Here is a 72,089-nt window from a genome sequence, read left to right on the forward strand (position 1 = left end):
TGTCCCCCTCTCTCTCTGTCCCCCTCTCTCTCTGTCACCCTCTCTCTGTCGCCATCTCTCTGTTCCCCCTCTCTCTCTGGCCCCCTCTCTCTGTCGCCCTCTCTCTGCCCCCTCTCTCCCTGTCCTCCTATCTGCACCCCTCTCTCTGTCGCCTCTTTCTGCCCCCCTCTCTCTCTGTCCCCCTCTCCCTCTGACCCCCTCTCTCTCTCCCCCGCTCTCTGTCCCCCTCTCTCTGTCGCCCTCTCTCTGACCACCACTCTCTCACACCCGCCTCTCCCTGTACCACCTCACTGTCCCCCCTCTGTCTGTCGCCCCTCTCTCTGTCGCCATCTCTCTGTCCCCCTCTCTCTCTGCCCCCTCTCTCTCTCTGCCCCCTCTCTCTCTGCCCCCTCTCTCTCTGCCCCCTTTCTCTCTGCCCCCTCTCTCTCTGTCCCCCTCTCTCTGTCCCCTCCCTCTCCCCCGCTCTCTGACCCCTTCTCTGTCGCCCTCTCTCTGCCCCCTCTCTCTCTGACCCCCTCTCTGTCCTCCTCTCTCTCTCTCTATCCCCCACTCTCTCCATCCCCCCACTCTCTGTCCCCCTCTCTCTGACCCCCTCTCTCCCTCACACTGTACCCCTCTCTCTGTCTCTCTCTGCCCCCTCTCTCTGTTCCCCCTCTCTTTGTCCCCCCTCTCTCTGTCCCCACCCTCTCTGTCGCCCCTCTCTCTGACCCCTTCTCTCTCTGTCCTCTTCTGTCTCTGTCCCCCTCTCTCTGTCTCCTCTTTCTGCCCCTTCTCTCTCTGTCCCCCCCTCTCTCTCTGACCCCCCCTCTCTCTGACCCTCTCTATCTCCCCCACTCTCTGTCCCCCACTCTCTCTGTCGCCCTCTCTCTGTCGCCGTCTCTCTGTCCCCCTCTCTCTCTGTCACCTATCTCTCTGTCCCCCTCTCTCCCTCGCTCTCTGACCCCCTCTCTGTTGCCCTCTCTCTGTCCCCGCTCTCTCTGCTCCCCCGACCTCTCTCTCTGTCCCCTTCTTTCTGTTCCCCTCTCTCTGTTCCCCTCTCTCTGCCCCCCTCTCTGAACCCCTCACTCCTGTCCCCCTCACTCTGTCCCCTCTCTCTCTCTCTCCTCCGCTCTTTGACCCCCTCTCTGTCGCCCTCTCTCTCTACCCCCTCTCTCTGCCCCCCTCTCTGTCCCCCTCTCTCTGTCCCCCTCTCTCTATCCCCTCTCACTGCCCCCTCTCTCTCTCTCCCGCTCTCTCTGCCCCCTCTGTCCCCCCAATCTCTGTCCCCCTCTCTCTGACCCCCTCTCTCTCCCCCACTCTGTACCCCTCTCTCTGTCTCCCTCTCTCTGCCACCTCTCTGTCACCGGATCTCTATTCCCCCTCTCTCTGTCCCCCCTTCTCTGTCCCCCCCTCTCTCTGACCCCCTCTCTCTCTGTCCTCTCTCTGTTCCTCCTCTCTCTCTGTCCCTCCTCTCTCTTTCCCCCCCTCTCTCTCTGGCACCCTCTCTCTCTGACCCCCTCTCTCTCTGACCCCCTCTCTCTCTGACCCCTTCTCTGTCCCCCTCTCTCTGTCGCCTGCTCTCAGTCGCCCTCTCTCTGACCCACACTCTCTCACACCCGCCTCTCCCTGTACCACCTCACTGTCCCCCTCTCTCGCTGTCGTCCCTCTCTCTGTCGCCGTCTTTCTGTCCCCCCCTCTCTCTGTCCCCTCTCTCTCTCTCTCCCCATCTCTCTCTCTCTCCCTCTCTCTGCCCCCCTCTCTCTGTCACCGTCTCTCTATCCCCCCTCTCTGTGTTCCCCCTTTCTCTGTTCCCCCTCTCTGTTCCCCCCCCCCCCACTGCCCCCCTTTCTCTCTGCCCCTCTCTCTCTGTGTCCCTTCTCTCTCTGTCCCCCTCTCTCTCTGCCCCTCTCTCTCTGATCCCCCCTCTCTCTCTGCCCCTCTCTCTCGGTACCCTCTCTTTCTGTCCCCTCGCTCGCTGTACCGTCTCTCTCTCTGTCTCCCACTCTCTCTGTCCCCCTCTCTCTCTCTGTCCCCTCTCTCTCTGTCTCCCTGTCTCTCTGTCTGTCTCCCTCTCTCTCTGTCTCCCTCTCTCTCTGTCTCCCCCACTCTGTCCCCCTCTTCCTCTCGCCCTCTTTCTGCCCCCTCTCTGTCCCCCTCACTCTCTGTCCCCCTCTCTCTGCCCCCCTCTATCTACCCCACTCTCTGTCCTCCACTCTCTGTCCCCCTCTGTCTGTCGCCCTCTCTCTGAGCCACTCTCTCTCTCCCAACCGCCTCTCCCTCTGCCCCGCTCTCTGCCCCCTCTCTCTGTCCTCCACTCTCTGTCCCCCCTCTCTCTGCCCCCCTCTCTCAGTCTCCCTCTCTCTGTCCGCCTCTCTCTCTGTCGCCCTCTCTCTGTCCCCCTCTGTCTCCTACCCGCCTCTCTCTATCCCCCCTCTTTGTCCCCCTCTCTCTCTATCCCCCCTCTCTGACCCCCTCTCTCTCCCACCCGCCTCTCTCTCTGTCCCCCTCTCTCTGTCCCCGTCTCTCTGTTCCCCTTCCTCTCTGGCACCCTCTGTGTCACCCTCTCTCTGCCCCCTTCTCTCTGCCCCCTTCTCTCTGCCCCGCTCTCTGTCCCCCTCTCTCTTTTCCCCCTCTCTCTCTCTGTCCCCCACTCTCTCCATCCCCCAACTCTCTGTCCCCCTCTCTCCCCCCACTCAGTACCCCTCTCTGTCCCCGACTCTCTATCCCCTCTCTCTGTTCCGTCTATCTCCCCCTCTCTCTGTCCCCCTCTCTCTGTCCCCTATCTCTCTCCCCCGCTCTCTGTCCCCCTCTCTGTTACCCTCTCTCTGCCCCCTTCTCTCTGCCCCCCCTCTCTGTCCCCCTCTCTCTGTCCCCCTCTCTCTATCCCCCTCTCACTGACCCCTCTCTCTCTCTCTCCCGCTCTCTCTGCCCCCCTCTCTGTCCCCCCACTCTTTGTCCCCCTCTCTCTGACCCCCTCTCTCTCCCCCACTCTGTACCCCTCTCTCTGTCCCCCTCTCTCTATCCCCCTCTCACTGCCGCCTCTCTCTCTCTCCCGCTCTCTGACCTCCTCTCTCTCACCCTTTCTCTCTGCCCCCTCTCTCTCTGCCCCCACTCTCTCTGCCCCCCTCTCTGTCCCCCCACTCTCTGTCCCCCTCTCTCTGACCCCCTCTCTCTCCCCCACTCTGTACCCCTCTCTCTGTCTCCCTCTCTCTGCCCCCTCTCTGTCCCCCCCTCTCTCTGACCCCTTCTCTCTCTGTCCTCCTCTCTCTGTCCCTCCTCTCTCTGTCCCTCCTCTCTCTTTCACCCCTCTCTCTCTCTGGCCCCCTCTCTCTCTGACCCCCTCTCTCTCTGACCCCCTCAATGTCCCCCCTCTCTTTGTCCCCCTCACTCTGTCGCCCGCTCTCAGTCGCCCTCTCTCTGACCCCCACTCTCTCACACCCGCCTCTCCCTGTACCACCTCACTGTCCCCCTCTCTCGCTGTCGCCCCTCTCTCTGTCGCCGTCTCTCTGTCCCCACCTCTCTCTGTCCCCCTCTCTCTCTGTCCCCCTCTCTCTGTCCCCTCTCTCTCTCCCCCGCTCTCTGACCCCCTCTCTGTTGCCCTCTCTCTGCCCCCACTCTCTCTGCCCACCCGACCCCTCTCTCTGTCCCCATCTCTCTCTCTCTGTCCCCCTCTCTCTCTGTCTAACTCTCTCTGCCCCCCTCTCTCTGTCACCGTCTCTCTATCCCCCCTCTCTCTTTTCCTCTCTCTCTCTGCCCCTCTGTCTCTGTCCCCCTCTCTCTCTGTCCCCCCCTGTTTCTGCCCCTCTCTCTCTGACCCCCCCCCCCTCTCTCTCTGCCCCTCTCTCTCTCTCGGTACCCTCTCTTTCTGTCCCCCTCTCTCTCTGTACCCTCTCTCTCTCTGTCCCCCTCTCTCTCTGCACCCTCTCTCTGTCTCCCTCTCTCTCTGTCCCCCTCTCTCTGTTCCACCCCTCTCTGTCGCCCTCTCTCTGACCCCCCTCTCTCTGTCCCACTCTCTCTGTCCCCCTCTCTCTCTCTGTCCCCTCTCTCTCTGTCTCCCTCTCTCTCTGTCTCCCCTCTCTCTGTCTCCCTCTCTCTCTGTCTCCCCCACTCTGTCCCCCTCTCCCTCTCGCCCTCTTTCTGCCCCCTCTCTCTGTCCCCCTCACTCTCTGTCCCCATCTCTCTGCCCCCCTCTATCTACCCCACTCTCTGTCCTCCACCCTCTGTCTGTCGCCCTCTCTCTGTCCCCCTCTGTCTCCTACCCGCCTCTCTCTATCCCCCCTCTTTGTCCCCCTCTCTCTCTGTACCCCTCTCTCTGTTCCCTCTCTCTCTGACCCCCTCTCTCTCCCACCCGCCTCTCTCTCTGTCCCCATCTCTCTGTCCGCCTCTCTCTCTGTCCCCCTCTCTCTGTTCCCCTTTCTCTCTGGCCCCCTCTGTGTCACCCTCTCTCTGCCCCCTTCTCTCTGCCCCCCTCTCTGTCCCCCTCTCTCTCTGTCCCCCTCTCTCTCTGTCCCCCACTCTCTTCATCCCCCCACTCTGTGTCCCCCTCTCTCCCCTCACTCTGTACTCCTCTCTGTCCCCCTCTCTCTCTGTCCCCCTTTCTCTCTCTGTCCCCCACTGTCTCCATCCCCCCACTCACTATCCCCTCTCTCTGTCCCGTCTATCTCCCCCTCTCTCTGTCCTCTTCTCTCTCTCCCCCTCTCTCTGTCCCCCACTCTCTCCATCCCCACACCCTCTGTCCTCCTCTTTCTATCCCCCTCTCTCCTCCCCACTCTGTACCCCTCTCTGTCCCCCACTCTCTGTCCCCCTCTCTCTGTCCCCCTCTCTCTGTCCCCTCTATCACCCCCTCTCTCTGTCCCCCTCTCTCTGACCCCTCTGTCTCCCCCACACTCTGTGCCCCTCTCTCTGTCGCCTCTTTCTGCCCCCCTCTCTCTCTGACCCCCTCTATCTCCCGCACTCTCTGACCCCCACTCTCTCCCACCCACCTCTCTCTATACCCCCTCACTGTCCCCCTCTCTCTCTGTCACCCCTCTCTTTTTGTCCCCCTCTCTCACTGTCCCCCTCTCTCTGTCCCCCTCTATCTCTGTCCCCCTCTCTCTCTGCCCCCTCTCTCTCTGCCCCCTCTCTCTCTGTCCCTCTCTCTCTGCCCTCTCTGTCTCTGCCCCTCTCTCTGTCCCCCGTCTCTCTTTCCCCCTCTCTCTGTCCCCTTCTCTCTGTCCCCTCTCTCTCTTCCCCCACTGTCTGACCCCTTCTCTGTCGCCCTCTCTCTGCCCCCTCTCTCTGTCCCCCTCTCTCTGTCCCCCACTCTCTCCATCCCCCCACTCTCTGTCCCCCTCTCTCTGACCCCCTCTCTCTCTCCCACTCTGTACCCCTCTCTCTGTCCCTTCCCTCTGTCCCCCTCTATATCCCCCTCTCTCTGTGCTCCTCTCTCTGTCGCCCACTCTCTGCCCCCTCACCCTCCCACCCGCCTCTCTCTTTCCCCCCCTCACTGTCCCCCTCTCTCTCTGTCCCCCTCTCTCTGTCCCCCTCTGTCTGTCCCCCTCTCTCTCTGTCCCCCTCAATCTTCCCCACACTCTGCCCCCCCCCCTCTCTCTGCCCTCCTCTCTCTCTGTCCCCCTCTCTCTGTACCCCTCTCTCTGTTCCCCCTTCTCTCTGTCGCCATCTCTCTGTCCCCCTCTCTCTCTGTCCCCCTCTCTCTCCTGACACCCCTCTATCTCCCCCACTCTCGGTGTCCCTCTCTCTCTGTCCCCCTCTCTCTGACACCGTCTGTCTCCCCCCTCTCTGTCCCCCTCTCTCTGTCCCCCTCTCTCTGACACCCTCTATCTCCCCCACTCTCTGTGCCCCTCTCTCTGTCACCCTCTCTATCTCCCCCCTTTCTCTGTCCCCCCTCTCTCTGTCCCCCTCTCTCTGTCCCCCTCTCTCTGACCCCTCTCTCATTATGTCCTCCCCTATTTCTCTCTCTCCCTCCCTCACCTTATCTCTCCCTTCCCTCTCTCTCTCCCTCTGTCTCTCCCTGCTCCTTCGCTCTCTCTCCATCTTCTCTCACTCTCGATCCCCCTCCCTCGGTGTCTCTCTCTCTCTCCCCACCTCCCTCCGTTTCTCTCTGACTCAACCTCTCTCCCTCCTGTCCTGCCCTTCCTCTCTCTCTGACACACTCTGTCTCCCTGGTCCTTCCCTCTCCCTCTAACCTAGAGACTGGGTGTTTGTGGTGAAGCTGCGTGTGGGGGGGTGGGGGTGAGATGATTGAAAGATGTGGGAGGTGGGGAAATTGGTGTAGAGACGGAATTGCGGGAGGGAGACAGAGACGGCAGGAGAGAGAGAGAGTGAGGGTGAGGGGGAGAGAGAAGAATGGAGGCAGGTGGAGAAACTCATGTTGGGGTGTGAGAGAGAGAGGGGGAGAGTGCGGCAGAAAGAATAGTGGAGGCAGGTGGAGAAACCGGGTTGGGGGGGGTGTCTGAGAGGGGACCAGAGAGAGTGAAAGGGAGAGGAGGTGAGAGAGACACAGTGTGCAGAGAGAGAGAGAGAGGGAGAGAATTGAGGAGGAAGAGTGGGGGAGAGGAAATGGGGTGGTCAGGTTGGAGTAGGGGGGTGTCAGAGGGAGTTAAACCCAGCTCCTGAGCTCAGGGCGTGGTCCCCTCCCCTTCCCTGAGGCCCAGGACTTGGGGTTGAGTCTGTCTCTCTCCAGCTCAGCTTCTCCAACACAAAGACACCCAACAACATCGGTCACTCTGCTGCTCGGCACGTTTTAATCAACATTTTTATTGTTTACAAACGGAAATGATGGATACAGTCAGTGGGATGGTGCCTTTTCTCACTGGCCCCTGAGTTGTGAGAAACATTGAAATGTTTCCCTGTAACCTCGCTGTGGGATAAGGATGGACAACCCAGCGCTACCCTCAGTCTGTTACCATAGCGACAGGCTGCTCCATCGCTGAAACACTGAACTGAAATGAGAAAATCCCGGATGGATTGATTAATGAGGGAATTTGATGGATGGATGGAATTGGGTGAAGGGATATTTCAGCACATTCTTCAGCTGCTGCCTGAACTTAGTTTGGGTCACAGCATAAATCGCGGTGTTTGTGCAGCAACTGAGGAGCTGCAGCATGAAGCCCAATTCCTGCACAAAGGGATGGAGAAACACAGACTGATACCCAATCCACCACATCCGTTTCCATATAGAATACAGCATGAGCGTTGGCCATAACAGGATGAAATTGGCCGAGATCACAAACAGTAAAATGATGGATTTTTTTCGGTTTCTCATTTCAGTGTCAGACTGAGCGTCCCCATTGGTGTGAGCGCGGAGTCTCCTGCGGGCTCTGCTGGTCACGACAATGTGTCTGACGGTGAGAACATTGAGCAGCAGAATCAGGAGAAATGGGACACACGGGGTTAGAATGTGGTGGAGGGACTCGATTCTGCCCCAAACACTGGAGAATCGAACAGCTATTGTTACAAAACAAAACATGGGATTGTTCCACAGCCAATACCGAGCCGTGAGCATAAAGTACCAGGAAATGTTCTTTAAACAGCTCAGCACAGTCACTGCTCCCAGAACCACAGCCGCCGTCTTTTCACTGCAATATTTACTTTTCAGCTTCTGGCAACAAATGGCCACAAACCGATCAAAGGTGAAAGTGACGGTGAACCAGACAGTGCAGTCAGTGGCTGCATAAACCAGGATGGCGTGGATATTACACACGGGGACGGAATCCCTCAGGATATAAAACTGTTTCCGATATACAATGGGAATGTGTCTCAGGATCAGGTCGAGGATAATGACCAGGAGATCCGCCGCTGCCATGGCCCCCAGGTAACGTCTGACACATGGAGACAATCCACAATCTTTATAAAGCAGGACGTAGATGGTCACTACGTTAACTGTGAGGAAGGAAGACAAACCCATTATCCATCAGCCTGGAGGCAAAGAGACCCGTTTGATCGGGGACCCAGTGAGATTTTTAAATGTGTTCCCTGTATTCAGCGTATTATTAAAATAATTGGAGCTGGAATAACAACTGGGAAGGTCGGTATTACTGACAGAAATATGACATAAACCTCAAGAAACCCTCCCTCCCCAAACACACAGAGACACATCCATAAGGACAGATGATTTCCAGAACATTCCCACACACTCGATCACTGAGAGCAGACACAGGTCACTCCTTCCCAGTTCCTAATACAGAGGGTGGAAACCTTACGGTCCTGAGGGATTCTCTCCCAGTTTCCTGAAGACAAACGGAGTTTGGGAATTCCTGTATTTTGGTCTAAATTGTGGTCGATCCTGTGTCGTGGAGAAATGTAAACGCAGGGAAAACGTATTCACCCCTTAAACTGCCTGAGGGGCCTTCGGAACAGTGTCTCCTTCTCCCTGGAACGGGATCTCTACCCGCGGGATCTTATCGTTTGTTCAATTCACTGACGTCCGGCCGTTCACAAACAATGTCAGGGACAGAACGTTCCGGGGAATATCAGTTATAGAATGTCGGGGAGAGAACTTTCTGGGGAATGGCAGTTATCGAATGTTTGGAACAGAGCGTTCCTTGACCTGTCCATCATCTTTCCCCCGTATCACCCCACCAACATGATGTACTGTGCAAGGACACACTGTAATATTAATGGGGTGAGAGACGGAGGGTCCATTCACAGGAATGGGAACTAAAGGCATCTCCAGATCAGCTGAAATGGTTAGATATACCACAATATCAATCCACCTCACAGAACCAGCCCAGACACCATCAACTCAGAGGAGATATCTGTTCACCGTGGAACACTGTGCAGACCAGGCCAGTGTACTGCTCAGTACAACCCAGCAATCTGCCCAGATTCATCCACTGCACTGGTCAATACAATCCAGCAATCTGTCCAGAGTGGAACACTGCACAGATCAGATCAGGGCATTGATCGATAAACCCAGACCACACCAGCATGGTGAGAAGTCCTGACCACAGCAGTGCATTGATCTATAAAACCGGACGAGATATCTGTCCAACACCGGGAGAAGTGCAGACCACAGCAGTGCATTGATCTATAAACCCGGATTAGATATCTGTCCAACACCGGGAGCTGTGCAGATCACAGCAGTGCATTGATCTATAAACCCGGATTCGATATTTGCCCAGCACGGGGAGCTGTGCAGAACACAACAGGGCATTATCTATAAACCTCAACCAGACAGTCTGACCAGCACAGCGACCTGTGCAGTGGTCACCCGTGAATTAATCTGTAAACCAGGAGCAGTTACCCTCCCAGCATGTAGGACTGTGTACACCACCCCAGTGCATTGATCTGTAACACTGTGTTAGATACCTGCCCTGTGTGGGAAACCTGCAGCCCATGCTGGAAGTGACAGGATGTGCAGCTCCCATCCTTTTACAACTCCATCTCTCCGTTGTGCCCTGACAATGGGGTGCTGTGAGTGTGAACATCACTGCCACAGAGATACAGAGTTGGAGGGGGAATCAGTTTAAGCAACAACAAATGGGAGGGATATGGGAAATAGACAGAGAGGGGGATACTGCGAGACAGTGTTATGGAAGGATGTGTTCCCTGGTTTCAGAATGCAGAAATGAAAACATTTTAACAGCATCCTGTAACATAAGTGTTTCCAGGAATTGTAGGTGAACATTATATTGGTGGGAGTTCAGATGATGCAGAGTTTTTGATGAGTATTTGTTCTGCAGCTTTGTATCTGGATGTAGGGTCAGAAGAGTCTTTGACTCATTGAGCTAAATCTAACAATAATTTGTCTCAGTGCCATTTCCATTGACTGTGACAGAGGGATCATTTACACAAGGCCGAGCTAGTTTCCTGGTGCTATCTTATCGAACTCAACTCATTAACTACCCATCCTACCCCATGGTGTGCCTCTCATTCAATACCAGCCCGATTCTCCCACCCAATATGGCTGGAGGTACTCACCATCGCCCGGGTGCCCCTGGATATTCCATGATCCATGACACTGGCGCCATCTTTAAAAGGCCACTGAGCACAAGGTTGAGCTTTCTCTGTTAGGAGCTGCCCTGCACAGTTTACCCCGATCATAACAGATAAGGAGCACGGAGGTCCTGGTGGATGGGCTAGTACAGAGGGGGAACATTCTCTTCCCAGAGTGGGCCACACCACCAGAACCACCGAGCATGGTCTGAGCTCCCCACCCAGCTCAGTGCAGTATCCTGAGTCTGAAGAAATGTCCAGCAATATAGGACAAGCATCAATAACCTTCCCCGCACTGTCAGGATAAGGCTCACTGTATTCTCTCTGCTCCTTCACACTCAAAGAGTATATCTGTTACAGCACCGACCCCCGAACAAGGCTCATGGTCCACCACTCTCACTGCAGTATGCAGCACCTTCTCTCTCTCTGTCTCTCTCTGTCTCTGTCTGTCTCTCTTTCTCTCTCTCTCTCTCTTTCTCTCAACTTTACCACCACCCCCTCAATTTAATAACAATGCATGGATACAATACTGTGGACTGACTCCCTCCGGACACCTCACCATGAGGCCGTCCCCACCTACACTAACACTAACAGCAGGGTCACCCATTCCCACCATCTCTCTCCCTCCCTTTCTCCCATTCCAGGAGAAACAGCCTGGAATAGGACAGAAAGGGCCTATCCAGGTGGTGGAGTGCCCGATATCCTTTCCCTCCCCCCTCCCCCTGCCATGTGGGGAGGACCCTGGCACGAGCCGGAGAGGACCGGGACGCCTCGTGTGGAGATTCTGAAACATCCACGTCCCACCGACCGAGTAAGGAGCAATGTTCAGTGAAGGGCAATTCTCACTTTAAACCCACTGGCAGCTCCGTTTCCCCCCGGCACAACTTAGAAGCCGTGTCCCTGATGCCATCTCCCTTTTGTGTTGAGCTGGTACAAATGGAATCCCCACGGTCTCGGTGGGCAGGAGGGTGGGCTCACAACACATCGTCACCACCACCTCCCAGGAAGGGACCACGGAGACTCCCTCCTACACCTCCCCCTGTAAACAGCTCAGATACTGAAACTAATCTGTGACAGTTACTACTCTCCTCACCTGTCCTGACATCTTCAACAATCTATGCCCATATACACCCAGCGCTCTCTGTTCCTGCAGCCCCGTTATAATGGCACAGCCTGTTTTAAACTGTCATTCATTGTCTTTCCTACCAAAGTGTATCACCTCAAACTAATCTGCACTGATCCCCATCTGCCATAAACCTGAACACTACATCAACGTGTCACTGTCCTGTTAGAGTTCCACACTGTCCTCCATAGATTTCAGAGTTCTTCGAGGTTCGGTGCCATCTAGAAACATTGAGATTGTCATCGTGTCACAGCCCACATGAAACAACTGAAATCCTGCCCCACATACACGAGTGTGATCAAGTGAAATACTGATATATTCCGATGGACAAAGTCGAATAATGACATGCTGTCAATGGAGCAACAAACGTCCTGATACAAACCAGACGGAGCGAATGAAATATTGACAAAGCACAGAGCAAAAGAAACCCGGATAGGTCCCACTTACCGATATTCATCAGGGTATAATGTGATGAAGTTGAAAGTGTGTACTATACCTTCAAGAGAGAGGGAATGCTGTTCTGAACTGAGAGCTTACAAGCACCTGTGATACGAGAGGATAGAAGACCCAGAAACAATATATTGCTATCGAGCTGGAGTCGGGTAATAAGCAGTTAAGAGAAAGAGGGTCCCAGAGTTGTGAGTAGTTGATGTAAAATGTTCACTTTCAGATTGAAAAGAATAAATTGATGTTTTTTTTATTTAAACAGTCGAATTTGGCAGATCTGTCACTCATATTTTAACAGTTTACTAGGCGAATTGAGCATTTCTTTATGTTTCATTAACGTTACTAGATGAGCTTCACGCCGTGTCCTCACCATCCCCGTGTATGTATCTGCGTGTGTCTGTGTGGGGCAGGTTTGGCAGCCTCTGTGGTGCTTAAAGTGATACAATGCCACACTCTGCTGGCCGCCACACGCCACTGCACAGGCATTGGCTGAGGATGAAAACCAACAGGGATTCATTCAGAGACGGGCAGGGAGAGGGCAGCTGCTCACAGCACCATCCAAACTGATGTCTTATGCATGGACTGATCTAAATATCCTTTAAACGTTGTAACTGCCCCTGCTTTGATCACTTCATCTGGAAGTTCATTTCACACACAAGCCAGCATCTGTCTAACATAATTACCTCTCATGACTTTCATAAATCTTTTTTCCTCACACCTTAAAAATCCGTCAGTTTTGAATCCTTAACTCTAGAGAAAAGACATCAGCCCTTTAGCTTCTCTGTAACCCTCATTATTTTATAAACCTCTGTAAAGTTACTGCTTAATCTCATATTCTTCAGTGAAAAAAGTCCCAGCCTCTCCTCATAGCTCACTCCCTCCTTTCCCAGCAACATCCAGGTTATTGTCTTCTCAATCCTCTCCAGCTTAATAATATCAACGTCAGTAATATCAAAGTGAATAGTCAAGGTATTTTCTAAGGGTATGGGGAGTCCAAAACTAGAGGACATGGGCTTAAGGTGAGAGGGGAAACATTCAAAAGTGACCTAAGGGGCAGCTTTTTCACCCAGAGGGTGGTGTGCCTATGAAATGAGCGGGCATGGTGACCAGACTGGACACAGTATGCCAGAAGAGGTCTCACCAATGTCTTGTATAACCACATGACATCCCAATCCCAAGGTCTGTCCTATGAATACATGTGTGTTAAACACCTTCTTAATCACACTATGTATATGAGATGCAAATTTTAAAGAATTATACCTAACGACCTAGGTTTCTATTCTACAACACTGCCAAAGACTCTACTTTTAATTGTAAATGTCCTGCTGTTGTTTGATTTACCAAACCCAATACCTCGCATTAATCCAAACTAAACTCCATCAGCCACCCCTCAGCCCAGTGAGTGATATTACTGCCACCGCATCCTCCCCCTTCAATTTTAAAATGCCCATCGTCTCCAGGAGGCCTACACACTCCGGCTTTGATTTTCACAAAGACCCTGAGCTTGGTTTGCCTTGTATGGTTAGGGGGAGGAGGGACAGATTGCAGACACAGTCAGTGGGGAGGAGAGGCTGGACAGTAATCAGCGGCCTGGTGTCATTTCATGGTTTTAGGAAAAAGGGAAGTCACACGTGAGAGTTGGGTAAGAGTGATCGGTGTTTTGGGGTCAGAAATTAAACTCTTCCTTTGTTTCTGGTTTTCAGTAATAAATATCTATTTGAGACCCTTCCATTGTGCAGAGTGTGTCTGCAGGATTTCTTTCCTTAAAATTGCAGACTACAGATAATAGCAATTAAAGATGTTTATAGTTAATTTCGATGGTACAGCACGTACACTCAATATCCTACAGTTGAGATAAATATCTTGCATTTGTTTAATGATACAAAGTGTTGTTTGTAATTCAGTAATGGTAACCTGATTATAATAAATCCACACCAAGCTGAAAGTGGCCACTAAAATATGACCCTAAATCTGGGTATGGTAGTGTCCCTGTCTCTGAGCCAGAGCTCTGGATTTGATTCCAATTCCTGAACTTGTGTGGTAGTGTTCTTAGCTCAGGGATAGAAGGCCTGGATTCACGTTCTGCCTGTTGCAGAGCTATGTCTCAGCATATCAGGACAGTCGGATGAAATAAAAAACAGGAGAATACTGATACAGCTTTATGGGTATTGCTGAGTGATGCTAGTATCCCTACCTCAGGGCACAAAGGTCCATGCGTAAAGCTCACAGAAGTGTCTCAGGATATATCTGAACAAACTAATTAAAATGGATTTAGAATTGTGACTTGATGGAGAAGGAAGAGGTGTCAGTATTGCATTTCAGAATTTAGGCCCAGGATGACTGAAAGTACAGCCATTCGTGTTGATTGGGATCACATTTTGCAGCATTAAAGGTTTATAAAATCAAAATGGCCATGGTTAGGATGAGTAGTCAGGGGTTTTTTCCAGGTTAGGGGCGTCCAAAATTAGAGGGCATTGGTGGAAAGTGAGAGGGGAAAGGTTTTGATGAGGCCTAAAGGGCACCATTTCACGCAGAGGTTGGTATGCGTATGGAATGAGCTGCCAGAGGGAGTGGTGGAGGCTGGTACAGATACAGAATCTGGGTACTGAGAGACCTGGCGAGCTTTTCCAGCAATTTCTATATTTCTTTTAAAAATGCATTCAGTTTAACATAGGTATTCTGAATAAATTAAACATTTTTAATTTTTAATGATCGCAGGGACATATAAACAGATCTTCAAATAGACCGGGACCATTTTCTGTCAAGGGTATGGCTCTGTGTATGATAGCAGCAATGATGCACCTACATGGAACAGGGAATGTGATGGAGACATAGTTTGGATAATGTACAAGGAGACCTCACATGGTTCAGTTTGGGAGAGGATGACATTACTGTGTGATTCAACTCAGAGAGGGAGAAAATGTAATCTGTCCGAGAAGGAATGACCTATTGCACTCTCTCTCCTTCATTGTTCCTCATCACAGCAATGTGTGTGAGCTAAAAAAGACCTCTACAGTCATCGTTACCATTTTTATTTTTATGGAATCCCTGCAGTGTTGGAACAGGCCCTTCGACCCAACAAGTCCATACCAACCTTCCCAACCCGTTTCCCTATATTTACCCCTGACTATTGCACATAACCTAGAAATCCCTGAACATTACGGACAATTTAGTGTGTGTGTGTGTGTGTGTGTGTGTGTGTGTCAGCATTTTTAAAAAGGGGAATATTGATTGTATATCTGCAATACCCAAACAGATTGCCATTTATCTTTCCATCATACTTTGAGTAACATTGCTCTGGATCATAAACGTGTTGTTTTAGCAGATTAAAGAACCTCGCCTGACTTGTTCCTAAAACTGACACTGTCCCAATCTGAGACCAATATCATCGGCCACATCACCAACCTGGTTGCATTTAACATTTGTTGTGAGCAGTGGAGGAGTGGGACTAAAAAAGGGATTCCATCAAGTGTTGTTCAATGTAGAGGGACACTGATCCATTAGCTGAGGAGGGGTGTCAGCAAGATGTTTCCGTGTCAGTGTTTGATCTGACACCGTGAGGCTGAGGGAGGGGAGTCAGCAGGAGGTTTCCGTGTCCGTGTTTGATCTGATACCATGAGGCTGAGGGAGGGGAGTCAGCAGGAGGTTTCCGTGTCAGTGTTTGATCTGACACCGTGAGGCTGAGGGAGGGGAGTCAGCAGGAGGTTTCCGTGTCAATGTTTGATCTGACACCGTGAGGCTGAGGGAGGGGAGTCAGCAGGAGGTTTCCGTGTCAGTGTTTGATCTCACACCGTGAAGGTGAGGGAGGGGAGTCAGCAAGAGGTTTCCGTGTTAGTGTTTGATCTGACACCGTGAGGCTGAGAGAGGTGAATCCGCAGGAGGTTTCCGTGTCAGGCTTTGATATGAACCCATGAGGTTTTGTCATGTCACATTGTTGCTTGACAGTCTGGAGGGCATCTCTCTCAATTCTGGCATTAACTCCAAGGCATTAGGAAAGAGGAGTTTGCTTCAGTATCAGAGTAAATCACTAATAGTGGTGAATATTGTCCAATCCCAGTTGTGGGATTCGCAATTTAAATGGAAGATTCTTCTTATCCAGTATGGCTTCTCCCTTATTCCTAGGATTAAAAGACGAAAATAAAAACCCGTTCAACCCCGCCCTGTTGTAACATCAAATGTTCCTAGTCATCGAGGTGCATCTTCTGCATTAGGACAAAATCCACCCTCTCTTTTTTAAGACTAGAAAGTAAGTTTTTCCTCTTGACTGGGCAATGGCTCCCCTTCATGTTCCAGGTACACCATTTAAGCATACCATTTTCCAGAACAGACTGTAGCAACACTTGAACTCGATAGAGGAAGAACTCGAATTACTTATCATTAATAAACAAAGTCTCAAAGAGCTTAAAAACTGCACAATTGAAAACTATTACAACTGACAAGCTCTCAAAACTTTCCAAAACTAAACAAATAAAAAAAACAAAAAAACGAAAAAAATCGATAGGGGAATTTAAAATTTCCACAAAGTTTTCGCTTTCTCTGCAGAGTCAGACTAGTTCATGGATCCATTAAATTCAATATGGAGAACCGTTGGGTACCAGAGGGAATACTGATTCCCGAGTTCCCTTACTCTTCTCTTGAGAGGTGTTAGACTTGGAATCAGGTGAGCACTTTGGTGACAGCGATCACAATTCTGGTATATTTATTTTAGTTATATCAAGGGATAGGTGTATACCACTGGGCAAGAGTTAGAGCTGGGGGAGAGGTAGTTACGATGCGATTAGGCACGATTTAGGAAGCATAGGTGGGAGAAGAAAACTGAAGGGGATAGGCACATTAGAAATATGGAGCTTATTCAAGGAAAAGCTACTGTGTGTCCTCGATAGGTATGTACCTGTCAGGCAGGAATGAAGCTGTAGAGTGCGGGAGCCATAGATTACGAAGGAAATGGAATCTCTGGTCAAGAGGAAGAAGAAGGCATATTTTAGGATGAGATGTGAAGGCTCAGTTAGGGCGCTTGAGGGTTACAAGGTAGTCAGGAAAGACCGAAAGTGAGAGCTCAGAAGAGCCAGGACAAGACATGAGAAGTTGTTGATAGAATCAGGATAAACCCTGAGGCTTTCTATAGATATTTAAGGAATAAAAGAATGACGAAAATAAGATTAGATCCAATCAAGGATATTAGTGGGCAGTTGTGTATGGAGTCAGAGGGGATAGGGGAAGCACTAACTGAATATTTTTTCAACAAAAGTAACTCCAGAAAATGACAATGTTGTCGAGGAGATTACTGAGATACAGGCTAGTCGACTAGTTATGATTGAGGTTCACAAGGAGGAGGTATTAGAAATCCTGCAGAGTGTGAAAGTCTGTAAGTCCCCTGGGCCGGATTGGGTTTATCTGAGGATCCTCTGGGAAGCCAGGGAGGAGATTGCCGAGCCTTTGGCATTGATCTTTAAATCGTCACTGTCTACTGGAATAATGCCAGAAGACTGGAGGGTAGCAAATATGGTTCCCCTGTTCAAGAAGGGGAGTAGAGAAAACACTGGTAATTATAGACCAGTGAGCCTTACTTTAGTTGTTGATATAGTATTGGAAAAGATTATAAGAGATAGGAGTTATAATCATCTAGGCAAGAATAAATTGATTAAGGATAGTCAGCACGGTTTTGTGAAGGGTAGGTCGTGCCTCACGAACCTTATTGAGTTCTTTATGAAGGTGACCAAACAGGTAGATGAGAGCAAACCGGTTGATGTGGTGTATATGGATTTCAGCAAGGTGTTCGATAAGGTCCCCCACAGTGGGCTATTGTAAAAAATGCGGAGTAATGGGATTGTGGGAGATATAGCAGTTCGGATCAGTAATTAGCTTGCTGAAAGAAGACAGAGGGCCGTGGTTGATGAGAAATGTTCATCCTGGAGTTAAGTTAGTAGTGGGTCGGTGTTGGCTCCACTGCTGTTCGTCATTTTCATAAACGACCTCGATGTGTGTAGAAGGCTGGGTTAGTAAATTTGCAAATGACACTAAAGCCGGTGGAGTTGTGGATAGTGACGAAGGATGTTATAGGTTACAGAGAGACATAGATAAACTGCAGAGCGGGGCTGAGAGGTATTAAATGAAGTTTAATGTGGACAAGTGTGTGGTGATTCATCTTGGTCGAAGTAAACGGAATGCAAAGTACTGGGATAATGGAAAGATCCTTGGTAGTGTAGATGAGCAGAGACATCTCGGTGTCCAGGTGCACAGATGCTTGAAATTCGCCACCCAGGTTGACAGGGTTGTTGAGAAGGCATACAGTGTTTTAACTTTTATCAATAGATGGATCAAGTTCAGGAACCATGAAGTTATGCTATAGCTGTACAAAACTCTAGTGCGGCCGCACTTGGAGTACTGTGTACAGTTCTGGTCACTGCACTATAAAAGGATGTGGAAGGTTTGGAAAGGGTGCAGAGGAGATTTACTAGGATGTTGTCTGGTATGGAGGGAAGGTTTTACGAGGAAAGGCTGAGGGAGTTGAAGCTGTTTACGTTAGAGAGCAGAAGGTTGGGAGGTGACTTAATAGAGACATATAAGATAATCAGAGGGTTAGATAGGGTGAGCCTTTATCCAAGAATTGTGATGGCGAAGATGAGGGGGCAAAGCTTTAAATTGAGGGGTCATAGATATGGGACAGATGTCAAAGATACTTTCTTTACTCAGAGAGTAGTAAGGGTATGGAATGATTTGCCTGCAACGGTAGTTGATTCGCCAACTTTAAGTACATTTAAGTCGTCATTGGACAAGCATATGGACGTACATGGAATAGTGTAGGTGAGATGGGTTTCAGATTGGTATGACAGGTTGGCGCAACATCGAGGGCCGAAGGGCCTGTACTGCGCTGTAATGTTGTATGTTCTATATCATCAAAAGATATTTTTCTGAATCACAGCCGCCGAAACGTTCCGAAAGGACATAATCCTGGAGCCCGTGAATTAAAGGCATTGGATCTTGCCGCTGGGTTCTGGAAGCTTCCATTAGTCTTTGTTTATCCCCATAACTGTGTAACCGCACGCGGACAGGGCGAGAGCGCTATTCTGAGCCTGATCTGTGCACCGTAACCCGATGGACTGTCTCAGTCTTCACCCGTCCCTCTTCAGTTTCGAAGTGAAGGAATCGCTGCAGCCAGTTCTCAAAAAATCCTCACTGGCTGACCACCTGCTGTCTGGTCCAGCAGACCGACGATGTGAACATTCTTCATCCTGCCCCTGTTCCCAAGGTCGTCATCATGTTCAATTAAGATATGAACCTGTTTTTCAACGGTGAGCATCCTCTCTCGTGAGGAATTTATTATCGCAGACTCTGTCATGCAGTTCGGCGCTTGACATCGTCCATTTTGTTTCCAAGGCTGTCAAGTTGCTGCTCGTGTTTTTGGAGCGCGTCTGAGAGTGGTAGTGGTTCTAGCCTCTGCTTAGCTCTTCTTCAATCATGGCTTCAATCAATTCACATAACTTGGTGAACTCAGTGACCAAGGCCTGGTGAGGCACTGGGTCTATGGAACGAGCAGAGTGGGTTGCAGCTGCAGCCTCAGGCAGGCTCGATGCTTCTGACGGGGGCACCACTTGTTGGGACTTACTCGATCCTTTCCCGTGTTTTATCATTTCCACCGGGATCAGTAAAGCTTCTATCACTCTTTTAGGGTTGAATTCTAAGTAAATTGGTGGGATGGAGTGGGTTAGGGAACACTTTGCCCGTGCTGTGATGCAGAGCCCAACAAAGCACACCTTCCAGATCGTTACTATCTTGGATTCCCCCTTAACATTTTATTAATATTATCATTTCGGTTTGCATTATATTCCTGGATGTTCTGGAGCGGTGTGATTTTGTATCACTGTCTACATTTTCCCCTACACTGCAAATTGCTGCCCATTCTTTTTTAGATTAGATTACTTACAGTGTAGAAACAGGCCCTTCGGCCCAACAAGTCCACACCGACCCGCCGAAGCGCAACCCACCCATACCCCTACATTTACCCCTATACCTAACACTACGGGCAATTTAGCATGGCCAATTCAGCTGACCTGCACATCTTTGGACTGTGGGAGGAAACCGGAGCACCCGGAGGAAACCCACGCAGACACGGGGAGAATGTGCAAACTCCACACAGACAGTCGCCTGAGGCGGGAATTGAACCCGGGTCTCTGGTGCTGTGAGGCAGCGGTGCTAACCACTGTGCCACCGTGCCGCCCAAATTCCTCGATAATCCTTGACTCTGTTGTTACTTCTGATACTTCTGTCTGTGCCTCAAACATATTCAATATCTCTGCCTCCAATGCTCTGCGGGGAAGAGAGTTCCAAATTCTCTCACCACTGAGAAAATAAAAGTTAACCGCAACTGTGTATGAGATTATTTTTGTCTCCTTACCTGAGAAAGGATATAACTAAATTGGAAGCAGTTCGGAGATGTTTCACTTCATGTATTCCAGGGATGAGGGCCTCATATTATGAAGGCTTTAACAGGTTACTCATGGAATCAGAGGTGATCTTATTGAAACATACAAAACCTAGAGGAGAATGCAACAGATAGATACCCACTGGGTGTTTGTATAGTCCAAACTTCTTGTCATTTTTAAAGAATCTCTATAGTGTTGAAGCAGGACATTCCGTCCATCAAGTCCACATTGACCCTCAGAACTGTATCTCCCCCGGACCTGCCACCCTACTCTATCCATGTAACCCTGCATTTCCCATCACTAACCTATCTAACCTACACATCCCTGGGCACTATGGGAAATTTAGCATGGCTAATCCACTCTGAGCTGCATATCTTTGGACTGTGGGAGGAAACTGGAACACTGGTAGGAAACCCATACAGACATGGGGAGAATGTTCAAAATCCAAATAGAGGGTTGCCAGAGGTTGGAATTGCACACAGCTCTTTGGCGATGGGAGGTAGCAGTGCTAACCACAGATCCACTATGTGCATCCGTTAGTTCTCTTAGTTACTTGTGGCTGACTTAAGAAATCTGCCTGACTTGTTCCTGTCACTGAACCTCACCCAGTCTGAGACCTTTATCATCGGCCATATTACCAACCTGGTTACATTTAAAATTTGTTGTGAGCAGTGGAAAAGTTGGACTAGAAAAGGAAAGAGTGACACCCGCCATCCTCAGGCACAACTGGAGTGAGAAAAAAATCACAAAGTGGTATTTCATTCCAGTGGGAATTCACTTTCCCAGAATTTGGGGTGGCCAGATATTTATATTATACCGAGGCTGGCTTTGCCTATAGACAGGTGAATCAGAGATAATGGTGGATGGAGAGCAAAGTGCAACTGGGACCACAATGAGATGAGCCACGACCTTATTTACTGGTGAAATAGTGTCAAAGGGCCGAATGGCCCCCTCGTGTTCCTCAGCCCTGTGTTCTGATGTTCCATTCAGCCCTTCGGACCTGCTACACAGGGGCAGATCAAGGCCACTCCGATGGTTAGGTGCAGTTGTGGAAATTGCAGGCTGGGCGTCATCCACAAACTCGGATATATATTGCACTCAGTTCCCTCCTTCAGACTATCAGTATAGATTGTAAATAACTCATGCCATCAGACTGATAGCTGTGGTCCTCCAGCAGATACACGTTTATCATAAAGATCCATGAATCCTGATTCTTTGATTTCTGTGTTCACCAATCATCATCCCATGTTAATACAATATCCGACGTCCTAGAGCTTCTGTTTTGTGTAAGAACTATCATTTTGTAATACTTGTGGAAAATCTCTGGAACGTTTTGCGTCTACCAGATCCCCATTATCAAGTCCGCTTGTTACATTTTCAGGCATCTCCAGAAGTACTTTGCATGATTTTACAGGCAAAATAACATTTCCCTTTCACACACCCACACTGACTCTGCGTGAAGCTTTTCTAAACGTCCATGCTGGACAAGTTTTCCAACCTATACTAGTCGCATCTGCTTTCCTTTTACCCATATGCCTCTAAGTGTTTCCCAGTCATATGTTTGTCCAAATGATGTTAAATGTTGCAGCTGTACACGCAATCTACCACTCTTCCTCTGGCAGCCCATTCCATACCTACACCACACTCTGTGTAGAAACGTTTTCCCTTCGTCCCTTTTAAATATTCCCTCTAACACCTTAAACCCATTCTCTCTATGCTTGAACTCCCCCAGCCCGTGGAAAATCTTGGCTATTCACCCTATCCATTCCTCTCATGATTTTATAAGCTTCTACAATGTCAGCCCGCAATCTCTACGCTCCATCTGATACTAACTTCAAGAATAAACATTTAAAGATAAGCATTGCAAATTTGAAGCGATATTAAACATCACAGGTAACCAATACTCAGCCCAATCTTCATACTGTTATTTGTTTTTCTCCATGTTACAATACTAAGGCGACATAAAACGCTTACTAGTGCCAATAAGAAGTTAAGCACCTGAATTCCTTTGTTTAAAGGGGATTTTGATCACTACAGTGAAAACGTATCTGTGGCCATATCTATATAATACCATATGGTCAACATTCTCCCTCCTCGCCTCCCTTTGACTGTGTGTGGTTGTGTCTTCTTTATCTTGCAATCAATAGAGTGAACCCCTTTCCCCCACTTGCACTTTAATTTAAACACCTTTTACAGAATCTTCTCATTCACCACTGCTAAAAGCCTGTTTGTCTTTTGCCACACCCTCCTTTCCCTGCCACCCATCCCCCAATTCTGGCAAGTGATTAAAAGACGATATTGCAATTGTATTCAGTTTTGCAGAAGTGTCACACTGGAAACGCTAACACTGTTTCTCTTTCTCTGCAGATGTTCACAGACCTGCTGAGTTTCACCAGAAATGAATAGGCACAGAAAAAAAATTCAATTCGACAAATAACTATGGACACTGGAAATAAGTGTACAAAAAATTCTGGAGATACTGGTAGCTTTATAGATTAACTGGACCTGAAAGTTTAACTCTGCATTCACTCCAGAAAGTGCTGCAACACCTTTCGCAATTTCTTCAGCAATTTCTGTTTTTGAGCAATTTCCAATGACGTATGTCAAAGATGCCAAAACATCTTGTCCAACATGGAGCGCCGTACACTGGGAACTGAACAATAGCACATAGTGCACAAGTTCATTGACTCAAAAATTGCATAAGGTTGGCATCACTGACACTACAGAGCTCTGAATCATGGTCAGGGAGAAAAACAGAGGGAAACACACTCATTTCAAATACAGAAGATGGCATTATGGAAAGGAGAAGATTCAGATTAGTACCTTAAATGGATTGAATTTATGCAAAAAAATGGAGGCGAGGCACCAAGGAAAGACTCCAGCAGAACGCGAATATGAAAATGGAAGTATTTCCACATTGGAAACCAGAGTAGGTCACTGAGTACAGGGCTGATCGGTGAATGGGTCTCGGTGTCAAATGGGGAACAGTCAGTTGAATTGAATTGTAAATAATGCAGCTAAAACTGGGTTATCATCTGATGCTGTAGAATCAACAGCAGAAGAAGCAGAGTTGTATTCAATGACAATCTGTAACATTTTGCCGACGATACTTCATCAGTCTACCATTACCATCAAGCTGATCCATGGTTCAGTGACGAGTGTGTGCGAACATGCCAGGGTCGGAATCACGTGCACCTAAACCTGATGACAACCCATTAGTGCGACCACACCTGACTGGTTTCACTCCAAACAGCAGGACTAACATCTACTACAGAGGGAGAAATGATACCAAGACTAACAAATCAGATCTAAGCTCCGTCGGCCTGTCAAATCCATGCATAAATGTCGATGGACAATTGAACAACTTTCTGGATGAGAGGACTCCACAAATATCCGCACCCTAAATAATGGAACAGCCCTGTACGTCAGTGTAAAAGATGCAGTATCTGCACCATACTTAGCCAGAAGTGTTGAGTCAATTATCCACCTCACCCTCACCATGATGCCCACAGAATCACCGATGGCAGTCTTCAACCAATTCAATTCACTGCAGGTGACATGAAACAAACAGCTGGACACTGTAGATACGACTAAGGCAGTGGGCCCTGACAACATTCCTGCAATAGGACTGAAGACTTGTGCTGCACAACAACCGTGCCCCTGGGGAAGCTGTTTCATTCCAGCTCCAACTCCGACATCTCCCGAGCAATGTGGAAAATTACTCAACTATATCCAATCCACTTAGAGGAGGATTACTGCAAAAATCTGACTCTTTACTAGTCCTTCAGTCCCATCACGACAGTTAAATTGGTGGGAGTCCTAATTTGACAGAGCTGTCAAGCAGCACAGAAATAACCAGCTCAGTGCGGTTTCCGACAGGTCCCCATGTGGAGATGGTGCTGTTGTGGAAATGTCACTGGATTACTAACCCAGACCAGGCTAATGCTCTGGCAGCTGGTGCAAATTAAAAACAATTAATAAAATATCAAGATCTAAAATCTGGTGTCAGTAATAGTGATCTTGTGTTCAATATCAGTTGTAAACTTCGATTTCCTTCCCCAATGTACTTTCAGGAAGTGAATCCCCCGTGCTTTCCTGGTCTGGCCTAAAAGTGACTCCAGACACAGAGACATGTGATAAACTCTTCAATGATCTCTGAATCGGCCAAACAAGACACTCAATTGTATCAAACTGCACTGAGGTCTTAAATGATAAACCTGTACCGAACCCCAGGCCCCAGCCTCGTTAGTAGAAAAGGGAATGGGAAACACAATCCTGTCGACCCTGCAGAGACCTCTTTCCTAACAGTTGAGAGCTTGTGACAATATTTGCAGAGCTTTCCCACACACTGCACAGAAACATTGTGACAGGAGCAGGTCATACAACACATTGAGCTTTCCCTGTGCTAGTTAATGGCCGAACATCTCCTCAGTGCAGTTTTCTCCAGACATAATCATATCCCTTAATATGTTTAAACATTGTGAAACATAAAATGAAAACTGCTGGAGTGCCTTCAGCCCATCAGTTTTGCTCCTCCATTCAATATACAGGCAGTTCTCCGATAACACGTGTTGATTAAATACAATTTGGCTGCAATGTGATTCGCGAATCTTTTTTCTATAAAGTTAATTCCCATTCACTGTGACGCGCTTCCTTGTCAGGAACCAGCTGAACAGCAAAACCCTTCCTCAGGATCCTCTCTCTGCAAAGTGTACAAACAATGTGGTCAGCTAAAACAGTAATGCAATACGCTCAGGTGGCCTTGAAACTGATCCTGAAACTGCAAATTGTAGACTACATTGAGAAAGAACTTTATTTCAAGCTGTGGAGAGAATCTTGAGGAGACCCGGAATTCCCCATCGGCATCACGTGGTTATTCAGCCCTCACGTGCTTTCCGGTGAAAGGTACAGTGCTCCAGTGAGTGACTGCAGTGTGAAAGTGTTAGATTTATAGCACTGTTCCATTACAAAATGTGATTTAAAGATTTATTTAGACTCAACTAGTGTGGTTGTTAGACCAAACTTAATTTTTGGTTTTTACTGATATTGTTGGGGGTTCGCCCCTTACCTTCTTTTTTCCATACACCCCATTATTAATATTGCACGATTTTCGACAACACAGTGTTGCACAGAAACACAGTTACTGTGTTATTGGACTGATAGCTGACCTGCTATCTTCACACCGTACTCCTGCTCTCGCCCTATCCCTTTAATTTCCAGAAATCCTTATTTATATTCAGCGCCATGACTTCCACAGCCTGATCTGGGAGAGAGTACCCCTGGTTCACCAGACTCAGAGTGCAGACATTTATTCTTACCTCAATGCAAAGCGGCCTGTCTGTACCTGATACTTCGGCCCCTTGTTTTAGACATCCAAGCCAGGGGAATTACCATCCCTGCTTTCAATCTGTCTCGCCCAATCAGAGTGTTATATATTTCACTGAGATCTCCACTCATTTTCCTAAACCGCATGGAACACAAGTCTAGACCCCCAAACTCAGATCCCATAACAAGTCTGTCATCCCAGAGATCAGTCTGGTCATCCTTTACTGCTCTCTGTCAATATCAGGTTGATATTGAGAGAACAGAGACCAAAACTGCACACAATGCTGCACAATGTTCTAGATGGAGTCTCGCCAAGGCCCTGTATTGGTGCAGTAAAATACTCTTACTCCTGTACTCAAATCCCACTGGAATTTATCTTCTTCCCTACTTGCTGCTCCTGAAATATTGCTTTCAGTGACTAGTGTACAGGGCGATCCAGATTCTTTTGAATATTCAGATTAAATTACAGTGTGGAAACAGGCCCTTCGGCCCAACAAGTCCACACCAACCCGCCGAAACGTAACCCCTACATTTACCCCTTAACTAACACTACGTGGCCAATTCATCTGATCTGCACATCTTTGGACTGTGGGAGGAAACCGGAGGCCCCGGGAAACCCACGCAGACACGGGGAGAACATGCAAACTGCACCCAGTCAGTCGCCTGAGGCGGGAATTGAACCCGGGTCTACTGGCGCTGTGAGGCAGCAGTGCTAACCACTGTGCCACCGTGCCGCCCACTTGCTGTTCAGTTCCCCACTTGCTGGGTCTATATACACTGGTCAGCGTGCCAATGCCATTACCAGTATTGACTCCTGGATTCAGAACTCACTGCCTTACATGGATTCGGACGATGCACAGAAATAAACAAAAATGCAGCTTAAGTTCCTTTATAGAGCAACATTTTTCAACCACTCCCTTTTCAAATGATAGGCTGCCATTCTTTTGTTCCCATCAAAGTACACAGCATCTCATCTCTCCCATTGCTCTCCATCCGCCACGTATTTGCCCAGTCATTTCAGTTATCTCAGTCACCTTGGAGCTTTTGTTTACATCCTCCTCACCCACTCACAAGCTGATGTTGTTTAATGCTATCAGCAAACTTGGGAATATTGCATTTGAGACACTCAACCAAATATATGATGTGTATTGGCAATAGCTGGCTCCCAAGCCACGATACTTTCTGTATACTCTGAGCCTTCCATTAAAAAAAAGTTGTTTTATTCCTACTCACTGTTTCCTGCCAGCTCTGTCCTTCGAGAACCATGTCCATGTATTAGCCCCAATCCCACAGGATTCAAACTTGCACAATAGGCTTGGGGCTTTATCAAAAATCTTTCTGAAATTCCACTCGTATTGCATTGATAGCTTCTACATAATTTTGCTAAAAGCCACTTACTCAAATATGATTCCTATTTCATGAATCTCTGTTGACTTTGTCTATGCCCATTAATTTCAGTCCGATATTTCGTCTGTACTGTTTAGTTGATAATTTAATTCTATTCCCTTTTTCTCAGCAGACTAAAGTTTTCTCGTATTGCTCGGAAGTTTTCTTTTTTGTTTTGCTTTCTTCTGTGAAGGCATAACTGATGTATTTGCCCCATAGTTCTGCTATTTTCCGGTCCTCAATTATCTGGTATCAAACTGTAGGAAAGGTGCACATTTTTCCCCTAATTTTGCCGTTGACATATTTTCAGAAAATATTACAGGTTCTGCGTAAAAAAAAAACTTTGTTAAGATATTCTTCAGAATCTTATCAATTCCTATTTTAAGGTACTCAGTGATTGGCCTTCAACAGCCATACAATCACAGAAGCAAAGACTCTGTAGTATCAGAAATACAGCACGGTCTACATTAGACACACTTCGCGACACAACAACCGTCGCCGTGAATGTTAAGGCATTTCAAGTGCACTACCGTGTATTTTCTAATTGACTTTGAGGTTACCATGACAACTCGCCTCTCAAGAAAAGCATTTCAGACCCCAACACACTCTGGGTGAAAAGCAATCCTCAAATCCTCACGAAAACGCAAACCCTTCACTTTAAAAGTGTGGCCCTTTGACTAAAAGGAACAGCTGCTGTCCATCCACACTGTCCATGCTCCTCGTAATCCTATCCTTCAGAATCGCATCCCCCTCAGCCTCCTCTCCTCCAAACTAAACAACCCAAGCTTATCCAGCCTCTCTCCATAGATTATGTGCTCCATCCCATGGAACATCCTGGTGAATCTCCTTTGCACCCCCTCCAGTGCAGTCACATCCTTCCTGTAATGTGATTCCCAGAACTACACACAGTATTCCATGTTGGCATCACCAAAGTTCCGAATAGTTCTTATAATCTGTGTCACAATGAATCAAGGTTATGTTTACAGTCCCCCATGCTTTCCCAAATTGTGTATTAACCTGTAATCACATTCAGGGATTTGTGGAGAGCACCTTCTGACCTTCCTAATGTGCTGCCATTCATTGAGTCCTCCCCCGTCTGGTTCCTTCTTCCAAAGTGCATCACCTCATATTAATCAGGGTTACATTCCATCTGCCATTGATCTTCCCAGCTGACCATTCCATCTGTATCTTCCCGTAACTTAAGGCCTTCTACCTCACTGCCAACCAACCGGCCAATGTGCGTATCAAACACAAACTTACTTATCACACTCTCCACCCCTCGTCCATATTCACAGCGACATCATTTTTGATTACCACAAATATTAAAGTTGAAAACCACACAATATCAGGTTAGAGTCCAACAGGTTTGTTCGGAGGCACTAGTTTTCGAAGCACTACTTCTCAATCAGGTGATTGCGCGCTTTGATGAAGAAACAGCACTTCGAAAGGTAGTGCCGCCGAATAAACCTGTTGGACTATAATCTGGTGTTATGCGATTTTTAGCATTGTCCACCTAGCCCAACACCAGCACCTCCGAATCACAAATAATAAGGGACACAGCACTGATCCCTGTAGTATACCATTGGACACTGGCCTCCAGTCACACAAGGAGTCAACCACCACCTTGTGTCTCTTACCACTAAACTTCATTTGGATGCAATTTGGCAAGTCACTAATGAGTCCTACCTGTTCCCTGGTCATTCTGTTCCGCTGGACACACTTGTAGAATATCTGGGAATTCTCCGTAATCTATTCCTGGCAGCAGGTTTCCATGCCCCTCTGTTAGTTAGTCCCCAAGCGTGCAGAAATTCCTCCTTATTGCAGTCTTAAATGGTCTATCCTTTATCCTGGCACTATTTCCCTTGAATTTGGATTAGGCAGCCGGAAAAAAACATTCTGTTTATTTCCAACTTGTCAATTTTTTTGTGAATTTTCTAAATTTCACTGTGACCAACCTCTCACTCTTTGAAACTCTAGAGAACACAGGCCGAGTTTCCTCATCACGCAATCTCGCCAACTGAGGGATTAATCTGGAGAATGTCCATTGAATTTTCTCTGTGGTCAGTATATTCTTTCTCAGATTTGGTGACCAAAACTGAACTCAATATTCCAGGTACAGTACTCACCAACACTCTGTTAAACTGCTTCAACATGTCTTCATATACATATTCTGACTCCCTTAAAAGAAGGCAATCCAAACTTTAATTTACCACTTGCATATATTCCTCCAAATACCCTTCACATTCATTGCATTTACGAACTCATTATATGAGTTCTTATAGAAAGCCTTCTGATAATCTAAAATATGCCAATTGTACTGGTTCCCCATTATGTGTGCTGTAAGAATCAACTTCAAACAATTCCAAAGCTTGTCAAGTATGATTTCCCTTTCAGACATGCATACTGATTCTCTCCAATGTTGCTGTTAATTTCTATATAACGAATATCACATGCTATATAATAGACTCCAACAGTTTCCCCACAAATGTCAAGTTAATTGGTCTGCAGTTCTCCACACTATCTCTTCTTTCTTTGTAGATGCTTGGATCACTACCGTTCATCTATAACACAGTCATCGACAGTGCAAACAATACTTCTATTAGTGGTTTATTTCTGAAGATTTTGGTAAGACATACATCTGGTTTGTCAAGGTAAGCAATGCTCAATCCAGCTCCATATTCATGTAGAGTCTTGTTACTGATATAAATTGACTTTATGTCTGTCGATCAACAAGTCCTATATGATGACGTCGTATTTTCTGGATCTTCCTCCATTAAGACAGAATCAAAGTAACTGGTTATTTGCTTGGCCATTTCCCTGTTACCCACAATAAACTCGTCTCTCCTGATTGAAGATTACCACATTTGACTATGCTTTTCTCTTTCCTTTGAAATATAGAACATAGATTTATGCAGTCTTCGTGTTCCTGTTTGTTTGCATGTATGTTCGCTTTTTGACTTCCTTACCCGTTTCATGGCCCTCCTTTCCTGGATTGTAAATTTCTGAGAATTCTCAGGATTCTTGTGTGGAATTCTTCTGAAGTCACTTCCTGTGATTAATATAATCTTTAATTTATTATGCTCATCATTGTTAACTCACTTTCTCACTCTTGGGTGTTTTACCTGAAATAAATAGACATATTTTTCAGACTTTGTAGTATTTCTATAAATCTCCTGGTCCTGACCATATATATTCAAGAACACTGCAAGAGGACAGGAAAGAAATAGCGGGGGCCCTGGTTGGTACTGTTACATCATCGGTAGCCCATGGGTGAGGTCCTGGAGGACTGGAGGGTAGTGAATGCTGTGCCGTTATTCACGAAGGGCGACAAATAAAAACCTGGGAACTATAGACCAGTAAACCTAAAATCTGTAGCAGGTAAGTTACTTGAGAAGCTTCTGCTGGAGAAGATATATATGCATTTGGAAAGACAGGGCCTTTTGAATAGGGGATTATGGATCACAAATTTTTTAGACTGCTTTGATGAAGTGACCAGTAACTTTGGCAAGGGCATGGTTGTATATATAGATTTCAGTAAGGCCTTCAATAAGTTTCCACATGGTACGCTGCTCTGGAAGGTTAGATCACATGGAATTTAGGGGGAATTGGCAAATTAGGTCCAAAATTAGCTTGATGATAGGAAGAAGAGGGTAATCGTGGAAGGATGATTGTCAGACTGGAGGCCTGTGATGAGTCGAATGCCTCAGCGGTCAGTGCTGGGACTATATATTCATATATTACACATATCTATGATTTAGATGAAAATGTACAGGCATGATTTGTAAGTTTCAAGGTGACACTAAAATAGGTGATATCGTTGACAGTGAGGGAGGTTATCAGAAATCTCAGAAATTACAGCAGGACCTTGATCAGGTGGGGAATTGGGCCGAGAAATGTCAAATGGAGTTTAATTCAGATAAGTGTAAGTTCTTGCATTTTAAAAAGTCAAATCAAGGCAGGAGCTTCATGGTGAATTGCAAGGCCTTAAGGAGTGCAGGGGAACAGAGTGACCTTGGAATTCAGGTGCACGGTTTTCTGTAAGTGGAATCCCAGGTAGACAAGGCACTGAAAAAGGCATTTGACTCACCGGCCTTCATCAGTCAGAGCACCGAGTATCGAAATTAGGGAGTTATTTTGCAGTTATACAAGATGTTGGCGAGTCCATACTTGTAGCGTCATGTTCAGTTTTGTTCACTTTACTCGAGGACGGATGTTATTAAACTGGAAAGAGTGCAGAAGAAATTTACAAGGATGTTGTCAAGACTCAATAGTCTGAGTTATAGTGAGAGGTTGAACAAGCTAGGAGTTTTTACTTTCGAATGCATGAGGCTGAGGTAGATCTGATCATGGGAGGCATGAATAGAGTCAATGCACTCATTCTTTTTTTCCCCAGGAATGGGCAATCATGGACTAAAGGGCATCAATTTCAGGTCAGAGGGAAAGAGTAAAATGGAACCTGAGGGGAAATGTCTTTTACACACAGGGTGGTATGCATATGGGATGAGCTGCCAGCAGAAGTGGTTGAGGCGGGTACGTTCACAAAATTTAAAATACATTTGGACAAATTCACAGGTAGGAAAGGATAAGAAGGATACAGGGAAATGGCAGGGAAATGGGGTTAGTGTGAATGGACATTTTGTTCGGAATGGACCAGTTTGGGCCGAATGGCCTGTCTCCGTGCTGTAAGACTATATGGGTCTAACAACCATTGCTCTCCTACTGAATGTTATAATGTATTTTCCCAATTCACTGGAGCGAACTTGACACTCTAGCCTCTGGGCTTCCATGATATTTGACCAGAATGTTCAAACATTCCACATTGAATGCAGACACCGTGTAAAATACAAAATATTAATGTCACTATTCCTTCAATGCTGCTTCAGAGTAAGGTTAGTAATCAGTCCTTCCGACCACACCACAGCCAAAAGACAATAGGTGCTGGAGTAGACCATTCTGCCCTTCGAGCCTGCACCACCATTCAATATGATCATGACTGATCATTCTTAAACAGTATCACACACCAAATCCGAAATGATCTGCTCTCTAGTTTGGTTCACAACATACTCTTCAACCTACCTAATATACACTTAAGGAATTTATTTTTCACAATATTAGCAGTCACTTAGTTAACTCAGTTTCGATGCAACTTGACACCATCCATTATTATTGCAGAACCTACGAGTATTTGTTACTCATTCACAGGATGAGGTCTTCTCTGGATAACCAGCATTTACTGGCCATACCAGACGGCATTTAAGAGTCAACAGCATTGCCTTGGATCTGGAGTGACATGCAAGCCAGACTAGATAAGAACAGCCGTTTCCTTCCCTAAAGGAACCAGATGAGTTTTTCCAACAATCAGGAATGGATTCCTGATCATCATAAACCCTTGATTCCAGATACTTATTGAATTCAAATTCCACAATCTGACATGGCAGGATTTGAAACCATGTCCCCAGAACATTACCTGGGTCTCTGGGTTAAGAGTCCAGCGATAATATCAGTATGTCATAGCTTCCCTTTGAGTATAGTTGCACATATAATTTCCAGAGCATATGATGCAAAATATTTGCGAGACAGTTTTGGTTCAGATATATAACACAAGTCTGTTTCTCCTTGCTATTTGTAAGACCCACCCAAACTCATTCTGTGGAATCTGAGGAACACAGCCTGTGTCGCTATTAGTGATAGACTTGGATAAGACATTCGGGGAGGCTTACTACGATGCTGAGATGAGCTGAAGACATGTCCAGAAATACAGGACGAGTATCAATATCTATTCCGCTCTGTCAGGATAAGTGTCACCTTATATTCTCACTGCTTCCTCACATGCTCTGTATGTCTCTTATAGCACCTACCCTCGACCAAGGCTCACACTCTATCTCCAAATAAGGCTCAAGCATGACCACGCTCACTGTTGAATTCACCACCTTCCATCCCCCACATTTCCTGTCCCTGGTGCAATGGCCCCGCACGCTAATAGCACTACATGGATACAACAATGTGGACAGACTCCCTCCGGCCACCTCACCATGTCACACCTCACCTAGTCCAGTACTAACAGCAGGTCCATCCACTCCCACCCTCACTCATTCCCTCCCTTTCTCCCATTCCAGGAGAAACAGCCTTGAATAAGACAGAAAGGGCCAAGCCGGATGGTGGAGTGCCGGATATCAGTTCCCTCATCCCCCTACCCTGATATGTGGGATGGATTCTGGAGAAAGCCAGAGAGGACCATGTGGCCTTGTGTGGAGATTCTGAAACAAAACACGTCCCACCAACCGAATAAGAAGCAGTGTTCATTGAAGAGCAATCCGCAATTCAAACCTACTGTCAGTTCCAACCTCATCTCTCTCACTCGCAGAAGAACAGATAACCCATTGCACAGAGATTGCACATAGAAATACACAGGCGGATTGGTAAATACCCCAATATACTAACATACACAATGCATACAAGGAGGTAACAAGCACACACGTAGAAGCACACAAAGACATAAAAAGTCACACACAAATAGACACAAACATAGATAGAAACACACAGACAGATAGATACAAAGACAGACATAGTCACGCAAATACAAAAAATAACAAGCACATGGACACACACACTTAAATACACATTAAGACAAAGACGCGAGTGCCATTAGGACACAAATAAATAAGTTTTTTGAATTATAAGTAGATAAAGGATTCTAGGGAGAAGGTCGGAGAATGATGTTGAGGAACATATTAGAAATGACTGAATGGTATATCAGACTCGACAGGCCAAATTGTCTAATTCTGCTGCTTTATTAATGCTCGTGTGGTGTTATGCTATCAGGTATTCTCTTCCTGAGACAGCAGCAGCAACATATTTGATTGGAAACAGTCAGTGGTAATGTGTGAAAAGATTGGAGGGCACAATGGTTAATTTCGATTCTTGGTTATTGTACCATTATATCCGAAAAGGGGCAGTGATTTGATGTGAGGTCAACACCGTTTTTTTTTTTTAAATGTGTCCCACAATGAAAGAAGGATGTCCCTTTCCCTTTACTGTTGTGCTATCTGTGGTGTCGCCATCCTCAGGGAGCAGTGAAGACTCGGTTAATTAAGGTATTTTAGTTTGAACTTGACTGATCTTTGCCGGAAAGGTGAGTCAATGTTTATTGGGAACAGATAGGAGACGGATGGTCAGACACACTCGGTTCAGCCATGATCATTCTGAATGGTGCCGCTAAATGGCCAACTGCTGCCCTTTCCAATGTGTTGTTCCCTCAATCCACCCCTCGACGCAGTTACAGAGATATACTGCTGCCCCTACCCTTTCTGTTGTTCCCTCAATCCACCCCTCGAGGCTGTTACAGATATATACTGCTGCCCCTATCCCATGAGTTGTTACCTCAATCCATCCCTCGAGGCTGTACAGAGATATGCTGCTGCCCCTATCCCATGTGTTGTTCCCTCAATGCACGCTCCCGGCTGTTCCAGAGATATACTGCTGCCCCTACCCCATGTGTTGTTTCCTAAATCCACCCCTCAATGCGATTACAGGGTAGAGGACCATCCCATTCAGCCCGGATCGTTACAATGAGACGGGAGGAGACCATTCTGCCCGTCCAAAGAATTACACAGGAATATAGGATGAAGTAATTCAGCTCGTTGAGTACATTACACAGCCCAGGACGAGGCCATTCAACCCGCCTGAACAGCTGCACAGGAACAGGGATGCTGTCACTAACAGGAAATAGACAGTCGAGATATATGATCTTTTTTTAAAAGAAATCTGTAACTAGTTTTGACTCAGAAATCACTTTAGAGTCATCAATGATCAATAATCTATGTAAAATATCTGCATGAAGGGACTGAATAGATCAAAGCTGAACTACCTCGTACACCAAAATGATCATTCAAGAGATCTTCAAATGGAGGTAGTGAATCTGCATTATGATGTAGACAGGGAAGGTTAGTGAGCATACCCTCAGCAGTAATAACATAATGTGAGTTGTCTATTGCAGTCGGGAACAATTTAAATGGAGAGAGATTGCAGATGTTTTTCATGTTCTTGGTACATGAATCATATGAAGTCTGTCTGCAGATGCAGCAAGTGTGCTGAAGGTAAGTGGAGTGATGTTGTTTGTAGCAACGGGTACTGGGTTTAATTAGGAATATTTCACTGTATCTGTACAGGGCATTGCTGAGACCACATCAGATACATTGGGTGCAGGTCTGATCCTCTAAACTAAAAACCGGATAGAATTCCTTTCAGAGATGTTCAAAGATGCTTCCCTTTACTCATTCCTGAAATAAAGGCCTTCTGTTATCGGAGATTATCTGTTTAGATCTAAGATGAGAAATCCTATTGAACCACGATTTTCAGAGAAGTCTTTCAGCTGGATACATATTTTCTCTTGCTAGATAATATTTTTTTGAATGAGATGCATTGGTATTAACACAAATATTATGAAGATATTAGCCCATTTTTAAAAATTACGCAGATGCATATAAACATCTCATCAAATCACAAAACGGCACACTATTTTCTTTTGCTAATGCAAGGCACTGTGCACAACAACAACAATGATGCTGCATACAGCATACAGACTATTATCACCCATTCCAGAGAATGTACATGGAGAGTGCACATGCTCCAGTTTGGTGTACAGTTGACATTCTTGGATTTTTCCACACAGAGACGGAGACAAATATTACTTGCTTCAGAAGCAGCAGCCAATTGGTCTCTCTCTCTCTCTTATTTTGTTCTGCCTGAAAGCAAGGTGTGAGAACACAAAAATCCTGAGTCATCTTTATCACTCGCGGAGGATTCCTGATGAGGATTCATAGGAATCTCTGTACACCTCGAAATAAAGGGAATTCAGTCAAATCCAACTGTTCCAGGAAGAAATCCGCATTCCCAGATATTTCTGTGAGCAGAATAAGTCCAAAGTCAGAGTAATATTTGAGACACTCTATCATTTTACCATTTGTCCACAGTTAAACTTTCTGTGTCTCAGATTTTTCTAGAAAATTACACAGTCCGATACCTATATCATTGGACACAGCACTCAACTGGTTACATTTAAAATTTGCTTTCACCAATAGAGGAGTGGGAAAAGACATGAGTGACCCTCCAACATTGGTCAGACCACGAACAAGATATTCTCAAAGTGTTGTAAAGTGTAAATTCCCTTCCACAGAAGATTGTGATGCCTGGATATTTCTATTTGTTCAAAATTATCTATGTAAGACATTTGAAAGACAAATGAATGAAGGGAAATGGTACACTGACAGAAAAGTGCTGCTGAGACCTTAATCAGATCATAGTGCATGGTAGAGCCGTGACAAAGTGTCTGATGACCCACTCTTGCTCCACAGTCCCGTGTTACTATGGTGCATTCAGCCTCTCACAGCTCCTGTAAGGTGCAGATGGGGGCTACTTGCTCCAAATACCTGGTCCACAGTAACACAGGATTTCATTTAATCCCTCACAACTGTCACGCACAGATTGGTACGAATTGGAAAATGTTATTTGGAAATTCAGACTGGTTTTGAAAGACGCCTCTGGTCTGTTTACAGAGTGCTGCCTCTCTGCAACTTGTGCTTAATTTGTTGGTCTTGGTCTAGACCAGGATTCGTTATGAATAAAGCTCCATACCTCACTCAGAGATTACTCAAAAATGCGTTGGTCTCTCTGATTACAACATACAATAACAGTACATCCAGGAAAATTACAGCCGTTTACTTTGAAATTACAGAAAATGAAAACATAAGGAACAGGAATAGGTCATTCGGACGGTCAAGCCATTGTATACAATCATGGCTGATCTACTGCTAGCATTAACTCCTCCTTAATGCCCAGTTCTTCACACTCCTCAGCTCTCTGACAGATCAAAGATTCATGCACCACCTCTTCAAGTACTTACAGTGATGTAGCTCCCCTAACTCTCTAGTCCAGATAAGTCCTGACATTGATTACTCTCTGTGATAGGAAAACACTCTCTACACATACACCGTCACCTATTGATATGAACAAGAGGTGAACACAAGGGCTCAGGAAAGAGTGAATGGCCTTGATATCAAGGCAGTAGTTGACTGAGGATGTCATCGGGACCACCTACTTATTTGAGCTTAATGAGAATCAGGTCTAAACTCCTCATTGGTTGGGGTCTTTCAGAGCACGAAGGAAGATGTTTGTGGTCGGTGGCCGACAATCCTCTCAGTGCCGGGACATCGCTTCAGGAGATCCCCAGATTAACTTCCTCATCACAAATATCTTCAACTCCTTCGTCAACGTCTATGTGCCCCCATTCCCGGCGCCCCCCATCTATCCCAAGATCAGAAGCGGAGTGATCACTGAAGATCACACAATATTCAGAACATTCTTTCCCCACTCAGCTCCTGAACGAGTCTGTGTCCATATTCAGCAAGACCAAAACAAAATTCACGTTTGTACTGTTAAAGTGTCGGTAACATTCATGTAACAGTGCTGCCAGGCACTGCACATTTCCAAAGTTAAAAGAGGAGCTCATTCAGCACCTCAAGCTGGTTACATGGATATGTGGAAATCATCCGTGGGGGTCAGAAGCTGGTGGGGATAGAATGATTTAGAATGAAGGTGTGTGGCTCCTGTCGCGATGGTGGATAACGTGAAGTTCTATGTATGATCACACACCAAATGCACTGAATTAATGTTGGAAGAGTGTCGTTAAATACTGGCTCTCTCTCTCTCAATCGAAATGGGGAATGGCGTGGAGTGAGCGGAACGTTCTCAGAGTCTTTTAAGCATTCGAGAATCATGTAAATCAAGTAAATAAAAACATGGAATTTATCACCGTAATAGTTCTATTTGGAATATAATGAGTGACTGTCCATCAGATTAAGTTTCAATGCAATCACCTCTTATTCTTCAAAGCGCAACAGATTAATCCTCATGCACTCCCGATGGTACAATCATCCCAAAAATTAGTCTGGTGAAACTCCTTTATACTCTTTCTGCCAAGAGGATTATTCCTGAGAAAGGAGAGAAAATCTGTGCACAATATTCCAAATGCTATCTCAACAACACTCTACGGTTGATCACAATAATTCTATTCCCTCACTTAGCTGTCTCAGCTTCTTTCCTGTGGTATAAAAAAAGCCATTCCTTCTCTCTGCACTGCGAATGATGTGGAATTTTGAAGTTTCTTACATCTGTGCGTCAATCAACACCAAAGGTGTCGATGGAGATGTATATCACTTTCAGAGGGACACTCAATCAGAAAGAATTCACTTGAAACAGGGAATGGTCACCTACCTGAATGGAAATGACTTACAGGAACGTGGAAATCAGGCAGAGAAAGGGAGCTATCTTTCCTTTTGTTCTTCCCTCACGGGATGTGTGCAGCTCTAGTCAGGCCAGCATGTTATGCTGATCTTGAACTGAGTGGCTGATTCAGCTGTTGCACAGGGTAATAAAGAGTTACACACAATGCTGTGGGTTTGCAGTCACACAGAGACCTGAACATGAAAGGATAACCCGTTGCCTTCTCTAAAGGACATGAGGCGAACAGATATGCTTCTGTTGAAAACCAGTGGTGTTGATTTCAGTGCATTCCATGAACTTCCTTCATGAGACACCAAAAGATTATTATTCTGTGCCGTTTGATTATGAGTCAATGACTTGACCACCTTGCACTGTCTGCCCATCTGACAGATTCTGTGGAGAAGACAAACTAACCATCTCAAGTGCAAATATTTTGTGACGTAAGCATAGTTAGAAGGGACTTAAAACGGTTATATCTGAATCTACCAAAGGCACAAACGATGGATTATTCAGCAGTTGCATTGAGGCTGAGAAGGAGACTGAAATATCCTGATAGTGGCCTTGGGCAGGATGGTGAGTGGGGAGAATATGCAGAAATGTAAATATGAATGAAGAAAAAAGATAATGGAGATTAGGAACAGTCTAGTTTCTCCTCGCGTATTGTTGAGTAAGTTGTGAATAGTAATTTGCTAGTTATAATCAGTAAGGTGTGAAATTTTTGACAGGATCTGAAAATGATGACTTCCAAATTTTAAAATTTGAATATGAACTGCAATTCAGTTCAACTCAGCTTAATGGTCAGATGGAATGTCTGAGAAAGGTAGTAAAGACGCAAGGATAAACCCCTGTCTGTTGTAATATTCCAGTCTAAAGTTCACAGATTCTGATCCATTAATGGAACATTCCAGTCTAATGTTCTCAGATTCTGATCTCTCCTCCCCTGTCTCTCGAGCTACTGATCCCTGTTCGTCCAGTCATTGATGCTCCCGCCAATACTGGGATAACACATTGAACCGAGTCCTTAATTAATAGAAGAGGCAAACCCTCCAGTGACACATCTCGGATCCACGGAGACTGACATCAATAACAGCCACTAAACAAATAGCTCCAGCCAACGCCTTTCAATTCAATATTGTTCTATTCAAATTCAAAACAATGATTCAAACTGTCATTTTCTGGATGGGCTATGTGAGGGCGACTGATGGAACAAATCTTGAGGCTCGTAGATCAATTGAGTGTAACCATTCAATCTGTCTTGGATGCAGGAGAAATGCCATAAGTTAATCAGAACGGAAGCATGCGTCTCTGATTATAAATGGAAACATACGTCCTGGAACTATTGATCAAGCATCATAATTTCAATTAAACACTGAGACATTTTTTATAGTTCATGATCTGAGGCGAATGTGCGTCTGAGAAACATGGGGTTATAACAGACAAATGGCATGGATATGTGAACAAAGAATTGAACGTGACAAATGCAATTCAGATTGTTATTCCAGATTCAGAGAGAGGCAGATGAGGCCTGTGCTATTAATGTTATCGATGTTAGTGAACTGTGATGAAATGTCATTTACTAGACTTCAATTACACTGTGATTATGGTATTGTGGAGGAGACAGAAAACAGGGAGAATTGTGGGTTATGGCAGTTCAGACTGGAGGGATGGAAAATAATATTCCTCAGTCATCAGTATTGGAATGTTACCCTTCATAACTCATATGAAGAACAGATTCAAGGATACATCTAAAGTGAGGAATGAGGAGTAAAATTTGTTTATTGAACACAAAATACGGCGACAAAATGATTTTCTGTCCATGCTAAACTTTGGGAAATAAGAAATAAGACACACTCACGATATTGAGCTCCATAAATTGAAATGTGTATTAGAAAACCAGGGAAGTGGTGTGCAATCTTTTTCAATCACCATTTGGCCCATAGCTGAGATGCTGATTTCCCCTCTGTCAGTGATCCATATCATTGAGATTCTCTGGCGCTGTATTTCAGTATTGAGGGGGTTCTCAGTTTCTGCTGCTGTTCATTCAGTCTATTTAAATTAAATCACTTCTCACTGTAGAGGAAAAAAAATCACTTGGCCTTTTGGACTCTGTTTAACTGTCTATTGCATGTCCTTTCTGGTGTAGCCTGTATGCCTCAGTCTAAGTTTTTCCTTTACCCTATGATTTATATGTCCTTGCTTATTGTAGGAGCGACATTCCCCAGCTAGGATCAAAGACTCTGGAGGCAGACAGGACACAGGTACGGAATGAACTTTAATTCAAGCAAAACCTGGTTAATGCTGGGAGAATACCAAAGGATATTCCTCGAATCTGGCTTTGACATGGGAAGACATTCGTTTCCTTAATCTTCAGCTCAGATCAGAAGGCAAATCAATGACACACTTCGATTTTACAGTAAAAAGACAGTATTTTTATACGTTCTGTGTTGCAATGATCGTACACAACTTTGTCAGTGTCCCCTCCACACCCCTTCTGCAGAACCAATCTTGTAAAACAATTGATCAATGATGGACACTCGCATGCACAGTCCGAGCTTCTTTTTTTTCGGATGTTTAACGATTTTTGTTATCTCTAGTCCTTGGGATCTTTCTATAATGTTGAAACTTTATTGCTGGAACAGCACAGCAGGTCAGGCAGCATCCAGGGAACAGGAGATTCGACGTTTCGGGCACAGGCCCTTCTTCAGGGCCTGTGCCCGAAACGTCGAATCTCCTGTTCCCAGGATGCTGCCTGACCTGCTGTGCTGTTCCAGAAATAAAGTTTCAACTTTGATATCCAGCATCTGCAGACCTCACTTTCTCCTCGAATCTTTCTATAATGCATTCCAAAGTTAGTGGATGGGCTCTTTTTAGTCATACCCCTCATTGTTTATCTTGAAGGATTGCATGAATTCTATTCTCCAATGCGCAGGCTATCTCTTATCAAATTCCGTGGTCACACTTAACATAACAAAGTTGATTCTGTTACGAAATTCGTAATATCATTATTATTTCTACTGTTAACATTTTTCTCAGCGAATTAGACAAGACATGCAGGCATCTCTTTAAGGTTTTATAATTACGTTAAAATCTGTGCCCATAATTATTTACTAAATGTTTAACTAGAACTTATTACTATTGTAATTAGTTTCAAAGGCGCAGCTAGCTTCTGAAAGATAACTTGAGTTGCTGTTTTTGTGGATGAAAAGAATCCTTACTGAGATCAGAATAAGTAACCTTTTGTAGTGATTCTTCAAAGGTTTTGTACTACAATTACATTATTTCATCCGTGTTCTGTTACAAATCATCATTTTTTTTAAAAAAAGAACCTTCTTTACCACTATGTTGGCATGTTTCAGAATCTTGCAAATCAGATTATCCTTTCTTTTGCCTTGGAATAATGCCATTCTCAATTCCCTTTTTTTCACTAATGCTGAAGCAATCTGTTTTAATATCTGGCTATTTTGTGGGTCTTCAAAAACAGACAGTTGAAGTAGACTTTTAAATTTCGGCCACTCCATGTCTCTTAAAAAAAGGCAGCTCCAACTCTCACAATGATCTGCCAGAACTGTGTATAAACAAAGAGTTTCACTCTACTTAGATACATGCGACAATGACTCCTATCAAATCAAATGAAACCAAATCTAATGATAGAGAGAGAGAGAAATTGTCATAAGGTCAATACACCCAGATGGAACTCTGCAGCCTGCCACATCCGGCCAAAAATCGTGATAGACGATTAAACAACTAACTGATGGAGAGGGCTCCACAATTATTCCCATTCTATTAATGGATCAGCTCTGCACGTCAGTGTAAAAAACAAGGAAATAGTATCTGTACCATTCTAGCCAGGAGTGATGAGTCGACGATTCAACTCACCGTCATCATGATGCCCACAAAATCACAGATGCCAGTCTTCAACCAATTCGATTTGCTGCACGTGACATGAAGAAACAGCTGAACACAGTAGATACGACAAAGGCAATCGGCCTTGACTTTTCATAGAGCTGTCAAGCAGCACAGACATAACTTGCTCTGTGTGGTTTCTGATAGCCCCCCATTTGGAGATGGTGCTGTTTTGGAAAATACACTGGATGAATAATCCAGACCAGGATAATGCTCTGGCAGCTAATGGAAGTTAAGAACAATTAATAAAACATCGAGATCTCAAATCTGGTGTCAGTAACAGTGACGTTGATGTCAATGTTGATCGTAAACACCAATTTGCTTTTCCAATGTACTTTCAGGAAGTGAATTTCCCGTGCTTTCCTGGTCTGGCCTAAAAGTGACTCCAGACACACAGACATGTGATAAACTCTTCAATGCTCTCTGAAAAGGCCAAGCAAGACACTCTATTGTATCAAACTTCTCCGACGTCTTAAAGGATAACACCTGATAGAACACCCAGCCCCAGCCTTATTATAGAAAAGGGAATTGGAAAGACAGTCCTGTTAACCCTGCAGAGACGTCCTTCCTAACATTTGTGAACTTGTGACAATATTTACAGAACTTTCCCACAAACTGCACAGAAACATCGGGAATATAATAGGCCATACAGCACATTGAGCTTTCCCCATTCTAGTTAATGTCTGAACATCTCCTCAATGCACTTTCCCCACACACTGTGCACATCCCTTCATGTGATTAACCTTGTGAAGCTATAAAATAGGAATTGCGGTAGTGCCCTTGGTCTGTCGAGTTTGCTATCCAATTCAATATAATGTTGGCCGACCCTTTACTTCTACACCATACTCCTGCATTCTCCCCCATCCTTTCGGTGTCTAGACATCCTTATTAGTCCTGAGTGCCTTGTCTTCCACAGCCTTATGAGAGAGAGAATTCCAAGGTTCACCACTCTCTGAGTGCAGACATTTCTTCGTATCTAAATGCAATGTGACCTGTCTGTACCTAATAGTGTGGCCTCTTGTTTTAGACGTCCGAGCCAGGGGAATTATCATCACTGCTTCCAATCTACCTAAACCTGTCAGTGTTTTATATATCTCACTGAGATCGCCACTCATTTTCCTAAACCCCATGGAATACAGGCTCAATCGCCCCAAACCCTGCTCCACAAAAGGTCTGTCATCCCAGAGATCAGTCTGGTCAGCCTTCGCTGCACTCCCTCAATGTCAGGTTTGTCCTTTATTAGGTACGGAGACCAAAACAACACACAATACTGCACAATGTTCAAGATGGGGTCTCACCAAGGCCCTGTACAGCTGCACTGAGACACCCTTACTCCTGGATTCAAATCCACCTGAAATGAGGGTCAACCCCCATTTATCTTCCTGACTTCTTTCTGCTCCGGCAATCTTGCTTTCAGTAACTGGTGTACAGGGAAATCCCATATCCTTTTCAATGTTACAGCTCCCCACATGATGGGTCTGCGTAAACTGGTCGGTGTGCCAATGTATTCCCAGTATTGGCTTCAATCTTCAGAACCCACTGCCCTGCATGGAACTCAGATGTCTGTCCAAACAATTACAGAAGAAAAGTGCAGTTCCCTTCATAGATCGACATTTCTCAACCACTCCCTTTTCCAATGGTTGGCTGGAATTTTAATGTTTCCCAACAAAGTAGACAACATCACATCTATCCACACTGCCTTCATCTGCCACATATTTACTCATTCACTCCATTTGCCTCAATCACCTTGAAGTTTGTTTCACATCCTCCTCACTTTTCAAAATCCTTGTTCCCTCAGCAGACTTGGAAACTTTGCATTTGATTCCCTCAACGAGATATTTGGGATGTATTGTGAATATCTGACGTCCCAGCACCTATCATTGCGATGCCTCTCGAGCCTTCCAAACTGTAAACCATCCAATTATTCCTACTCATTGTTTCCTGTCAACACTCCCATTTTAACATCATGTTCATATATTACCCCCTATCCCATGTGCTTTTACTTTGCACCCTTGGGACACTATTAAAATTCTTGCTGAAAATCCAAGTTCAGTGCCTCTATTGTTTTTTTCTGTAATTAATCTATCAGTCAGTTTCTCAAATATGTTTCTCATTTCATCAATGTGTGTTGATTTTTTCCTATGCCCATTATTTTCAGCTCCAGTAATTACTCCAGATTAGTTTATTTACTAATTTAATTCTACATCATTTTCTCACCAGACTCCGGTTTTCTCCTATTGCTGGGAAGGCTTTGTTTATGTATTTTTCTGTGAAGACAGAAGTGAAGTAGTTGTGTCATGTTTCTCTGTTCTCCATTCTCCATTCCCTGGTTTCTGACTGTAAGGAAGCTGAAACTTTGACTAAAAAGAACAGCTGTTGTCTATTCACCCTGTCCATGCCCCTTGTAATCTTAATGCTGAATTACTTACCCACTCAACTTCCTCTGCTCCAAAATAAATAACTCGAGCTTACCCAGCCTCCCTCCACAGCTCACATGGTCCATCCCAGGGAACATCCTGTTGAATCCCTTCTGCACCTCATCCAGTCCAATCACATCCATCCTGTAATGTGGCTCCCAGAACTGCACACAACATTTCACTTGGCCTTACCAAAATGCTACATAACACTCGTATAATCTTTGGGTCAATGAATAAAGGCTTTATCTACAGTCATGCTGAACTCATCAATTATCATATCCAGTCACATTCAGGGATGTGTGGAGAAGCACGCTCTGACCTTCCTAGTGTGATGCCATTCTTTGAGTCCTCCCCTGTCTGGTTCCTTCTTCCAAAGTGTATCACCTCATATTTATCAGGGTTGCATTACATCTGCCATTGATCTGACCATCTGACCATTCCATCTGTATCTTCCTGTAAAATAAGACCTTCCTCCTCACTGCAAACCATCCGGCCAATCTTTGTGTCAAACACAAACTTACTTATCACACTCCCCATACCCACTTCACATTCACATCACTTATGAATACCACAAATGATAATGTACACCAGGGGAAATTGGGATCCAGTCACACAAACACCCTTCTACCATGAAGTTGAGTTGGGATGCAACTTGGCAAGTCACTAATAGGCCCTACATGTTCCCTGGTTATTCTGTTCCACTTGATATACGTGAAGAATATCTGGGGATTCTCCTTGATCTTGCCCTGCCCCTGTGCTAGTCAGTCCCCTCCAAGGGAGAATTTCCTCCTTATTACAGTCGTAAATGGTATATCCCTTATCCTGTCATTATTTGTCTTAAATATAGAGTAGACAGCTAAGAAACATCCTATTTATTTCCACCTCATCACATGTGTCATAGATGTTTGAAATTTCATTGCAATCACCTCTCATGCTTTGAAACTGGAGAGGTCGCAAGAAAAATCTCCCCATCAGAAAATCTTGTCATCTCAGGAATTAATCTGGTGAATGTCCATTTCACGTCCTCTGTGATCAGCGTAATCTTTCTTAGATAAGCTAACCAAAACTGCACTCAATACCTCAGGTACGTTCTCACCAACACTATGCGACTTCTTTACCTCTACATTCTGATTCTCTTTAACAAACTCCAACTAACTTTAACTTCCCAATTACACGTATTCCTCCAAATACCATTTACACTAATTGCATTTACGAACTCACTGTGTGGGTTATAGAGTCATAGAGATGTACAACATGGGAAAAGACCCTTCAGTCCAATCCTTCCATGTCTAGCAGATTTCCCAACCCAATCTAGTCTCACCTGCTCGCACCCAGCCCATATCCCTCCAAATCCTTACTATTTATATAACCATCCAAGTGCCTTTTAAATGCTGCAATTGTACCAGCCTCCACCACATCCTCTGGCAGCTCATTCCATACACGTACCACCGTCTGTGTGAAAAAGTTGCCCCTTAGGTCTCTTTTACGTTTAGATTACTGAAAGCATGGAAACAAGTCCACACCGACCCGCTAAAGCACAACCCACCCAGACCCATTCCCTTGCATTGACTCCTTAACCTAACACTCCGGGCAATTTTGGATGACCAATTCACCTAACCTGCACAGTTTGGATTGTGGCAAGAAACCCACACAGACATGGGGAGAATATGCAAACTCCACACAGAGAGTCCACACAGCCTGAGGCGTTGTGAAGCAGTATTGCTAACCACTGTGCCACCGTGTGACCCAATAGCTTTCTCCTCTCACCCTAAACCTATGCCCTTTGTTCTGGACTCCCCGACCCCAGGGAAAACGCTCAAGGGAAAACAACCCCAGCCTGTTCAGCCTCTCCCTGTATCTCAAATCTTCGAACCCTGTCAATATCCTTGTAAATCTTTCCTGAACCCTTTCAATTTTCACAACATATTTCCGATAGGAAGGAGACCAGAATTCCACACAATATCCCAACAGTGGCCTAACCAATGTCCCGTACAGCCGCAACATGACCTCCCAATTCCAATACTCAATACGCTGACCAATAATGGAAAGCAAACCAAAAGTGGCCTTAACTGTCCTATCTACCTGTGACTCCACTTCAAAGGAGCCATGAAACTGCACTCAAAGGTCTCTTTGTTCGGCAACACCCCTCAGGACCCGGCCATTAAGTGTATAAGTCCTGCTAAAATTTACTTTCCCTAAATGCAGCACCTCGCATTTACCTGAATTACACCCCATCTGCCACTTCTCAGCACATTGGCCCATCTGGTCCAGATCCTGTTGTACTCTGAGGTAACCTTCTTCGCTGTCCACTACACCTCCAATTTTGTTGTCAACTGCAAACTTACTAACTGTACCTTTTACGCTCGCATCCAAATCATTTATGTCAATGACAAAAAAGAAATTAGGACCCAGCACTGATCCTTGTGGTACTCCACTGGTCACAGGCCTCCAGTCTGAAAAACAACCCTCCACCTCCACCCTCTGTCTTCAATCTTTGAGCCAGTTCTGTATCCAAATGGCTGGTTGTCCCTGTATTCCATGAGATCTACACTTGCTAACCAGTCACCCATGGAGAATTTTGTCGAATATATTACTGAAGTCCATATAGATCACATCTACCGCTCTGCCATCTTCGTTACTTCTTCAAAAAACTCAATCAAGTTTGTGAGATATGATTTCCCACGCACAAAGCCATGTTGACTATCCCTAATCAGTCCTTGTCTTTCCACATGCATGTGCATCCTGTCCTTCAGGATTCCGTTCAACAACTTGCCCACCACCGACGTCAGGCTCACTGGCCTATAGTTCCCTGGCTTGTCCGTACCACCCTTCTTAAACAGTGGCACCACGTTTGCCATACTCCTCTGTCACCTCTCCTGTGACTATCAGTGGTACAAATGTCTCAGCAATCACTTCTCCAGCTTCTCACAGAGTTCTAGGGTACACCTTTCAGGTCCCGTATCAAGACATCCAGCACTTCATCCTCTGTAATATGGACATTTTTCAACGTGTAACCATCTATTTCCTAACATTCTATCCCTTTCATATCCGTTTCCACAGTAATTACTGATGCAAAATACTCGTTTATTATCTCCCCCATTTTCTGTGGCTCAACACGAAGGCTGCCTTGCTGATGTTTGAGGGGCTCTATTCTCTCCCTAATTATGATTTTGTATTAATGTATTTGTAAAAACCCTTTGGATTCTCCGTAATTCTACTTGCTAAAGCTATCTCATGTCCCGTATTTGCCCTCCTGATTTCCCTCTTAAGTATGCTCCTACTGCCTTTATACTCATCTCAGGATTCGCTCAATCTATCCTGTCTATACCTGACATATGCTTCCTTCTTTCTATTAATCAAACCCTTTAGTTAGCTAGCATTCCCTATGCCTACCAGCCTTTCCTTTCGTCCTAACAGGAATATACTTTCTCTGGATTCTTGTTATCTCATTTCTGAAGTCTTCCCATTTTCCAGCCGTCCGTTTACCTGTGAACATCTGTCCGCAATCAGCTTTTGAAGGTTCTTGCCAAATACCGTCAAAATTTGCCTTTCTCCAATTTAGAACTTCAACTTTTAGATCTGGTCTATCCTTTTCCGTCATTATTTTAAATCTAATAGAATTATGGTAGCTGGCCCCAAAGTGCATCTCCACTGACATCTCAGTCACCTGCCCTGCCTTATTTCCCCAGAGTAGGTCAAGTTTTGCACCTGCTCTAGTAGGTTCATCCACATACTGAATCAGAAAGTTTTCTTGTACACACTTAACATGAGCAGCAATTCAGTCCAACCTGGCTCAATGACCACATAGAATGACTTACCAGGAACACCAACTATAGCGAGGATGGGATAGTAACTAGCTTGAATAACCAACAATACATCAGAGATCCGAAATGCTAAAGTGATCCAAGGTTGACAAAGCCAGTAAAGACTCCCGGATAAACTCCTGTCCATTGTTGGAACATTCCAGGCTAATGTTCTCAGATTCTGATCCATTGTTGGAACATTCCAGTCTAATGTTCTCAGATTGTGAGCTCTCCTCCCCCTCTGTCTGGGTCTGCTGATGCCTGTTAGTGCTGTCGGTGATGCTACCGCTGATACTGTGGGATAACACATTGAACCTAGTCCCGAATTAATAGAAGACGAAAACCCTCCAGTGACACATTTAGGATGCACGGAGACTGACATCAATCACAGTCTCTGAACAGATAACTCCTGTTAACCCATTTCAATTCAATACTTTTTTATAACAATTCAAAAATCTGATTAAAATTTACACATTCTGGATGGGATATGTGGGGGTGACTGAGGGAACAAATGTTGGGTCTGGTAGAACAATCATGTGTAAACATTCAATCTGTCTTGGATATGGGAGCAATGCCAGAGGTTTATCAGAATGTTTCTACGTTTCTAAATTGAAACAAACGTTCGGTATCTACTGATCAGGCACTGCAATATTAGGAAGACATTGAGAGAACTTTTATCTTCCATGATCTGAGAAGAAAATATCCCTAAGACTATGTGCGGTTATAACAGACAACGACATGGTTATGTTAACTGGGAATTGTACCTAAAAGATAATGGGATCTGCAGATGTTTGATAATTCAGTGTAGGCAAAGCATGGTGGTGGAAAATGCACAGTAAGCCAGGCAACATCCGTTTAGCAAAGGAGTCGACGTTTCAGGCAGGACCTTTCTTCAGGACTGGGGAGGGAAAAGGGGGTTAAACGAAACTGGGTGATGGGTTGAGGCTGTGGAAAAGATAAGTTATAGGTGAGGGAAGGAAGGAGGTGATAGTGATAGATCGGTGGGGAGTGTGGAACAGATGGTGGGAAGGAAGATGGACATTAGATCTCCTCGAGAGGGCAGATGTGAGTTAGGGAGTTGGATCTGGGATCTGGGTTGGCCAGGGGAAATTTGTACATCAGTGAAGCCAATGTTCATGCCGTGTGTTTGCTGGCTTCAAAGGCAGAAGATGAGGTGTTACTGGTGACATCCTGGTAAATATCTTCTGAACCCTCTCCAGCTTAATAATCTCCTTCCTATAACTGAACTGCACATATTACTTCAGAAGAGGCTTTATGAATGTCCTGCACAATCTCAGCATGACTTCCCAACTTCTAACCTCAAAGATCTGAGCAATGCATAAACTTAAACACCCTGCGCCACAAACTTCAGAGAATTATACCTGTGCCGTGGGTCCCTCTTTTCTATATAACAGCATAAATTGTGTAAGCCCTGCCCTTGTTTGTTTCACCAAAATGCAAAGCCTCACATGTATCTAAATTATACTCCACCTGCTACACCTCAGCCCAGTGAATGATATTACTACCCTCTCATACTTCTCCTTCGGATTAAAAGACAATCCCCTCTCCAGAAGGACGACAGACACCAGCCTTGAGTTTCCCAAATACCCGGAGCTTGGTTTGCCTTGCGCAGGCAGAGGGAGCAATCGGTAAGCAAAAGCTGGAAACGAAACACCTGCCTTGTATCAATGAATGATTTTAGGAAGAGGGAAGTCACATGTTCGAGATTTGAAATAGTGATCGGTGTTTTGGGACCAGAATTGTGCTCCTTCCTTATCTCTGGTGTTCAGTCTTGATATCTACTCGAGATCCTTCATAGTGGAGCGTGTGTTTGCAGGATTTCTTCCACAAAAATAGCAGACTACTGATAATAGCCATTTCAACCAGAAATGACAGCCAAACAATTAAAGATCTTCATAGTTTATCTCAATGGCACAGCAAATGCACTCAACATCCTATAGTTAAGGCGAATAACTTGTACTGTTTTCAATCAGAAATCTCCCCTGTATAATTTGGTAATGTTAAACAGAATTTAATAAATCCATACACTTAAAATATTACCCAAAATCTGAGCATAGTTTAGGCCTTCATTAATGGATGGTGCCCACGTCTCTGAGGTGGAACTCTGGATTTGATTCCAGTCCATGACGGTCTGGTAGTGCCCCTATCTCTGGAGAAGATGGTGCATATTCATGTCCTGTGGAGGTGTGTCACAGCATGTTACAACAGGTTGATGAACAAACATACAGGAGCATCATGTTGCAGCTTCAGCGACTAATGCTGAATGATGGTAGTCTCCCTATCACTGGGCCAAAAATTCCAATTTCAAAGCCCACAGAGCTGTTTCATAATATGTCTGAACAGGTTGATTAAACTATTTTTGGAAAAGTGCCATGATGAAGAAGGAAAAGGTACGACTACTGAACTTGAGAATTGAGACGCAGGATGACTAAAAGTACAGCCATTCGTGTTGATTGGAGTCACATTTGCACTTTCTAGAAGTTTATAAAATGATGAAGGCCATGAATAGGGTGACTGGCCAAGGGGCACCTGAGGTTGCGTCTGGAAATGTCGAGGAGAGATCATTATTCAATTTGTGTTAGGAAATCTGTAACTAGTGGAATTCTTCAGGGATCTGTGTGATGTCATCATCAAATTACAATCCATACCAATGAATTGGATGAAAGGGATGGAGCTCACTTTGCTCATGCATCAGGATAGTCATTCAATAAGATATCAAATGGAGACAGAGCGTCTGCAATGTGATACAGGCAGGGGGAGGGCAGAGCTTCTGCAATAGCATACAGGTAGGGGGAGGGCAGAGCGTCTGCAATGCGATAGTGTCAGGGAAAGGCAGAGCATCTGCAATGGGGTAGAGACAGGGGAGTGCAGTGCATCTGCAATGGGGTAGCGTCGGGGAAGGGCAGAGCATCTGCAATGGGATAGAGATAGGGGAGTGCAGAGCATCTGCAATGGGATAGAGACAGGGGAGTGCAGTGCATTTGCAATGTGATACAGACAGGGGAGGGTAGGGCGTCTGAAGTGGAATACAGACAGGGCGAGGGCATAGCATCTGGAATGGGATGCAAACAGGGCGAGGGTAGGGCGGCTGCAATGGGATACAGACGGAAGGATGAGGTGAGGGTTTGATTTGGGATACACAGAGGAGAGGGCATATCGTCTGCAATGGGAAACTGACAGAGGGAGGGCAGAGAGTCTATAATGGGATACAGCCCGGGAAGTGCAGAACGTCTGCAATGGGACATAGACTGGCATTATGCCATGGCATACAGACAGAGGACAGTTGTGTGCAAACCTTCACCAGAGAAAAATGAGAGTACGATATATATATATTATATATATATATACACACACACATAGAAGACGGGAATTTTCTGTTTTGAGGAAAAGACAAAACAGCAGAAAATTATTTAAATGCAAGGAGAATGCAGAACTCAGCCGTACCGAGGGATCTGTGTGTTCTGGCACATGACTCACATCAAGTTACTCTGAAGATGCAGCAAATGATTTGGAAGGTAAATGGAATGATTCTGTTTCGTGCAAGGGGTGTTGGGTATGATCTTAGCGATGTTTTTCTGCATCAGTACAGGACATTGCTGAGATCACATCTGAAGTATTATGTGTCGTTATAATTGCCTAATCTGAAAAAAAAAATTGCTTTTAAAACGTTTCAAAGTTTTTTTTTTCTCTTTTCTCATTCTTGGGATAAAGGCATTCCGTTATGAAGAATTAACAGTTCAGCCTGAGAATGAGGGTTGTTGCGTTGACCATATAAGTTCTTGAGAAGAGTATAGTTGGTGAATACCGGATGGATATTTCTTCTTGTGTGGGAGAATAAAACTGGGGAAATAATTTCAGAATAAATCATTTTCAAAGGCAAGGTCATTGGACTGAAGAATTGAACTCTGATTTCTCTTCATGGATGCTGCAAGTCAGGCTGAGTGTTTCCATTAATTTCTGTATTTGTTTTAGAATAAAACATATTCATCTTAACACAGATATTGCAAAGACATGAAACGCTTATTTTTACATTATGCAGGCACATATGAACAGATCTTCATTAGCATAGGGATTGAATTCAACAGTCGTGAGGTGATATTGCAGCTGTACAGGACCTTGGTATGGCCACAATTGGAGTACTGTGTGCAGTTCTGGTCGCCTCACTTTAGGAAAATGTGGAAGCTTTGGAGAGGGTGCAGGAGAGATTTACCAGGATGTTGCCTGGAATGGAGAATAGGTCGTGCGAGGAGAGGTTGAGAGTGCGAGACCTTTTCTCATTGGAACGGCGAAGAATGAGCGGTGACTTGACAGAGATTTATAAGATGATCAGGGGATTAGATAGAACAGACAGTCAGAGACTTTTCCCCCGGGTACAACAGAGTGTTACAAGGGGACACAAATTTAAGGTGAAGGGTGGAAGGTATCGGGGGATGTCAGGGGTAGTTTCTTTACCAAAGAGTGGTGGGGAATGCGCTGCCTGTGGGAGTGGCAGAGTCAGAATCATTGGTGACCTTTAAGCAGCAATTGGATAGGTACATGGATAGGTGCTTAAGCTCGGACATATGTTCGGCACAACATCGTGGGCCGAAGGGACTGTTCTGTGCTGTATTGTTCTATGTTCTATGTTCTATCTTCAAAACAAGTAAGGCCATTTATTGTTAATGAATTGATTCTGTGCACGACAACAGCTGTAATGCACTGACCTGGAGTTGAGAATGTGATGGTGTCATATAATTCGGACAATGTTCAAGGAGAGCTCACATGGCACAGTTTGGGGTCTGATAACGTTATTGATTTAACTTAGAGATGAAAAAATGTAGCCTCTCTGTGAAGGAACTGTCTATTGCTCCCTTTCTGTTTCCACGTCGCTCATCACAGCAACGTGTGGGAGTGAAAACAAAAGTCGCCTTTCCCACTCATGGAGGATTCATGACGATATTTCATTGGAATCCCCCCACTGCCTGAAGCAAAGCAATTCAGCCAAATCCAATTGTTTCATTTAAAAAGTCTCGTTGTCAGAAGGTTGTGCGAGCAGAATAACTTCAGAAGTAATTATTCAGACTCGATAGTGAGGGCGACAGACAAGAGATTCTGTGGCTGCAAATGGGAATCCGAGATGGTGTTCAGCCTCCCACGTGCCAGGGTCCAGAATGTCGCAGAACGGCTGTGATACGTTCTCACCGGGATGGGGGCGCAGCCAGAAGTCATTATGCACATTAGTACAAATGACACAGGTAGACATAGTGATGAAGTCCAGAGTGATTATAAAGAGCTGAGGAAAAGGGTAAAAGACAGGACCGCGACAGTGGTAATATCCGGTTTACTTCCAGTGCTCCGTGCTAGTGAGGGTAAGAACAGGAGGATATGGCAGATGAATGGGTGGCTAAAGAATTGGTGCAGGGTGCAGAGATTTAGATTGTTGGAACACTAAGATCTTTTGTGGGGCACAGGTGATCTGTTCGGGAAGGACGCGTTGTACCTGAACTGGAAGGGGACCAGTATCCTGGCAGGCAGGTTTGCTAGTGTTGCAAAGAGGGTTTCAACGATTCAAAGTTTGTGCGAAGATTTGTAGCTCGGGTGCTCGTTGTTGTGGTTCTGTTCGCCGAGCTGGAAGTTTTTGTTGCAAACGTTTCGTCCCCTGGCTAGGCGACATCATCAGTGCTTGGGAGCCTCCTGCGAAGCGCTTCTTTGATGTTTCCTCCGGTGTTTATAGTGGTCTGTCCCTGCCGCTTCCGGTTGTCAGTTTCAGTTGTCCGCTGTAGTGGTTGGTGTATTGGGTCCAAGTCGATGTGTTTGTTAATGGAGTTTGTGGATGAATGCCATGCCTTTAGAAATTCCTAGAGGCATGGCATTCATCCAAAAACTCCATTAACAAACACATCGACTTGGACCCAATATACCAATCACTACAGCGGACAGCTGAAACTGACAACCGGAAGCGGCAGGGACAGACCACTATAAACACCGGAGGAAACATCAAAGAAGCGCTTCGCAGGAGGCTCCCAAGCACTGATGATGTCGCCTAGCCAGAGGACGAAACGTTTGCAACAAAAACTTCCAGCTCGGCGAACAGAACCACAATAACATGTAAGTATCTAAAATCTGGTGTCAGTAATGGTGACCCTAACGCCATTGTCGATTGTAAGCTTTTATTTCTTTCCCCAATGTACTTTCAGGAAGTCAATCTCGCGAGCTTTCCTGAACTGGCCTAAAAGTGACTCCAGACACACAGACATGTGATAAACTCTTCAATCGTCTCTGAAACGGCCAAGCAAGTCTCTCAATTGTATCAAACTGCTTCGAGTACTTTAAGGGTAAAACCGGACCCAATACCCAGCACCAGACTCGGGATCGGAAAAGGTTACGGGAGACACAGTCCTGTCGACCCTGAAGAGATTTCCTTCCGAACATGTAAGAACTATTGACAACTTTTGCAGAGCTTTCCCACAGACTGCACAGAAACATCAGGAAAGGAGTAGGGCATTCAACACATTGAGGCTTCCCCATTCTAGTTAATGGATAAAATGTCCTCAGTGGAGTTTTCCTCACACGGTGTTCGTAAGCCTTAATATGCTTAAACATCGTGAAATATATAATAAGAACTGCTGTCGTCCATGTTGTCCATCAATTTTGCTCGTCCAATCAATATACAGGCCTTTCTGTGATGACACATGCCTATTAATCATGGTTTGGCTGCCATGTTGTTTATGAATTGTGTGCTTTTCTTAAAAAAAAAAGCAAGTTCCTGTTCACTATTCGCGATTCCATCTCCAACATTGGCTGAACAGCAAAACCCAAGCTCGTGATCCTCTACCTGCAATTTCTAGAAGCATGGCATTCATCCACAAACTCCATTAACAAACACATCGACTTGGACCCAATACACCAACCACTACAGCGGACAGCTGAAACTGACAACCGGAAGCGGCAGGGACAGACCACGATAAACACCGGAGGAAACATCAAAGAAGCGTTTCGCAGGAGGATCCCAAGCACTGATGATGTCGCCTAGCCAGGGGACGAAACGTTTGCAACAAAAACTTCCAGCTCGGCGAACAGAACCACAACAGGGTTTCAACGAGTTTGGCTGGGGTTGGGGAGGGGTGGGATCCTCAACTGCAGGAAGGCTTGTGTGAGGCTGGAAAGAGATGCAGTAATCAGAAACAGAAAAGTGGAGAGACAGGTTAGGCTGGAACACGAAAGGGAGCAAGGAATGTCTGATGGATTAAATTACAACTGTTTCAATGCAGGATGGCTGACAGGTAAGGCCGATGAACTCAGGGTTTAAATAGGTATGTGGGATTTGGATAGTATAGCCATTACAGAAACATGGCTAAGGGAGGGACAGGACTGGCAGCTTAATGCACCAGGGTGCAGGTGCTTTATGCGGGACAGAGACGGAGGAAGGAGGGACGGGGAGTTACTTTTTTGATTCAGGCGTGTATCACAACAGTAATCAGAGATAAAATAATTGACGGATCATCCAGTGAGGATTTGTGGGTGGAGCTAAAAAATAAGAAGGGAATAGTGATAGTTTTTGGGTTGTTCTAGAGGCCCCCAATTAGTAAACGGGGAATTAGAGGAATAAAAATATGTAAAGAGATTGGGGAGACTTGCAGGGTCAATAGGATTGCCATAGTAGGAGATTTCAATTTTCCTAACACCGACTGGAATGATATAGAATGAAGGACTAGATGGGCTGTATCTATTAAGTGTGTTCAGAAAAGTTTCCTCAAGCAGTAAGTAGAGGGTGCAACTCGGGAAGGGACGAAACTTGACCTACTCTAAGAACTAGGGCAGGACAGGTGACTGAGGTGACAGTGGGGGAGCACTCTGGGACCAGAGACCATAGTTGTATTAATTTTAAAATAGTTATGGAGAAGGACAAACTGTTCAAGTTCTAAATTGGGGCAAGGCGAACTTTGACTGATTAGACAGGAGCTTCTAGGGGTTGGTTGGAGGAGTTTGTTTGCAGGCGAAAGGACTTCTGGCAAGTGGGAGGACTTTAAAAGTGAAATGTCTACAGTTCAAGGTCTATATGTTCCTGTGAGGGTAAAAGGTAAGGTTGGGAGGAATACGGAACCCTGGATGCCAGGAGATATTGAAGCTTTGACCAGCAAAAAGGAAGCGTGGCTCAGGTCCATGCAGCTGGGATCATGGGAATCCGTGGCGGTGTGTAGGGGATATAGGAGTTTACTGAAGATGGAAATCAGTAGGGCGTAAATGGTGCACAAGATAGCCTTGCTGAGAAGATTAGGGTGAATCCAAAGACGTTATTTCAGTATATTAAAGTAAAAGGAATAACCAAATGAGAATACGACCCCTCAAGGTCCAAAGTGGATATGCATGTCTGGAACCGTAGGAGATAAGCTAGATTCTCAATGAATATTTCTTCTCTGTCTTTACCGTGGATAAATACATGAAGACTTGGGACGTTAATAAAGGTCGTGGTGTTATCTAGGGGTGAGTTATTATCACAGGAGAGGATGCGTTGGATGTATTAGAATGTATGAAGGTGGATAAATCTCCTCATCCTAAACAGATGCATCCAAGAACACTGCAAGAGGCTACAGAAGAAAATACGGGGACCTGTTTGATATTTTTGCATCACCGTTAGCCACAGGTTAGATTCCAGAAGATTGGAGGGTAGCAAATGTTGTGCCATTATTGAGGAAGGGAAGCAAAGAAAAATCTGGGAACTATAGGCCAGGAAGTCTAACATCTGTGGTACGTAGGTTACTTGAGAAGACTCTGATGGCTAAGATATACATGCACTTGAAAAGACAGCGTTTGATTAGAAATTTTTTTTTACAGATTTTCTACGGAATGGAAACAGGCCATTTGGCCAACAAGGCCACACCGACCCTCCAAACAGGTACCCACCCAATCCCATTGTCCTACCCTTTATTTATCACTGACGAATGCACAGAACACTATGGGTAACTTAGCATGGCCAATTCACCTTACCTGTACATCTTTGGATTGTGGGAGGAAAATGGAGCACCCGGAGAAAACCCACACAAACACAGGGAGAATGTGCAAACTCCACACAGAGAGTCACCCGAAGCTGGAATCAAGCACAGATCCATGGCACTACGAGGCAGCAGTACTAAGCACTGAGCCATCATGCCACCCTTCCTTGTTGGCAAAAAAGTTCAATGACACAGGTACAAAATCTATCTGCCCTTCACCCATGATGCAAGTTCCAATACAACATACAAGGATAGTTTATTCTCCACTGAAAACGTCATATTATTATTATTATTTATTATTGTTTGTTATTATTAAATTTAATAATTATTATTAATTGTTGCTTTTAGACTGAACAGATTGCATGGCTTTGTGAGTGGGAGATCATGCATCACAAACTTGTTTGAGTTCATTGATGAAGTGATGAGTACTATCGATGAGGGCAGAGCGGTAGAAGTAGTCTGTATGGTTTTCAGTAAGGCCTTTGAAAAGGTTACCATTGATAGGCTGTTCTGAAAAGGTTGAATCGCATGGATTCCAGAGGGAGCTGGCAAATTGGATACACAATTGGCTTGATGGTAGTAAGCAGAGCGTAATAGTGGAAGGATGCTCTTGGACTGGAGGCCTGAGATATATGACGTTCATCTGGGGTCAGTGCTGGGTCCATTGCTGTTTATTATCAATGTCAATGATATTCTTGAGAATGTACAAGGCACGATTAGTAGATTTGAAGATGAGACTAAAATAAGTGGTATCGTGGACAGTGAAGAAGTATATCAGACATTGCAGCAGGACCTTGATCAACTGGAGAAGTGGGCCGAGGAATATTTTTCGGAGAATGTGAAGACTGCAGATGCTGGAGATCAGAGCTTAAAAATGTGTTCCTGGAAAAGCGCAGCATCAAAGGAGCAGGAGAATCAACTGTTCTTGCATAAGCCTTGGAACCCTCCAACCACAAAGGATGAATGCAGATTTCTCCAGCTTCCTCATTTCCCCTCCGCCCACCTTTTCTCAGTCCCAACCCTCAGACTCAGCACCGCCTTCTTGACCTGCAATCTTCTTCCCGACCTCTCCGCCCCCACCCCCTCTCCGGCCTATCATCCTCACCTTAACCTTCTTCCACCTATCGCATTCCCAACCGCCCTCCCCCAAGTTCCTCCTCCTTACATTTTATCTTAGCCTGCTTGGCACACCCTCCTCATTCCTGAAGAAGTGCTTATGTCCGAAACGTCGATTCTCCTGCTCCTTTGATGCTGCCTGACCTGCTGCGCTTTTCCTGCAACATATTTTTAAACGAGGAATATATTTGCAAAGTTAGATCAAGGTAAGAGTTTCATGGTGAATGGTAGGGCCTTAAGGAGTGCAGTTGAGCAGAGGGACAAAGAAATTTAGGTACACTGTTCTCTGAAATTGGAGTCACAGGTGGACATGGCAGTGAAGAAGGCTTTTGGCACACTTGCATTTATCAGTCAACACATGGAGGAGAAAATTGGGAAGTTGTGTTGCAGTTATACAGGGTGGCTTTATGTGATGAAAATCATGTCTCATTTATATGTTTGAGTACTTTGAAGAGGTCACAAAGAAGACTGAAAAAGGCACTGTTTTATATGTTGTTTGCACAGAGTTCAGCAAGGTGTTTAATAAGGTTCCCCACCGTAGACAGGTTACTAAGGTTAGGTCACAAGGAATCCAGGGAAAGCTAACAGTTGGTACAAAATTGTCCTGAAGGTAACGGATTATTTTCCAGATTGGAGGCCTGTTGCCAGCGGTGTGCTGAAAGAATCAGTGCTGAGCTCACTGCTTTTCATCATGGATATAAACGACTTGAATGGAAATATCGGAGGCATGGTTAGTAAGTTTACAGATAACATCAAAATCACGGTGCATTAGACAGTGAAGAAGATTATCTCAGAGTACAACGGCAGCGTTGACCATCAAAGGGCCAAGGACTGGCAGATAAAGTTTAATTTAGATATTTATGAGGTTTTGCATTTTGATAAGTTAAAGCAAGGTTGTGCCCTGGGGAATGTTGCTGAACAAAGTGACCTATGGGGGAAGGTTCATAGTTCCTTGCAAGTGTAATTGCAGGTATACAGGGTGGTGAACAATGCAGTTGGCATGCTTGCATGAATCGGTCACAACATTGCGTATAGAGGTTGAGGTGGCATGTTGTGCTTGCATAGGGACGCTTGTGAGGCCACATTCAGAATACAGCGTACAATTTGTTCGGTTCTGCTAAAGGATGGATGTTGTTAAGCTTGAGAGGGTGCAGAAAAGATTTATAATGGTTTTCTGGAACCTGAAGGTTTCATCGACAGGGAGAGGATGAACAGGTTGAGGCTTTTCCCCCTGGACTGTCGGAGGCTAAGGGGTGACATGAAAGGGGTTTATAAAATCATAAGGGGTATGGATAGCCTGAATGGCCAAGGTCTTTTCTCAGGGGCGGGTAAGTCCACAAGTAGAGTCACAGGTTGAAGGTGATGGGGGAAAGGTTTAGAAGAGACCTTAGGGGTAACTTTTTCATGCAGAGGGTGGTGCGTGTACGGAAAGTGCTGTCAGAGAACGTGATGAAAGCGGTACAGTTACAAGTTTAAATGTATCTGGACAGGTACATTAATAGGAATGTTTTCGAGCGATGTGAGCTAAATGCTGGCAAGTGGGACTAGATCAGATTGTGATATCATCAGCACAGGAAAGCTGGAATAAAGGATCTGTTTCCACGCTGGATGACTCTCTGATTGAATAAGAGGGATGAGGAAAAATTCTAAAAAGGGCCTTTCGAGTGAAAATGTTCTTCCCCAGATGTTTGAGGTGTCTCTCTGATTACAGGAATTCAAAGCTGAGTTAGTTAAATATTTGACAGAGAAGTGAGTCACGGATAATGTGATACAAACAGTAAAGTGGGGCTTACAACACACCCTGATCAGCCACAATCTTAGTGCCTGCTGGAAAAAGCTCGAAGTATCACATGACCCACTCCTGCTCCTCAGTACCATATTTCCGTGTTCCATTCAGCCCCTCACACCTGCTAGAGAGGGCAGTTGGAGATCACTTGCTGCTATAAACTGGTGCCAGAAACAGAGACTACCATTCAGACCCTCAATACTGTCACATACAGTTTGGGGTAATTTGGAAAATGTAATTGGAAATCCCAGGATGATTATGGAAGAGAACCCTCATCTCTCCTTACAGAGCTGCCATTCTGCAAATTGTGTGTCATTTGTTGGTCATGTTGTAGACCCATGTTCATTGAGAATACAGACCCCATACCTCAACCAGAGATGGCTCACAAAATTCTCTGGTCTCCCAGGCTACAACATTCAAACAGACCTTCCAGGAAAATATCACCCACTAACTTTCCAATAACAGAATGTGAGAACATCAGAAACAAGAGCATGTTGTTCACCACCTCGCAACCCGCCCCCCGCCCCCAAACCTGCTTTGCCTTTCACTAAGATCGTGGCTGATCTGCTCTTAGTCTCAAATCCTCTTTTAAGTTCAAATCTTCATAACTCTCAACTCTCTGACAGGTCATAATCCATCTCCAGTCTCTACACACAGTTCCATCGAACGCAGAACATTGAACAGTACAGCACAGTAGAGGCTCTCGACCCTTGATGTTGTGCCATCCGTTTGCCCTACTCTAAGATCAGGCACACCTACATTCTTCCGTGCACTTTCTTCCATGTGCCTATCCAAGAATATCCCAAGTTTCTCTCACGTATTTGACTCTACTCCCACTGCTGGCAATGCATTCCACACAGCCACCAAATGTTGTGCGAAAAAAAAACCAACCGCTGACAGCTCGTGTAAACCTTCCTTTAATTACCTTAATTTTATGACCCCTGTTGATAGACATTTCTGCCCTGGTGAAAATTCTCTGGCTATTCACTCTCTCTTTGCCTCTCATCATCTTTTAGCCTCTATCAAGTCACCTCTCATTCTTCTTAACGCAAATGAGAAAAGCCCTAGCTCCCTCAACCTTTCTTCATAAGACCTGCCCTCCTGTCCAGGCAGGATTTCTAAATCTTCCTCATCCTTCCTATAATGGGGTCACCAGAAGTAAACAAAATACTCCAGGTGCGGTCTAACCAGGGCTCTACAGAGGTGCAGCAAAAACACACGGCTCTTAAAGTTAATCTCCCTTCGAACGATGGCTAACACACCATTCACCTCCTTAACAACCCTATCAATTCAGGTAGCAACTTTGAGAGATCTATGGAGATGGACGCCAAACTTCCTCTGTTCTTCCACACTGCCAAGCACCCTGCCTATAATTCTATATTGTGCAAATATGAGCTTTCAAAGGGAATTACTCATGCTTTTCCAGCTTGAATTCCATCTGCCACTTCTAACCCAGCTCTGCATTATGTCAATGTCCTGTTGCAAAAGCCCTGCAAACACCCATGTACCACTTCACAAACCTACGTGTCATCAGCAAACTTACTAACCCACCCTTCTACTTCCTCATTCAAGTCAGTTATAAAAATCATAAAGAGAAGAGATCCCGGATCTGATCTCTGTGGGACACTACTGGTCGCTTTCAGTGATCTAGTTCCCCTACCTGTCTGTGTAAGAGAATTCTTGACAGTCACTACCCTCTGTTTGAAGAAAACATTCTCTGCTTCTACACCATTACCTATTGATATGAACAAAAGACGGTACATGAGGGATTAGACAGAGAGACTGGCCCTGAACTCAAGGCAGTAATGGACTGAGGTTGACATCAAGGAGTCTGAGGAAAATCGCACTTATTGAGAATTGATTACGACCTCATCTACTGTTTGAAATCATTCACAGCACAAGAGAAGATGTTATTATTAGTGGACATCAGTCACCTCAGTCGTAGGGCATCACTGCAGGACATCCTCAGAGTAGCTCCCTCAGCCCAGGCATCCCCAGTTTATCATCATAGAATCCTTACAGTGTGGAAGGAGGCCATTCATCCAATTGAGTCCAAAGTGAGCAAAATTGGGGATATTCACTGACGTTTACATAGTTTTCAGAACGAGATGACCCTCCTCAGCTCTTGAAGCAGTCTGTGTCCATTTGTAACAAGAACTGGACACTATTCAAGATCGTGCAGTTAAAGTCTGGATAACATTCATGTAACAGCACTGCTAGACACTGTACATTTCCACAGTAAAACGTGCAGCTCATTCGGCACCTCAATCTATGTTCACGAGAATATGTGGAAGTCATTCAACCCATCAAACTATTGGACAAGATGTGTGATAGCTCATTCAGTCCGTCCTGCCAAATACACAGTAAGAGAAGGAACCTGCTCACTCCCTCACTTACACGGGATCAGAAAGAAAGTGTTTTGCACCTGGAGTACTTACTGAGGGAAAGAAAGCGGTCATTCAGCTTCTCAAGTCACTAGCCCAGGAACAGGAAGGTGTCAGAGATGCTTCAATTTCACAAACAGCTGGAGTAGGGACTAGGCAGATAGACTGCACCATCTTGTTCCTCTTGGCTTAATTACTCATAGTCCATATGTGTAACTTTAACATGGTTTTCTGGCAGTAGGAATGAAAACAACTTTTTGAACCATTAACCAAGGTGTCTTGCATTTCCGTGATAGTCGACCCATGGTCTCCATATAGGTCAGAAGGTGGTGCGGAATTGTTAACACTTTCAGAATGATGGTATTGTGACTGCGGACAGGATTGTGTCCAAAGTGATATTCAATTCAGTACCACACAGTAACTGTGCATTAAAATGTCAGGGACAATGAAAGTGTCAAGCACACTAGCGTCGCTCCTTCATCAGGTGGTAGTGGAGGGCTCGATCCTAACACACAGAATTTATAGCAAAAATTTACCGTGTGATATAACTGAAAATATACATTGAAAAATTGACTGTCTGTTAAGCCTTTCATCTGTTAGAATACCGTGGTAGCTTCACTTCTTTCATGTGTAAATCACAAAACCTTTTTTTAAAACGTTGCATTCTCGGGTTAGCTGTTAACAATGGTGATAGCTAGACAATATGTTGAAGGTGTTGGCCCCCTGTGTCCTCTGTCTATGCCATGATGTTTAAGGGGTCACCATATGTTTGGGTCTCCCTGAATGGACGCAGCAGCTGATAACACAAACCCGAAAAAAGCGTCAATAGAACCTCTCTTTACTCTGTAATGACAAGAGCAAGTCAAATCCCCAAACACAGGATGCACGCATTTAGAAACGCACACGTTTCTCTTCTTAGTGGAAAAAAGCCGTTACATCTCTGCACAGTCCCACACTTACAGAAGCAGTTGACAATGTAACATTACCTTTCTCTGTACCTCAGCAACTATAATGACAGCACTTGTATTGCAGATGGAGTAGATCACCACATTTAGAGAAGAAGGACAGAGGGAATATAACTCAATTTAAACATGATATTGAGGAATATGGGAAAACGGGAAATTTTAGAATTAGCTCCCGCTTTATTTTCCTTCTCGTTCATCATCAGCAGTCCCTTTGTTCTTTCTCTGTTTTTCTCTGACAGACGCTGCCATTCTTGCTGAGATTCTCCAAAATTTTCAGACACTGGAGAACTTTATTTCATATCTCCATTATTCACGGATCCTTGGTTTATTTCACCTTTAATGGCGTTGTGTCACAGGATGTCAGCATCACTGGCAAGGGCAGCATTTGTTATCCGTCACTAATTGCCGTTGACTGCGAGACCATTTGTGCAGACAATATGGAGATGATTTTTTTTTGTCACACTTAGTTTCTTTACCAAATGCTATCAGTGAATTAATAAAAGAAATCCTGCTTGTTTATGGTTGCTGGTGTAAAATGAGGTTTCATTCCAATTGGTCCCATTCAAATTTAAGTTCTAACATCGGCTGTGGTAGGATTTGAAACAATGCTTTTAAAGTCATAACTTGTGCCTGTAAATTGCATCTGAATTACACGGCCAGTGACATTATTCCTCTGATATGAAATCCCTATTATGAAATAACTGGAGAGACAAGAAAAATTTTGCGGTCAAAATATTTGTAACTGGAAGAGTTGTCAGAAAAGAACTGGAGCCGTAAAATATGAAGTTATGAAGGAGGCAGGTGATGGCTTATTCAGCAACAGCACTGAGGCAGAGTTGGAGACTGGGAATATTATAAAGGTAGGTGTAGGCAGGTTTGATGACAGAAAGAATACAAAGACATAAATCAGTTCAGGGCAAAAGGGAAACTCAAGAGTCTGAACAGTCTTGTTCCTTCTTGGATGTTTATGAATGAGGAGTCTGATATTGATGTAAAGAAGTGGAGTTTGTGACTGAAACTGAAGATAACAGTTGATGTATTTTTAAAATATAAATAAATTAAATAGAAATAACCTTCACCATCGTTTCTAGAATGGGCAGAGATTGGTTTACCAGGAACACCAATAATAGCAAGGATGGGATAGTACCCAGCTTGAATAGCCTCTGTACGGTTCTTTTCCACAAGTTTAACCATGGCCAATCCTGAGAAAGCCAGTAAAGACCCAAAGATAAAATCCTGTGCATTGTTGTAATATTCCAGTCTAAGGCATTCAGATTCTGATCCATTGTTGGAGCCTTCCAGTGTAATGTTCTCAGATTCTGATTCATTGTTGGAACATTCCAGTCTGTTGTTGCAAGATTGTCTTCATCTCCCTTTCTCTGTAGCTGCTGATCCCAATCATCTTGAGGATGACACTGCCCCTGATGCTATGAGATAACACGTTGAAGAAAGTCCCTTATTAATAGTAAAGGAAAGCTTCCAGGGACACACTCAGGATCCATGAAGACTGACATCAATCACAGTCACCGAAAAAAAAAGCTCAAATTAACCCCTTTCACAACAACCATGACAAATGACAATAATACGTGGTCTTTCTGAGATGTTGATATCGCTGACTATCGGCCTAATGGCACGTCACGAATTGTAAAGTTAGAGGTGAGGCAAAGATATGATGCTTTCTCTTTACTAGCTCAGTGATTCGCCTCTGTTTTGGCAGGGCAGGAATTGCTAGGCTCCAAAGGCTGTGTCTGATTACCAGGCCTGCTGCATTCTTTGGCTTTATTTATTTCTATTTAACTTTGACATTTATCTTACCAACATTTCATGGCTTAGGTGGGGTTAGGCATTTTTGAGAGACCTACTTCAGTTGTATAGCCGGTTAGATACAGTTGTTGTTCTTGCAGCCGCGGCCTGGTCCTGTAGAGTGATGGTCAAACTCTCACTGAACCAGGATTCTTAGTTTGACCTTTCACCAGTTATTGCTGGGGTCTCAGCAGGGCTGGAAGTCAGTAAATCTCTCCCGGCTGATACACACTCTAGATTTCTCTTAGAATTGGCTTTTGATGTTCATTCCACCTGGATTGGAGAAGTGCATGTCAGACAATATGTTTCCTGAATTGGTTTTTGGGCAAGTGTGTGTTTCTAAGATGTTACCATATTGGAGCAGTTACTGTTTAGTAATTAAATAGCCTATTAATCTGTTAAGTTTTCCAATAAATTAAATTACTCCAAGTTCCTCTTGTTTTTGTTGTATTTTTCTAGAGTGTTGGAATAAATTGCGTTTTGCTGAATGTCAAATATTTTGACCAAACGAATTGCATCTGAAACACAGCACCTCACAATTACGTTAAAATAAGAAAACGTTGGGGTCGAGATGACCAACTTCATATATTATGAGAGGCGGCTGTTTGGATCCAGAACAAGAAGGACAGATATTCATGTTTTAATTGTATAATTATTTAATGGACAATAAGTTTCAGGAACACGGGTTTGACAGCGGAATGCGCCGAGCTGGATGAGTGATAACTCTATCAGGAATTAAATCAGATACACAATCCACCCCACAGTTCCAGCCCAGATACGTATCAGACCAGATGAGATATCTGCTCAGCATGGAGCACTGTGCAGACCAGGCTCAGTATAATTCAGCAATCTGCCCAGGAGGGAATACTGTGCAGCTCTCTGTAATCCACTAGCTATCTGTCCAACATGGGGAGCAGTGCAGACCACACCAGTGCATTGATTAAGAAACCTGGATGAAACGGTCATGTGTAGAGTCTTGCTCTATAAACGTAGACAAGGTATCATGTTCAGTGTGGGAACTATGTTGTGAATAACAGTGAATTTATCTGTTACTCTCCCACCATGCAGAGCTGTGTACACCACCCCCGTGCATTGTTCAGTAACACTGGGTTAGATCATTGCCCAGCGTGGAGAAACGAGCAGTCCATGCTGGAAGTGACAGGATATGCAGCTCCCATCCATTTACAGCTCCATATCTCCGTTTTGCAATGACAAGTGACAGGATATGCAGCTCCCATCCATTTACAGCTCCATATCTCCGTTTTGCAATGACAAGGGGTGCTTTGGGTGTGTAAATCACTGCCAGAGAGTGATGACAGGGGAATCAGTTAAAATACCTACAAACAAAAGCATTTTGTGAAAAACGGGAAAGGGAGATTGAGGGACAACTTCATGGAAGATCACAGGTTTTAGAATGCTTAAATGAAGATATTTCGAGAGCATCCTACAAGATGAGCCATTATTATCAGGAATGATGGATGAATGTGCTATTGGTGTCAGTTCAGATTATGGAGAATTCCGGATAAGCATTTGTTCTGCAGCTTTGTACCTGTGAGTAGGGTCAGCAGAGTGTATGACTCATTGGGCTGAATCTAACAATAGTTTGTCTCAATGCCATTTTCTTTGAATGTGACAGAGGGATTGTCTGTACGAGGCTGAGCTAGTTTCCTGGTGCTATATTTTTGAGCTCACCTCATTAACTACCCACCCCACCCCACCCTATGGTGTTCCTCTCATTCAATACCAGCTGGATTCTCCCAGCCATCATGGCTGGAAGTACTCACCATCGCCCGGATGTCCCTGGATATTCCGTGATCATTGGTACTGGTGCCATCTTTAAAAGGCCAATGGGCACACGGTTGAGCTTTCTCAGTTTGGAGCTGCCCTGCACAGTTTACCACGAGCATGGCAGATAAGGGGCAATTATACCACGGTTGTCGACAGGGGAACGGAGGTCCAGGTGAATAGGCTAGTACAGAGCGGGGCCATTCTCTTCCCAGAGGAGGCCAAAGCATCAGACCCACCGATCATGGTCTGAGCTCACCACCCAGCTCAGTGCAATATCTGCGATCTGATGAAATGTCCAGCAAAACAGGAAAAAAAAACACCAATAACATTCCCTGCTCTGTCAGGATAAGAGTCACCTTGTTCTCTCTGCTCCATCACACTTACGGTATATCTGTTATAGCACCTATCCCCGAACAAGGCTCATGCTCCACCACCCCCTCTATTGCATGCAGCACCTTCCGTCTCTCTGTTTCTGTCTCTCTCTCTGTCTCTCTCTCTATCTCTATACCCAAACCTCCTCCCCTCACCTTTGCAATACCCCCACACAGCAGTGAAATGTCCTGGAGAATGCCAATTATGGAATGTTCCAGACAACGTTCCAAGTAATTCCAATTTACAGAAAAATGTCAGTGCCCCAGTATGTAATACGTCAGGGGAAGGAGTAGAGATGTATGTTTTTAAAATCACATAGTATTCAAATCCATCTTGAGACATTTCAACCATTTAAACGTGCTCTAGTATTAATAAAATCGGGGGTGATCTGATTGTGCGCTGAGCTCCATGTTAGAGGAAATTTAAAACATTCAACCCCCTTGGGTTTATGTCACTGACAAGACGACACTCAAGCACTTTTACCCCGGTTTACTTCAAGCACCTGTTTAAGGTCATTTCCCATGGGGGACGGACTCTCCTAACAATATATTCCACCAGCTTTATACGTCCATGTATTGGTAAGCACATTTTACACAGACAAATCAAAAATATACACTTATTTTATGGTTATCAATATCAAATTACAATTAATAATTCTGGTTATTTCACTTATCTCATCTTATAGTATTCAGCTAATGACAGCTTCTAAACACTTTTCTCATTATAAAATCCAAACTATAGCAAAGAACATTTTTATCCTCAGCCATTATCTTCTCCGTTCTCTGTATTGTACCTTTTTCCTTGTTATGAAAATTTCTATTGCCCTTTTTTGTGACTTTTTCTGAATGTAGCAGTTACATGGTCTCCCACGCAGTTGGCTGGACGGCTGGTTTGTGATGCACAGGGAAGCCAACAGCCCAGGTTCAATTCCCCACCTTGACAGAGGTTACCATGAAGGGGACGCTCTGCCATCCTCATCCCAGCACCCGAGGTGTAGTAACCCTCAGCGTAAACCACCACAAGTGGTCTCTCTCTCTCTCTCTATTGACAGAGCAGCCCCATGATCCTTTGGAACTATATTCTATCACTGTTAACATTTTAAAATGTAGTCCATGTCATCATTTCGTTTTGCCTTATATTCCTGGATGTTGTGGGGCAGTGTCATTTTGTACCACTGTCAGCATTACTCGCACACTGTACATTCCTGCCCATTCCACAAAAATCCATGACTGCATCGTTATTTATGAACCTTGCGTTCTGTCTCTCAAAAAATACTTAATATCTCTGCCTCCAATGATCTGCAAAAAAATCAACAAATTAACAAAAAAAATTAACCTCATATCTATGAGTCAGATTTTTTTGTCACCTTACCTGAGAAAGGATATAATTACATTGGAAGCAGTCCAGAGATGTTTCACTTCACTGCGATGAAGAGCTTATACAATGGAGGCTTTAACAGGTTACTCTTGGAATGAGACATGATTTGATTTAAACACACAAAACCCTGAGGACAGTCGATCAGGTAAATACATACTGGGAGTTTTTATAGTCCAAACTTGTGTCATTTTCAGAGAACTTCGACAATGTTGAAGCACGAAATTCTGCCCATCGAGTCCACACTGACCCAGTGAAAAGCATCCCAGACAGCCCTGCCCCTTCCACGTAACCCAGCTTTTCCTATGACTAACTCACCTAACCTACATGTCCCCGTGCACTATGGACAATCTGGCATGGCCGATCCACTCTAAGTTGCACATCTTTAGACTGTGGGGGGAAACTGGAGCACTGGGAGGAAACCCCCACAGACACGGGGTGAATGTTCAAACTCCACATAGAGGGTTGCCCAAAGTTGGAATTTAGCTTAGCTGCTTGGTGAGGTAAGGCAGCAGTGCTGAACACAGATCCACCATGCTCCTCTGTGGCTTAAGAAAGAAAACTGTCTGACTTGTTTCTGTCACTGAACCTGACCCAGTATGAGACGTTTATCATCGACCATATCACCAACCTGGTTACATTTAAAATTTATTGTAAGTAATGGAGGAGTGGGACTAGAAAGAATGAGTTTTGACAAACTCCAACCTCAGTCAGGACCAGAATGAGGAGAGATTCACAAAGTGGGATTTCATTCAAGTGGGACTTCTCTTTCCCAGAAGTTTGATGGCTCAATCTTTATATTATATCTATGCTGGATTCGTCTGCTTTTCCACAAACAAGTGAATCAGGGATAAAGGTGCATGGAGAGAAAAGTGCAGCTGGGAACACAATGAGATAAGCCATGTCCTTATTTACTGGTGGAGTAGTGTCAAAGGCCCAATCGTGTTTGTCAGCCCTATGTTCTGATGTTCCATTCAGCCCTTCGGACCTGCTATACAGGGCAGATCGAGTCCACTCCGATGGTTAGGTGTAGTTTCAGAAATGCACTTGGAAAATTCAGGCTGAGTCAAGAAGTGATCCCCACCCCCCCCACCCCACCCCACCCCAATGCCTCTTTCCAGGCCTCCCCTCTCTGTAACTTCTGCTCCCCGCTTGGGTTATGTTACAGGTCCTGATTCGTTGTGGATACAACCCCCATCCCCCACCCAGCGTACAAATCCTGTACTCTCCCTGAATGCAACATTGTACAACACGTTTTCCAGGCAAATAACCAGTTACCTTCCAAAAGCATAACATAAGAAGGAAAGAAATAGGAACAGGAGCTGGCTTTTCTAACCATCAAGCCTACACTGTCATTCAATAAGAACATGGCTGATCTACTCCAGGGCTCAACTTCACTTTCCTGCTAACCCGTTGTATCCTTCAACTCGCTGATATGTCAAAAACCATTCCACTCCGTCTGTAAATACATTCTGTGTCCCAGACCCCACAACTCTCTGCGTTAGGGTATTCCATACATTCACTAACGTCAGAAAGAAGACATTTTTTGCATCTCAGTTTGAATTCGGTATCCCTTCTTCTGTACCGATATCCCCGAATTCAAGACTATGGCCAAGAGTGGATCCATATTCTCTACATTTACCTTTCGGCCCTCTCTGTATCATGTAAGTTTCATTAATATCACTCTCATTCATTTCAGCCACAATGAATAATCGCCTCACCAATTTAGATGCACTCAATAACTAAACATTTTCATCCCAGGAACCCACCTAATGAACCAACCTGGTTATTTGCTTTATCAGAATGCTGACTTTATGATTCATACACGGGAACATTCCAATCCCTTTGAACAGCTCCTTCTTTTGGGAGTCATTTTCATTCAATAACAGCCTGCCTTTCGGATCTCAGTATCATCCATAAACTCGGATGTATATTGCACTCAGCTTCCACCATCAGGCTATCAGTATAGATGGTCATTAACTGATGCCATCGGACTGATATTTGTGGTACTCCAGTTGATACATTTTAACATAAAGCTCTATTAATCCTTACTCTCCAATATCTATGTGTTAATCAATCGTCATTCCATGCAAATATATTATCCCTCATATTATGAGCTTCTGTATTGTGTAAGAATCTTTATTTTGTGATACCTTACGGAAACTCTCTGGAAAGCCTCATGTCTACCAGTTCCCTTTCATCAGGTCCGCTTGTTATATTCTCAGTGGTATCCAGATAAACCTTGCATGATTTTTTTATAGATCCCTTTTCATAAAACCATACTGATTCTGCGTGAAGCTTTTATAAATGTCCTGCAATTCCCTTCTTAATAACAAACTCTCGCAGATTCCCAGCAATAATGGTAAAGCTAAATGGTTCCTGCTTTCAGTCTCTTTCAATTCTTGATGACAGGCTCCACATTGGAGGTACTCCAGTTTCGCTGGAAAACTCCTATAAACCACAGAGTGATGGAATATTTTACACGGTGCCACCAGTCACTCTGTAACCACTTCCTTTAAAACCAGCTATGAAATTCTGCTGACCTGCCCCCTTACACTTCTCTATTTGTTTAAAAAAAACTTGTTCCTTTTGTTAGAACATCTCTACTAATACCATTTTGTTTATAGCATTGAAATATTTACAGTGCCTCACCTTGTGAGCACCAATGTAAAATATTGGTATAAATTACCTGCAAATTCCCTCTGGGCAATTCCCCCGTCACACCCTCCAAATATCCTCAATATACTTTCCTGACTTCATTTCCACAAAACGTCACGCACTCATCCTGAAATTTTTGCTATAAACACAGAAGAGCTCATGGAGCCATATCACCAGCAAACAGACCCTTTGGTCCAACTTGTCCATTCTGACCAGGTTTTCTAAACTAAACTAGTTCCACCTGATTGCACTTGGTCCAAATGCCTCTGTACGTTTCCCATTAATATACTTGTCCAACTGTCTTTTCAATACTGTAGCTGTATCTACCACTTTTCCTCTGGCAGCTCATTCCATGCACACGTTACCCTCTGCATAAAAAGTTGCTTCTTCGTCCCTTTTAAATCTTCCCCTTTCACCTTAAAGCTATGTCCTTCCATGTTTGAAATTCACTAACCCGTCGAAAAGACGTTGGCTATGCAACCTATCCATGTCTCTCATGATTTTATACACTTCTATAATTTCACCCCTCAACCTCCTACACTCCATCTGATATTAACTTCAAGACCAAGCATTTAAAAATAACTACTGCAAATTTGAAACATTATTAAAAGCGAATGGTAAACAACACTCAGCCCAAAACCTCATACTGTGATTTGTTTTTCTCCATATTACATTACTAAGGCACCATGAAACTCTTACTAGTGCCAATAAGAAGTCAAACAATTGAATTTCTTTGTCTGAAGGGGGCGAAGATCTCTGCAGTGAAAACGTATCTCTGCCCTATTCTAAGTAATACCACATAGTCAACATTCTTCGTCCTGGTCTCCC

At 44.8% G+C, this 72,089-nt stretch overlaps 1 protein-coding gene across 1 annotated transcript; it reads right to left on the reverse strand.

Annotated features, from left to right (window-relative positions):
* Window positions 1-6,949: 6,949 nt before the first annotated feature.
* LOC148139658 (putative G protein-coupled receptor 139) lies at window positions 6,950-48,170 on the reverse strand. Its single transcript, XM_087980867.1, has 2 exons — window positions 48,038-48,170; window positions 6,950-7,860 (listed from the first exon to the last, which is right to left on the reverse strand). The coding sequence occupies exons 1-2, from the start codon at window positions 48,168-48,170 to the stop codon at window positions 6,950-6,952; spliced, it is 1,044 nt and encodes a 347-aa protein (XP_087836993.1).
* Between the last annotated feature and the right edge of the window lie 23,919 nt (window positions 48,171-72,089).

Source organism: Chiloscyllium plagiosum, unplaced genomic scaffold (genome assembly GCF_037043375.1).
Source record: "Chiloscyllium plagiosum isolate Xiang-an unplaced genomic scaffold, Cpla_swu_hap1 HiC_scaffold_38, whole genome shotgun sequence".
Lineage (NCBI taxonomy): Eukaryota > Metazoa > Chordata > Chondrichthyes > Orectolobiformes > Hemiscylliidae > Chiloscyllium > Chiloscyllium plagiosum.

Excerpts from the sequence above, each read along its gene's own strand:
- LOC148139658 (XM_087980867.1), bottom strand. The coding sequence starts at position 48,170 with ATGGACAGGAGTTTATCCGGGAGTCTTTACTGGCTTTGTCAACCTTGG. Across the intron at positions 7,861-48,037 it reads CGCTATAGTTGGTGTTCCTG|TTAACGTAGTGACCATCTAC; the intron begins GTAAGTCATTCT and ends CCTTCCTCACAG.